This window comes from Chlamydotis macqueenii, chromosome W (assembly GCF_036417535.1).
Source record: "Chlamydotis macqueenii isolate bChlMac1 chromosome W, bChlMac1.mat, whole genome shotgun sequence".
Classification (NCBI taxonomy): Eukaryota; Metazoa; Chordata; class Aves; order Otidiformes; family Otididae; genus Chlamydotis; species Chlamydotis macqueenii.
The window spans coordinates 41,956,299-42,017,246 of NC_141592.1; the positions used below are offsets into that span (position 1 = coordinate 41,956,299).

Genomic DNA, 60,948 nt, shown 5'->3' on the forward strand with positions numbered 1-60,948 from the left:
TTATCAGCTTGATTCCTTGGTATTAATCCCTTCTTTCAGTCCCCCCTTAGCAAGTTTCCTGATGATACTAAACTGGGAGGTGCTGTTGACTCTCTCAAGGGATGAGAGGCCTTGCAGAGGGATCTGCATAGATTGGAGCATTGGGCGCAGCCATCAATGGCATGAAATTTAACAAGTTCAAATGCCGTATTCTGCACCTGGGACAGAGTAATGCTGGACACAAGTATAGATTGGGAGAGGAGTGGCTGGAGAGCAGCCCTGCAGAAAGGGATCTAGGGGTGCTGGTTGACAGCAGGCTCAACGGGTGTCAGCAATGTGCCCCAGCAGCCAAGAGGGCAAACCACATTCTGGGGTGCATCAAACGCAGCATAACCAGTCTGTCAAAAGAGGTGATTATCCCTCTGTATTTAATGTGGGTGTGGCCTCACCTTGAGTACTGTGTGCAGTTCTGGGCCCCACAATTTAAGTAGGATGTGAGCTAGTAGTGCTTAGAGAGTGCTTTCTTTTAAGTGTCTGATTATTGGAACAAAGCTGCTGTTCTGGGTAATTAATGTGAGAGTATGACAAGATGTCAGAGGGGTGTTGTGTCTTTAACTACAGAGTCAAATGACCTCTCTTGCTTATCTTCTCTCCCATTTATGGCATCTTATGTAGCATAGTATGTGGCTTTTTCTGTCCTTTTTGTGAAAGCCTGGAAAGAATAATCAGAAACATCTTGTATCAGCTTGATGGTAATGCTACTGAGAGAAGAATATTTAATTTTTCACTTGACTTCTAGCTATAAAGGTGGTGATCTTATTAAAGATCAAATGTTTGTTACATAGTTAAATGAATGTATGTGATTTAAAAGCTTATTTTCCACTGAAAGTCACTTAAACCCCAGTAACTTAAAGGGTTACTCGGTTCCGCACTTTCATAAGTAAACCTCCATATACCATTAGGAATGAATATTTTAAATAAATGGGAAACATTTTTTTCTTTGCAAAATTAAAATGTTATGTTGGGTTTCGGTGGCGGGGGGCTACAGGGGTGGCTTCTGTGAGAAGCTGCCAGAAGTTTCCCCTTTGTCTGGTGGAGCCAGCCGGCTCCAGGGCAGACCCGCTGCTGGCCGGGGCTGAGCCAATTGGCGACAATGGTAGCGTCTCTGTGATAACCTATTTAAGAAGGGGAAAATAAAGCATTGTCTTGTAGCTATCTTGGAATGCCCTTACTCAAGGGCCACCTTTGGGCAGCAGAGCTGGGCTGGGGGATGGAGCTAAGGCCATGCTGAGGTGCCCCATGCAACTGCTCATGGGACTGGTGCTGGTGTAAGTGAAATACAAGGAATCAGCTCATGACACGTCTTGGCAGACTCCTTGTAGAACTGCTTATGGCGATAGGACTCCATCCAGTGCATTGTTCATTATTTTAAATATATATATATATTTATATTTAAGAACAAACGTGTGTTTAATTTGCCTCAAGGGGTACCATAAAAATTCCCCAACAGTTTGGTGTCAGAAGTGGGATTGCTGCACATTGGCAGAAATGACCAGACTGGAACCAGAGGTGAGACCCAATGTGGCGCCACCACAAGAGGTAAGAGATCCTAATTTCAAAATCTCACTTGTGTATGGTCTTCTCCCCTACCCTGTCTCCTGGCTGGCTATCACATCAGTGGTAAGCAAGCTATGTTATTTGAGTTTGTGCTTATAATATAAAGAAAGGGGGGGAAAAAATCAAGGGGAAACAGAATTAAAAGGCCTTTGTTTAGACAAATGAGAGTAGGCTAGGTTTGAGACTTCTGAAAGCTCGGATCGAGCTCCGGGGTAATCTCTGTGGGTGACAGCGAGTCGTCTCGTGTTTGAGCCCAGGATTTGAGGGGATAAAGTCGAAGCTCTGTCTTCTCGGGGACACCCAAACCTCCCCTTCTACCCCTTTGCCAAACCTCTCCTATCCCTTTGTTGTGTACAGGCCTTAGCTTTGTGCTCCCTCAGTTTTATAAGCGCCCAGAAGCCAAATGAGAGTAGGCTCTGAAAGCTTTGAAACTTTCAAAGATTTGAACTACACAGACATACTATCTTGAATTCTTACATAGAATTTTATAAGATTTTCAATAATTAAATATCTTCATTTAAGAATTAGAGAAAAAGTTGAAAAAAAGCCAGAAAAATATAAAATCTATTTTGAACTATCTGGACAGAAGAGCTACATGCACCATTACAAATTACTGCAATTAAAAGTTTTAAGTAAGGAGACTTAGAATCATAGAATAGTTAGGGTTCAAAAGGACCTTCAAAGGTCATCTAGTCCAACCCCCCTGAAAGAAGCAGGGACATCTTCGACTAGATCAGGTTGCTCAGAGCCCCATCCAACCTGGCCTTGAATGTTGCCAGGGATGGGGCCTCCACCACCTCTCTGGGCAACCTGTTCCAGTGTTCCACCACCCTCATTGCAAAAAATTTCTTCTGGGACTTCTGGGCACTCACAGTGGCAGGCTTTTTTGGGGGCCTTTTTTGACTCAAAAGGTAAATATGCACCTTATTTTTTTATTAGTTGCATATCACAATCATAACACCTAGAAAATAAACACTTTGCTATTTTCAGCGTTTGTAAAAAAAAAAAATACACATCCATTTCTGGAAATATGACAGGTACAGGCTGCAGAGATAAGGACAGTCAGTTCAAATTTTGAATGCAGTAGAATTCAAACCACTGTGACTGGAATATTTTAGGGAGCAAATTGGTTGGGAGCCTGAGTCCCATGTTTAAAAAGAACAATCAAAATCATTGCCATATAGATGTATTCTTATCACCTGACATAAGGTAACGCATAGTAAAGATAAGGATTAATGCTACATGTCCGATCTGTTCCACACTCACATTAGTTCACTCTTAATAATATACAGAGTTTGGGAAAAATCTATGCCTTCCAGCCTTTCTTCTTCAGTTTCTTAGTGGCTATAACAGTTAGATCCATAGGGCATGCTCAAGTAAACTATAATTCTACAGCCCACTAAGGCCACAAAAAAAGGGAAAGAAAAAAAATTATTTCATCCCAGGCTCAAGTCCTCAGTCTCTTTCCAAATGCAGCTCTACGTATGATGATAGTAAAACAAGCTGCACTAAATGGTTTCTGTTAAGATTAAACTTCCCAGGAAAAAAAAAAAAAAAAAGTTAAATATTTGTGGCTGCACCAACCAGGAAGATAACTTAAACAATCCACACCCTAATTGCCCCAGAACCTATACAGATGCTCCTCCAAGAACAATCAAGAGATCTCCCTCTCCTAAAATTAGTATTTGATACTAACAGCTGATTAACTCCCTCCTCCCAGCTCAAAGATGAAGGGAAGCTTAAAAATAGGGGTGAGAAGGTCCCCTCTCCTTTAAGCCCCTCCCACAAGCCAGCAGTTTATTAGGACCCCATCAAAACACATCTTTGCTCCCTGTCCTGTTGCAACCATGTTCTGCTTGCGCAGCAATTACTTTCCTTTTAACCTCCATTTCTCCTTTTAATCAGAGGATGGATAAAAAAAATTATGGTACAGTATAAGTATAAATGGTACAGTAATATTCCATGCATCTCTCAATATTATTAAAATAACCCAGTGCACATAGCTATTTGTTAAAGCCACTATTTACAGCTAGACCTAGCACATTAATATATCTTGATATCTTTCACTGCAGCTGAAAAAGTAGATACAAATTTCTCATAGATACTCAGAGTCTTACAACCTACTGTGGTCCATTCCCATGTTCTCATTGGTGCATGATTCACACACCAAGTACCTGCCCCAACACTACACTCCTGATGCTAATGGCTGCCATTGCCTCATTATTTTTTTTTTCATTTGCAGCATCCTTAACTGAAAAGAAATCCTGTAAAACAAAGAATATATTCCTACAATGTTACATAGTTTATACACATCACAGGTTATAATATACCCCCAGCACAATACACATGATACTACATGCAGCCACCCAGACTCTCCAAATGAGCACTATCCTTCCTCAGAAAAGCTTAGCAACTATCATCAGTACAACATGCAAATACACTTGTAACCAACAGGGATTTCTCCCCCCTCCCCCCTCCGTACATTTTATTCCTAGTCCAATCCTCCCCCTGAGCAGCCACCTCATACCTTGACTTGATTCCGTGCAGATTACCTCAGCACGCAGGACAGCAATTATGACACCACTGAAATTGATAGGACAAATAACGACAGGAAGCCTAAAAAATAACCCTTTCCTTCAACTGCTGCTATCTCGAACTCCACCATCTTCTTTCTCCTCCTACTCTGACAATCACCAGCAGAGCCTGCTCCTGCCTACTTCTCTCTTACCCCGCCTCCCTCCACGTGACCAGCTTTCTCTCTCTAGCCTCTAACACACTGACAAAACGGGTGTGAGATGAGCTGTTTTTATCAGGTAGGCACAGCTGATGGAGGCAGGAAACTAACTATTCCTTCCCCCAATAGAAGTGAAAGGTGCAGGATCCTAGCCACTTTCCAACAGCAACAGTAACAAATGCATCAAATTGGATGCTGCTGCTCAGAAAGGGTACGTATGCAGCTTGCTTTAGTCATTATCAGCCCATGCAGGAAAACATGCTACAGTAGAAAGCTTCCTACATGCACTTTGACAAGTTTGTTTTATTTCTCTCCCCTAACAAACTAAACTAAATCACATCACAGACAGTACATGTTAACATGTTTGAACTTAAAAATTTGCAATTGCAAACAACTGACAGAAGAAGGGCCCAGGAAAGTTGGTCCATATTCAAGGAGCACCTCCTCCAAGCTTAGAAGCGATGCATCCCAACAAAGAGGAAGTCGGGCAAAAGCACCAGGAGGACTGCATGGATGAACAAGGAGCTCCTGGACCAACTGAAAGAAAAAAAGGAAGCCTTCAAAGGGTGGAAACAAGGACAGTGTTCTGGTTTTGTTTACTGAAGGGGGGGGACTAAGGTGGTAGCTACTGTAGGAAACTGCTAGAAGTTGCTCCCCTTTTTTCAGTGGACTTGGCCGGGGCTAGGGTGGACCTGCTGCTGGCCAAGGCCAAGCCAATTGGTAGCAGAATGTCCCGTGATAACGCCTCTGCAATAACGTATTTAAGAAGGGGAAAACAGAAAAAAAAAAAAAGAAGAAGATGTGAAGGAGCTGAGCGGAGGCAGAGAGGGGGAGGCGAGAGCCTTGTGGGCCTAGCAGGCTTCACCCTCTGGCCTCTCGCCAGGCAGCCGACTGGGCCCAACTCGGCCCAGCCCAGCTGCAAGAAGTGGAGAGGAGATGAGAAGTGAATGAGATGTAAAGAGATCCTGAGAGGTGTCTGCCAGCCTGTTGTGAAGAATTTTTCATGTGAGGAACGGCTGCAGACGCCAAGGTCAGTTCAGAAGGAGGGGGAGGAGTAATGTGGCTCCTGGCCAAGATTCCCCTGCAGCCTGTGGTGATGACCATGGTGGAGCAGGTTGTCCCCCTGCAGCCCATGGAGGTCCACGGAGGGGCAGAGATCCACCTGCAGCCTGTGGAGGACCCCACGCCGGGGCAGGTGGATGCCTGAAGGAGGCTGTGGCCTGTGGAGGGCCCGCTGGGGCAGCCTTTCTGGAGAGACTGCACCCCGTGGAAGAGATGACCCACGCCAGAGCAGTTTCACAAAGGACTGTGGCCCGTGGGAGGGACTCCACGAAGGAGCAGGGGAGGAATGTGAGGAGATCTTCCCCCAACCATGAAGCAGCGGCGTAAAACAACGCGTGATGAACTGACCGCAACCCCCATTCCCTCTTCCCCCCTGTGCCGCTCGGGGGGGAAGGTAGTAGAGATAATGTTAAGCCCGGGAAGAGGGAGGGGTGGGGGGAGGTTATCTTGTTCCCTGTCTCATTCTCCTGCTGTTTGTAGTAATAAATGAATAGTTTTCCCCAAGTCTAGTCTGTTTTGCCCGTAACGGTAACTTTAAAGATTTCTCCCCGTCCTTATCTCAAACCTCGAGACGTTTTTTCTTATATTATCTCTCCCTGTTCTCTCGGAGGGTGGGGGGAGTGAGAGAGAGACTGCGTAGTCTGGTCCCCATCGGGGCTGAACTACGACAGACAGGAAGCCTGGGAGGATTACAGAAAGGTTGTCCGAGCGGCCAGGGATCAGGTGAGACAGGCAAAAGCCCTGATGGAATTAAATCTGGCCAGGGACATCAAGGGCAACAAGAAAAGCGTATTTAGGGATGTCAAGGATAAAAGGAAGACCACGGACAATGTAGGCCCTCTCTGGAAGGAAACAGGAGACCTGGTTACCCAGGACATAGAGAAGGCTGAGGTGCTCAATGACTTTTTTGTCTCAGTCTTCACAGATAAGGGCTCTAGCCACATTGCCCAAGTTGCAGAAGGCAAAAGCAGGGACTGGGAGAATGAAGAATTGCCCACAGTAGCAGAAGAGAAGGTTAAAGACCACCTAAGGAACCTGAAGGTGCACAAGTCCACGGGACCCGATGAGATGCATCTGCAGCTGTAACAGGTTCGTAGGATTCCTATGCACAAAGTTCACCCGGTATATGCTATTTAAAAGCACAACAGTATTTATTGCTCTATTATAGCCTTGCATAAGCAGTTCCTAGCATAAGCAGTTAGCAGCGTATTGTTTTCCCTTTATGAGAGTCTTACCAACCCAACTAAGCCAGAGACACGGCTGAGCAGGAGGATGATGATCAGCGGGGTCAGAGCAGAGAAGGGAGGCAGGCGCAGCACCTTCAGGGCGTCCCCTGTTGTTCGTAGAGTGTGCTCTGGGTCCTTTCTCTCCCTCTTTGCTCTGAGCCACCTCTGTTTATACCCTCAGCAGATTCAGTGGAAGAGTACTGACCAGGTGTTGGTGCACGCGTGGCCAGCGCATGCAACAAGGCCTGCCAAGTATGTGCCCTGCTGGCTAACAGTGGTTCCCAGATAGCAGCAACATCCTGCTCAATAACAACCCTCCTAGTTCCCCTCTCTGAGATAACAACCCTCCTAGCTCCCCTCTCCAAGGTCGCATTCTCACAGCTGTGTGCAGCCTGTAATTTCCCACAGTGGCCCTACACAGACCATCACTGAAATCCCTCACACACAGGCAAAAATAACAGAGACAAAGACAAGAAACAAACCTCATCAGACACACTAATTGATGGCTTATAGTACTGGGTCTGGCTGGGATGGAGTTAGCTTTCTTCATACCAGCTCATAAGGTGATATGTTTTGCATTTGTGGTTTGATGTTTTAACCATTGCTGAACAGTGTTTACTCAGTGTCAAGGCCTTCTATGTTTCTCACTCTGCCCTCACAGAGAGAAGTTTGGGGGTGTACAATTGTGGTGGGTTGACCTTGGCTGGACGTCAGGTGCCCATCAAGCCGCTCTATCACTCCCTCTCCTCAACAGGACAGAGGGAGAAAACATGATGAAAGTTTCATGGGTTGAGATAAGGACAGGGACTCACCAATTACCATCATAGGCAAAATAGACTCAACTCTGGGAAATTCATTTAATTTATTAACAATCAAGTCAGAGTAGGATAATAAGAAATAAAAGCTGATCTTAAAACATCTTCCCTCTGCCCCTTCCTTCTTCCCAGGCTCAGTTTCACTCACCATTTCTCTACCTCCTCCCTCCACATTGTCTCTGATGCTCATTCCTCTTCATACTCTTCCCCTGCTCCACTGTGGGGTCACAGCTATGGGATAGAGTGCTCCACGAACTTCTCCAACATGGGTCCTTCCCATGGCCTGCAGTTCTTCACAGATTGCTCCTGCACAGGTCCTTTCCATGGGGCGCAGCCCTTCAGGAATAAACTGCTCCAGCATGGATTCCCCATAGGGTCATAAGTCCTACCAGAAAACCTGCTCCAGCATGGGTTCTCCATGGGGTCACAGCCTCCTTTGAGTGCATCCACCTGCCCCAGCATGGGATCCTCCACAGGCTGCAGGTGTATCTCTGTTCCTCTGTGGGCCTCCATGGACTGCAGAGGGACAGCCTGCCTCACCATGGTCATCACCACAGGCTGCAGGGGAATCTTGGCCAGGAGCAGCATTACTCCTCCCCCTCCTTCTTCACTGACCTTGGCATCTGCAGCCAATCCTCTCACAAGAAATTCTTCACAATTAGCTCAGGCAGATGCCCCTCAGGATCTCTTTAAATCTCCTCTCCACTTCTTGCAGCTGGGCTGGGCCAAGTCAGGCCCAGTCAGCTGCCTGGTGAGAGGCCAGAGGGTGAGGCTTGCAAAGCCCACAAGGCTCGTGCCTCCCTGTCTCTGCCCCCATTCAGCATCTTCACATCTTCACTTCTTCTCCTTTTTTTTTTTTTTTTCTTTTTCCCTGTTTTCCCCTTCTTAAATACATTATCACAGAGGTGTTATCAGGGAATATTCTGCTACCAATTGGCTTGGCCCCTGGCCTGCAGTGGGTCTGCCCTAGGCCTGGCTGAGTCCACTGAACAAAGGGGAAACTACTTCCAGCAGCTTCTTAAAGAAACTACCACCATAGTCTCTCTCCCCACTAAATAAAACCAGAACACTCTGTCAGACATGGAGGAAGCATCTGGCATCTTCTCACAGAAGCCACCCCTGCAGCCCTCCTTCTACCAAAACCTTGCCATGCAAACCTGATACAATATATTAACAAAGTTAATACAGTTTCATACTATAAAGACTGATTGATACAACAGGGAGGGAAATTTTCATTACATTGCTGTATTGAGCCTATGTGGGAGTGAAGTTGAGCCTGGGAAGAAGGGAGAGGTGGTGGGAAGGTGTTTTAAGATTTGTTTTTGTTTCTCACTATCTTACACTGACTTTTGATTGTCAATAAATTAAATTAATTTCCCTGAGTTGAGTCTGGTTTGACAGTAATTGCTGAATGATTTCCCTGTCCTTATATCAACCCACAAACCTTTAGTTGTAATTTTATCTCCCCAGTCCAGTTCAGGAAGGGGAGTGACAGAGTGGCTTGGTGGACACTTGGCATCCAGCTTTGAGTAGGGAACTGTTGTTCGGGGACTGGCTGGGCATTGGTCTGCTTGTGGGAGGTGGTGCGTGATTGGTTTTGCATCACTTGTATCACTTGTTTTGATTTTTTTTCCCTTTCATTCTTCCTCTTTCCTCTGCTTATGAAACTATTTTTGTCTTGATCCACAAGTTTTCTTGCTTTTACTGTTTCTATTCATTCCCCTCATCCCACTGAGGGAGGGAGCGAGTGAGCAGCTGTGTGGGGCTTAGCTGCTTGCCAGGGTCAACTCACCACAGTTATCAAGAAACTACAGGAAAACTGAGACTTTGCAACTGAGAAGGATGTAAATCTGAGGGTCCAGGATGTTGGAGTGGGAGTGGTGAAACTATGCAAAGTGATGAGGGAACGTGCAGGGGAAAGGAAATGGGGAGGAACAAAGGAGGAAAACAGGCAGAAAGGAGTATAAAAGGACACAGTTGCATGTAAAATGGGGCTGGTCAGTATGCTTGTCTGACTGAGCCCTCTGCACCTGATCACTGCAGTCTGTCCTATCTTCTTATTAAACCTTTTCTTAATTATCTCTCCGCATAATAATCTCCCTCTGTATCCCATGCTTATGTGTGCTGCAAGGACTAAATGGCAGTTACTGGGGAGACAGGCATGAGTGGAGTCAGACCAGGGGTGTAGGCACCCTGCACCTGTGGTGCCAAGAACTGGAGCAGGTGAGTGTCTCAGCCACCAGACACTTGGGTGGGAATGATGGGTGTCCTGAAAATCAGCTATTGGGATGGAACAGCATGAGTGAGGCGAGTGAGGGGCTCAGCACCAGTGTCTGGAGCGGGACTGCTGGTCACAGCCTGTGTGCGTGGTGATGGCTGCTGGTGGGGAGCGTCTGTATCTTCCCCAAGCCAGATGTGCATGGAGGGGTGCATGTGTATTCACTAGCAAACTTCAAGCTGGACTAGCCAACAAGTAGGGAACTCGTGAAGCAGGTAGGAGGGCCTGGTATCCGGGCAGGGGTACTGGATGGACAGAGCTGCCTGTGCTTACATTTTATGCAATCCTAAATGTAGGTGCTCTTGAAGACAGCGCCTTGGCCTGTGGGAGTCTATGTAACTGGCTGTGTCAGTGTCCTGCATGTGTCATGTGTCTGTGTTTCTGGGATATGTGCTCAGCTTTGCTAATGGTTGGACCTGCAAACAGGAAAGTGGCAGCTGCATCCCTCAGGATGGGCAGAGACCCTGAGGTTCCTGGGCACACTGGGCTGGGCTCCAGCCACCAGGCAGGAGGGAGTCCTGAGCAGGAGCAGCTGGAGGCGGTGAGGCAAGATCAAAGGGGGAACTGTTGCATTACGGGAACAAAGTAACCATCAAAGGTAAAGATCTTCTGTAACAAGATCTAAGAACAATGAATACAAGCTCAGAACGTGCTAAGCACAATTTCACAAAGTGGTTGAGCAAGATTCTGCAGGCTGCCAGGATGTCCATACATGGTAAAGGACCCCAAGAGTTCACCAAAAAGACAACCATAAGACGACCACCAGGGGTCTCAGAAGACCACTGGAGACCCCTGGACAGACTTAATGAGCATGTGCAGCCAGGCAGAGTTTATGATAATAATTTATAAGAATTGCTTTGAATACGCATGATTATTCCAGGAAATATAATGAATATGTGTTTTTCTGTATAATATAAACTTTGCCTCATGTGCTATAAGGCATGCACGATAGGTGGAAGGATCCCCCGTGCATCTGGCGCCACAATAAAGAGAATGCCTGCCTTTTAATGCTACATTGGTGTTAAGAGGTTTATTCCCAATTTCAGTGACAGCAGCACCTGTCTTAACATCCCTTAACACATTAAACCTGTACTTATTGACTACTTGATATACAGCTAGTATGCAGTCAACAATGAAGCCAATCTAACAGATGCAGGATAAAAAAGTCTCTTCATTGTCTGCCCACATCTCCCCCTCTATCTGAGGAAAAAGGAACTGAAAGGATCCTGCACCTGACATAGCCAATCTCCACAAGTTCCTTTATTATTAAAAAAACCCCACAGACCTAGAATTAAGTCACCCCCCATTAATGTTCACCTTTTACTCCAGTTTCCAATTTCTATTCTGTTTTGCTCTAGCCTTACGTTTTTAAAAACACGATTCAGGTTCAAATCTTCAATTCAGAAACACCAGACCTCATAAATGTGTACAAGTGAATGAGAACAAGGTGACAGTGATCTCTGTGTCACCGAAATCAGGAATCAAACTCCTTAACACCAATGTAGCATTAAGAAGCAGGCATTCTTTATTGCGGTGCTGGATGCATGGGGGATCCTTCCACCTAGCGTGCATGCCAGTCTGGAAATCTGGACAGAATATATTTAGTGATTTCATGCATAATCATTAATAATTCCCGGAATACTAATACATAATCATCAGTTTTCCTAGAAATCATTATAATATTCCCCACCCATTTGCGCATGCTCAGTCTTTTCAGTCTAGGGTCATCTGATGGTCCCAGGGGTCGTCGGAGTGCCCCCTCCTCGAATTTGCTGGTTGTTCTTTCCTTAAAATCTCCATATATAGTCTTGAGAACAGGTCACAGTGTTCCTCAATTTTTTTCTACCTCCAAGGTACTGGCTCTGGGCCTGTTTCACATTTCATCCTCGAGGCCTACCTTTGTTTTACCTCTTAATTACTCCAGATATGCTAAGCTAACTTTTAACAAACAGAAAAAAAAGAAGAGAAGATGTGAAGGAGCTGAGCAGGGGCAGAGAGGGGGAAGCGCGAGCCTTGTGGGCCTTGCAGGCCTCACCCTCTGGCCTCCCGCCGGGCAGCCAACTGGGCCCAACTCGACCCAGCCTGGCTGCAAGTAATGGAGAGGAGATGAGATATGAAAAGATCCTGAGAGGCGTCTGCCTGCCTGTTGTGAAGAATTTTTCTTGTGAGAGGAACGGCTGCAGATGCCAAGGTCAGTGAAGAAGGAGGGGGAGGAGTAATGCGGCTCCTGGCCAAGATTCCCCTGCAGCCTGTGGTGAAGACCATGGTGGAGCAGGTTGTCCCCCTGCAGCCCATGGAGGTCCACGGAGGGGCAGAGATCCACCTGCAGCCCGTGGAGGACCCCATGTCAGGGCAGGTGGATGCCTGAAGGAGGCTGTGGCCCATGGAGGGCCCGCTGGCACAGCTGTTCTGGAGGGACTGCACCCCGTGGACCCACACCAGAGCAGTTTCACGAAGGACGGTGGCCCGTGGGAGGGACCCCACAACGGAGCAGGGGAGGAATGTGAGGAGTTCTTCCCCTGATGATGAAGCAGCGGCGTAAAACAATGTGTGATGAACTGACCACAACCCCCATTCCCTCTTCCCCCCTGTGCCGCTCAGTGTGGGGAAGGTAGTAGAGATAATGTTAAGCCTGGGAAGAGGGAGGGGTGGGGGGAGGTTGTCTTGTTCTCTGTCTCATCTTCCTGCTAGTTTTAGTAATAAATGAATAGTTTTCCCCAAGTCGAGTCTGTTTTGCCCGTAACGGTATCTTTAAGGATTTTCTCCCTGTCCTTATCTCAAACCTTGAGCCTTTTTCTTATATTATCTCTCCCTATTCTCTTGGAGGGTGGGGGGAGTGGGAGAGAGACTGCGTAGTCTGGCCCTGACTGAAGCTGAACTCCAACCCTCCTTAAAAGAAGCTTTGTGTCCTGCAAAGAATCATAAAATAATCACAAATCATATAATCACAGAATGCTTGAGGTCGGAAGGGACCTCTGGAGATCATCTAGTCCAATCCCCCTGCTTAAACTAGGGTCCACTAGAACCGGTTGCACGGGACTGTGTCCAGTTGTGTTTTGAATATCTCCAAGGATAGAGGTTCCATAACCTCTCTGAGCAACCTGTTCTAGCATTCAACCACACCCTCACAGTAAAAAAGTGTGTTCTTAAGTTTAAGTGAAATTTTCTGTGTTTCCATTTGTGCCCATTGCCTCTTGTCTTGTCACTGGGCACCACTGAAAGGAGCCTGGCTCCATCTCCTTTCCACTCTCCTATCAGATATTTATATATATCTGTAAAATCCCCCTGATCCTTCTCTTCTCCAGGATGAACAGTCCCAGCTTTCTCATCCCCTCTTTGCATGAGAGATGCTCCAATCCCTTAATCGTCTTCATGGCCCTTTGCTTGACTGGCTTCAGTATATTCATGTCTCTCTTATACTGGGGAGCCCAGAACTGGACACAGGACTCTGGGTGTGGCCTCACCATTGTTGAGTAGAGGGGAAGGATCACCTCCCTCAACCTGCTGGCAACACTCATGCTAATATAGCCCAGTAGGAGGTTGGCCTTCCTTGTCACAAGGGTACAGTGCTGTCTCCTGGTCAACTTCTTGTCCTTTAAGACCCCCAGGTCCTTTTCATGAGGTTCCTCTTTGCCCATTTCTCCAGCCTGTTGGAGTCCCTCTGAATCGCAGCACTCATCTGGTGTATGAGGCACTTACCAGTTTTGTAGCATCTACAAACTTGATGAAGTCCTGTTGTCTAGGTCATCAATGAAGATGTTAAACAATATTGGACCCAGTATCAGTCTCTTTGCCACATTGCTGTTCTAACTGGCCTCCAGATAGACTTTGTGATGCTGATCACAACCCTTTGAGCCTGTCACTTCAGACAGTTTCCAGTCCACTCAAATGTCCACTTATCTAGTCAGTACTTCATTAGTTTGTCTATGAGGATGTTATGGGAGATGGTGTTAAAAGTCTTACTACAGTCAAGTTAAACAACAGCCACTGCTCTCCCCTCATCCACCAAGCCAGACGTCTCATTGTAGAAGGCTATCAGGTTGGTCAGATCTGATTTCCTCTTCATAAATCCATGTTGACTACTCCCAATCACTTTCTTGTCCTTCATGGTCCTGGAAATGGTCTCAAGGATTAGTTGCTCCATCACCTTCCCAGGGATCAAGATGAGGCTGAACAGTCCCCTGGATCCTCGTTCTTGCCCTACTTGAAGATAGGAGTGACATTTGCTGTCCTCCAGTCCTCAGGAATGTCTCCCGATTGCCATGACCTTTCAAAGATACTTGAGAGTGGCCTTGCAATGACATCAGCCAGCTCCCTCAGCACTCATGGGTGCATCCCATCAGACATCGTGGACTTGTGTTTGTCCAGTTTGTTTAAATATTCCTTAACCTGATCCTCCTCCACCGATGGCAAGTCTGCCTTACCCTAGACTTTCTCACTTGTTTCAGGGACATGGGATTCCTGAAGGCAAGTCTTACCAGTAAAGACCAAGGCAAAGAAGGCATTGAGTACTTCAGCCTTCTCCATGTCCTTTGTGACCAGGTCCCCATTTCCATTCAGCAGAAGGCACACATTTTCCCTGGTCTTCCTTTTGCTACTGATATACCTGTAGAAACCTTTCTTGTTGCCTTTCATGTCCCTCACCAGATTCAACTCCAGGTGGGCTTTGGCTTTCCTAATCCCATCCCTGCACACTTGGATAGTGTCTCTATATTCCTCCCAGGTCACTTTTCCCTGCTTCCACCTCCTGTATGCTTCCTTTTTATGTTTGAGTTTAGTCAGAAGCTCTTTGTTCATCCATGCATTCCTTCTGCTGCCTTTGCTTGATTTCCTGTTCTTTGGGATGGACTGTTCTTGAGCTTGGAGGAAGTGATCCTTGAAAATCAGCCAGTTCTCTTGGATCCCTCTTCTCCCCAGGACCATCTCCCATTGGATGCTTCCATGCATATTCCTGAACAGGCCAAAGCCTGCTCTCCTGAAGTCCAGGGCTGTGATCTTGCTTAACACCTTGTTTTCCTCCTCTTGGGATCCTGAACTCGGCCATCTCATGGTCACTGCAGCCAAGGTTGCCCCTGACCTTCACATCCCTGACCAGTTCTTCCTTATTTGTAAGTATGAGGTCCAGCAGAGCACCTCTACGTTGGCTCCTCAATCATCTGTGTCAGGAAGTTGTCTTCAGTGCACTCCAGAAACCTCCTGGATTGTTTGTGGCCTGCTGTATTGTCCCTCCAACAGATATCAGGGTGGTTCAGAGCCTGCGAATGTGAGGCTTCTTCCAGTTGTCTGAAGAAGGCCTCATCTACTTCTTCCTGATCAGGCGGTCTATAGCAGACACCCACCACAGTGTTGTCCACATTGGTCTGTCCGCTAATCATGACCCATAAGCTCCCAACTGGCTCATCACCTATCCCTACTCAGGGCTCCATGCATTCCCACTGCTCTCTCACATAAAGGGTAACTCCCCCTCCTCATCTTCCTGGCCTGTCCTTCTTATAAGAGCCTATATCCATCCACTGCAGCACTCCAGTCATGTGAGCTATCCCACCATGTCTCTGTGATCCCAACGAGTTCATAACCCTGCAACTGCACACAGAACTCTAATTCCTCCTGTTTGTTCCCCATGCTGAGCGCATTAGTGTACAGACACTTTAGAGAGACACCCAGCTGTGCTAATTTCCCAGAAAGGGTATGAGAGCTTTCCCCATGGTTCTGTCTGGCAGGCATTTTCTTTTTTATGTGGATACCCTTGGGGTGGGCCCCCTTCAGCCCTGTTTTGTTGATTACAAGGTCCCTTCTGTTCACATTACCCCACACACTTTGCTTGCCAACCTGGTCCATCCCTTCCTCAGGTGATTGTTGGTCACTCTCTCCCTTCTCCGTCCTTCCTAGTTTACCCCAGGTTGGCCAACCTGTTGGGAAAACAGTTTTTGCCCCATTATTCAGGTGGATCTCATATCTTCCAAGGAATCTTCGATCTTCAAAGAGGGTCCCATGGTCATATAAACTAAAACCCTGTTGCTGACACCAGCTGTGCAACCTATTGTTGATCTGCAGGATCCATCCAGTCCTCCTCAAGCCGTTCCCCCTCACCAGCAGGACAGAGGAGAACACCACCTAGGCCCCCATGCCCTTGACCATTGCCCCCAGAGCTACGTAGTCATGCTTGATACTTTCTAGGTCACTCCTGGCAGTGTCATTGGTGCCCACGTGGAATAGCAGCAGGGGGTAATAGAGCTGGACAAGCATTGGCTGTCTTGCAACAGCGTCCTGGATCCAAGCCTCCAGCAAGCAGCAAATCTCCTTAGATGACAGGTCAGATTGGCAGATGGGGATCTCCATCCCCTGCAGTGGAGAGTCTCCCACTGCTATCGCTCGTCACTTCCTCCTGTTTTTCCTGCATGCCTCAGGTCCAGCTGGCTTGAGTGGACAAAGCTCCCAGACCCTTGTCAGCTATAAGGGCACTGACTGTCCTGCGATAGCAAATTTTGAGGTGGAGCAGGAGCCTTCCTCCTGGTGCCAGAAGTCACAAGCTTCCAGTCTTTGCCATCATGGAAATCTCAGAGATCTGACTGACCTCTTTCTTGTCATCTCTGATGCTGTTCATTCATTTGCCCTCCTCCTGCAGCTTCTTAACTTGGCGACACAGATGCTCAATGGGCACACAACTCTTGCGGACTAGACGACTGTCTACCAATGCCCCAGCCTCAGCAAGAGGCCCCAGGCACTCCCTGCAGAGCTGCATTCTCCTTCTGGAGCTCTGTCTGGGTCGAAACCTCTGACATTACAGGGTCAGTTGTTCCAATGGCTGCTAGGGACCATGCCCTGTGGTATATCACCACCATTGCTGAGGAAGTATATTCTACTCTGAGCAAAGTTGCCGGTCCCCTTCTTTGTGTCCTTCTATGAAAACTGCTACATCTGTGTCATAGTTAAGCCTCGCTCAGGACCAAGCTATGCAGTCTCTCACTCACTCCCCCCACCCTCCGAGGGAATAGGGAGAGATAATATAAGAAAAAAGGCTCGAGGTGGGAGATAAGGACAGGGAGAAATCCTTAAAGTCACTGTTACGGGCAAAACAGACTCAACCTGGGGAAAACTATTTGTTTATTAATAAAACCAAAGCAGAGTAACGTGAAAGAGAACAAAAACAACTTCCCCCCACCCCTCCTTCTTCCCAGGCTTAACTTCATTCCAAATTACCTCTACCACCTTCCCCCTCCGAGCGGCACAGGGGGGAACAGGAAATGGGGGTTGCGGTCTGTTCATCACATGTCGCTTTATGCTGCTCCTTCCTCCTCGGGGGAAGAACTCCTCACATTCCTCCCCCGCTCCATTGTGGGGTCCCTCCCACAGGCTACAGTCCTTCATGAACTGCTCCAGCACAGGTCATTTTTGCACGGGGTGCAGTCCCTCAGGAACATGCTGCCCCAGCGCGGGCCCTCCACAGGCCAGAGCCTCCTTCGGGCATCTGCCTGCCCCAGTGTGAGGTCCTCCATGGGCTGCAGGTGGATCTCTGCTCCTCCGTGGGCCTCCGTGGGCTGCAGGGGGACAGCCTGCTTCACCATGGTCTTCACCACGGGCTGCAGGGGAATCTTGGCCAGGAGCAGCATTACTCCCCCCTCTCCTTCTTCACTGACCTTGGCATCTGCAGCCAGTCCTCTCACAAGAAATTCTTCACAACCGGCTCAGGCAGACACCTCTCAGGTTCTCTTCACATCTCCTCTCCACTTCTTGCAGCCGGGCTGGGCCAAGTCAGATCCAGACAGCTGCCTGGCGGGAGGCCAGACAGTGAGGCCTGCAAGGCCCATGAGGCCTGCGCCTCCCCCCTCTCTGACTCCGCTCAGTGTCTTCACATCTTCTCTTCTTCTTCTTTTTTTTTTTTTTCTATTTTTCCCCTTCTTAAATATGTTATCGCAGAGGTGTTATCACAGAACATTCTGCTACCATTTGGCTCGGCCTTGGCCTGCAGTGCGTCTGCCCTAGGCCTGGCCGAGTCCACTGAACAAAGGGGAAACTACTTCTAGCAGCTTCTTACAGAAGCTGCCACTGCAGCCCCCCCTCACTAAATAAAACCAGAACAAATGTCAGGTGGAGGAACCCCAAAAACCTAATCAGGGCAAATGGAGAACCCTGACCCATCTCCTCCCAGGGCTACCCATTGTCTGGGTGTGTCACCCACCAGATGAGTACAGGGGAAAGACTTTCCCCGCAGCACTTTACAGACTGATGTGGGTTACTGCCTACCAGGGGTATGGGACTCATTATGGGATACAGCGGAAGAGTATTTTGGGATTGCACAAGATTTATAATGGGATGTTTAGAAGAAGGACCAAAGTCAGGGAAAGGGAAGGACTGAGGTGATTTGGGGAGGAACAAACATGGGAAAACAGAGGGAAAAGGAGATAATAGGAATCAATCGTGTAAATGGGTGGCTTATCGGTATGCTTCTCTGTCCATGCTCTGCTCCAGATCAGCACAGTCTGTCCTGTTGTGCTAGTTTTGGCTGGGATAGAGTTAATTTTCTTCATAGTAGCTAGTATGGGGCTATGTTTTGGATTTGTGCTGAAAACAGTGTTGATAGGGATGTTTTTGTTATTGCTGAGCAGTGCTTACACAGAGTCAAGGCCTTTTCTGCTTCTCACAGCACCCTACCAGCGAGTAGGCTGGGGGTGCACAAGGAGTTGGGAGGGGACACAGCTGGGACAGATGACCCCAACTGACCAAAGGGATATTCCATACCATATGATGTCATGTTCAGTAATAAAAGCTGGGGGAAGAAGAAGGAAAGGGGGGGACATTCGGAGTTATGGTGTTTGTCTTCCCAAGTAACCGTTATGTGTGATAGAGCCCTGCTTTCCTGGAAATGACTGAACACCTGCCTGCTGATGGGAAGTAGTGAATGACTTCCTTATTTTACTTTGCTTGCATATGCGGCTTTTACTTTACCTATTAAACTGTCTTTATCTCAACCCACGAGTTTTCTCACTTTTACCCTTCTGATTCTCTCCCCAATCCCACCGGGGCAGGAGTCAGCAAGCAGCTGTGCAGTGCTTAGTTGCCAGCTGGAATTAAACTACAACACTGGGACAGATGCTGGAGAGACCAGAGGGTCTGAGAGTTGGCTACTGGAGGGACCAGGAGGTCCAAGACACCTATTGGGGATACTAAGGGATCTGGGGATTAGCTACGGGAAAGGCCATAGGTCTGGACCTGCTAGCAGGGAGACACATTGTATATGTGTATCTGTGTGTGAGGTATCTGGGAGAGCAGGGGATCCAGGGGCCAGCCACCAATGAATTATTCTACAAGGAATTACAGGATATCTCTGGATCAACTGCTCTTGTCCTTATGGGTTATTTTAACTTCCCAGACATCAACTGGGAATATCATAAAGTGGACAGAAACAGGTCCAGGAAATTTCTGAAGCACGTTGAAGATAACTTCTTGGTACAGGTACTAAGGGAGCTGACTAGGAAAGGTCCTTTCCTAGATTTGTTGTTTGTAAACAGAGAGGGACTCATCGGCAAAGTGGTGATTGGTGACTGTCTTGGTCACAGTGAACGTAAAGTAGTTGAGTTTCAAATCATTGGCGATAGGAGAAAAACTGACAGCAAAACTTTGACCCTGGATATGGCGAGAGCAGACTTTGGTCTGCTGAAGGAGCTAGTTAGTAAGGTCCCCTGGGAATCTGCTTTTGAAGGTATTGGGGTCCATAAACACTGTTCACTTTTTAAGAGCCATCTCTTAAGAGTGCAAGCAATTCCAAAGTGTCAGAAATCAAGCATGCAGGGCAGAAGACCAGCTTGACTGAGCAGGGATCTTCTGGAACAATTGGATTGAAAAGATGTTTACAGAACATTAGAAGGACAACAGGAGGTGTAAATGGCTCAAACTGCAGACTTAGTGACTGGGATTTGTAGTTTGGGAGATGAAAAGAGTCTTACTCAGAGTATGTACAAGACCTCCTGTAAGCAGCAAATCACTTCCACCTATCAAACCGAGAATGATATTGACTATAAAGCAGGAGGAAACCTGAGAGCATCAGGATAAGGCTGAACTCTCTACAGATGGAATTTCCAAATTTGTGAAGAATTGGGTAGAAAAGGGAAATGCACAGTTGCAAAAGAACAGCCTCATCTTACAGAGATTTAAACCTGATGGAGCCAAGTAGTAGAACCAAGTATTACAGAGGAAATCGGTGAATTATAGGGGAACAAACATGACTTAACTCTACAAATAATGTACCTAGTGGAAATGTAAATCTCCTTAGGCAGAGGCATACCATCATGCTCGTAAACAAGAGGTGGCTGGACAGGACAACCCAGGGTCGGCCAGTTTGATTGCCGGTGGCACAAGAGATCCTTGTCTCCAAGGATGCTCAGATAAGTCCCTGATCCAAGGAGATATGTGACTGATTTTGTGGTTCCTTTTTAACCTTTTCCTCCCCTAAGGAGCTGGGATCCTTCTGAGGTCCTTAAAAGATTCTGCCCTTAAGAACGGGACGGGCAGGCGACAGTTTCCGTGCAGTCCTGCACGACCCCTCCCCCCCGAATGTCAGCGCTGAAGGCGTCCGGGCCGCGGCAGCAGCATTCGGCAGTGAAGAAGGGGTCAGCGCGGGGGAAGGGGCTGAGATAACGTTCAGACTCTCCCGCCGGAGAGCCAGTGATGCCAGGCTCATTCACCAAAGCAGCAGGAACTTTGCTCTAAAAGTTTCAGTTCATACTGAATACAAGCTAAACTACTCAACCACCGCTGACTGAGATTAAGTATTTAAGGCTGAAGAAGGTGGGGTTACTCAAGCTCCTGTAATGTGCCCAGGGATTTCTCCCTAGGAGATATTCCTGAGAAGACAGTAAAGGAGAGGCAGGGAAACTCTCATACTGCTTAAAAAAAGACCCCCTTCTCTCCCATCCTAGTTTCAAGCTATAATTCACTTGATCACTTCACACTAATTGTGCTACAACAACCCAAGGAGGGAGGAAATACCATACCATGAGTCTGGCTGGAGTGATTTACAGCTCCCTGCAAACTGCAGGAAAAATAGCTTTGGGAGTACAGCAAGAAGAATGAGAGACATACCTGTCTTTGCTCTTGTGACCCATTCAGTGGCCTACACCAGCAAAGGGGGGATGATTGCAGTTCTATGACAGGATTGGTTTGCTCCAAATTTTTGATTGGTTTGCCTCAATTTTTTCTTGTGCACGTATTTTTCAGTTATTTGTCTATTCTTAACATTATTTTGGAATGGGATGGGAGTGCTTTAGTGAAGTCGCTGAGCTAATGACTACATCATTAAAATGTTGGTATATCTGAAGATACAGCTAATACTGAAAAAGGAAAGTTAAAGAACTTTAAATATGATTTCAATTTTCTTTTAAGTAGTCCACATAAATTTAAGATTTGTATAATTCATACTCATTTTTATTTAATTAAGTAGTTCTATAGCTTGAACAATCAGGAAGGGGCTTTTCATTTTGACTGAAGCTTGCTAACAAAGTACTGTTCAAATTCTTGAATCTTCATGTTGTTAGGACAACTTTTCAACAAAATAATATAAGGCAGAAGGAGAAGACAAATATAGCTGCACACCCTAAACCCAACGCAGAGTGTGTCACCTATCACAGCAGAGCTGGATGATCTGGATGAACTTCCTTTGATCAAATGTCAACAGAAGTACAATCTACAACCCTGCAAATAGACTTTGATTAGCCTATTATTATAATCTGAACCTATTGATTGTTTTTAGAAATTGTAGCTTTGTTTGCTCTGGGATATTGCATTTGGGTTTATATTACTACTGGTCATATACTAAACCATAAGAATTGTTATATGATAAGACCTTAAGGAATGAAGGACTACGAGGGGTATATGGCTCTAAGGCCTATAAGATACTGCCTGTTAATGGGACTGTCGTAGTTCAGCCCCAACGGGGACCAGACTACGCAGTCTCTCTCTCACTCCCCCCACTCTCCGAGAGAATAGGAGGAGATTTGACAAACAAAAGAAAACCAGGAAAAAAAAAAAACCAAACACGCGGGTTGAGATTGAACAAAAAGTAAATTTAACAGTAATTGACAGAAGAAAACAAGACAGTGATGGAACACAAATACAGTATAATAGCTCACAACAGATCTCTACATCCAGTCTCTTCCAACTAGGAGGGCCTCCCTTCAGCACCCTCCTCACTTATATACTGAGCATGATGTCAGATGGGATGGAATAGCCCTTTGGCTAATTTGGGTAAATTAACCCCAGCTGTTAGCTAATTAGTTAACTATCCCAGCCATAGGGGCTACCAGCTTCAGTTCTCCACCCAGCTCAGGTAAATATTAACTCTATCCTGGCCAGAACCAGGACAGGGACTAACACCTGTACATTAGGGTGGGTTGGTTGTTTTTCTTGGCATCTCAATACATCCAGACCTCTTCTGGAATGACGGGCACAACTTACCCCAGCGTACCAAACAAAGTATAAAATGCTCTGTGCAAAATCCACTTATTATTTGACAAACCGACTTCCACCAGTTTGCACAAGCATTTCTCCTCTGACTAGGAGTAACAGAATTAGAAAGGGCTATCGTAAATATATCTACTGTAATGGAAGAGATGGGTAATGCTGCTTCAGCCTTACAGTTAGAGGTAAAACAAGCATCTCAGGCAGCCCTGCAAAACAGAATGGCATTAAATTATGTGCTCGTTGCTCAAGAAAGGTACATGCATACTGGTTAGCGCCACTTCCTGTACATATGCAGACCAAGATCAAGAGAATAGAAATGGACATACATAACATTTGAGGTAAACTTCAGATACTGCGTGAAATACCTGGAGAAAAAACTTTTTGACTGGTGGGGATGGCTCCCAGACATGGAAGGATGGTTAGGAAGCTACTTAAGACAGCATTGAAGTACACTTTGTTGGGATTAACAACTTTGGTGGCTATGTATGTATTAGTTCAGTTGATCTTATGTTGTAGCTAAATGGTATGTAAAAGGATAGACCAAGGCATAACGCAAGCAGAGGCCAGAACAATAATGCTGGATATGTTTAGAGGATAAGGAAGAAGGAAAGGAGGAAGTGCTTGGACTCCTGACTATAAATGATTATAAAATCTAGAGGCAGGAACGGATGATGGGACAGCACAGCCCACGTGGTGATTGATCCTGGGCTCCCAGAAGTCATGAGCAGATCTTTAAGAGAAAGAGCCTTCTTATCTGAAGGTGCCTGAAATTAAGCTGTAAACAAATGGAGAAGGGAGCAAAGGGAATACAACTAGGTGAGGCAAAGTAAATGTTTTTGGAAATGGAAATCTATAGAAAGAAGCATAAGGAGGAATTTGAAAGACTTGCAATGATTAATGTGTGTGAGTAATAACTACTCACAAAAGGAGGAATGAAGGGGAAATTCAAATTGTAACTGCTCAGCAGTGGTAATTTGTGACTGAGGAATGATCTGGCATGGAGGGCAAGAAGACCCAACTGCAAGAAGGAGTTAAACTGGCTGGAAGTAGGAATGCCAGAGACAGAAGGATTCCCTGTAAGGGAGTGATGAGATAAGAAACAGTCACAGCATTGTCTTGTAGCCATCCTGGAATGGGAGCGCTCAGGGGCCACCTCTGGGCAGCAGAGTTGGTGCTGGGGGATGGACCCAAGGCCATGCTGAGGTGTCCCATGCAACCGATCACGGGATTGGTGCTGGTGCAAGTGTATATATGGAATCAGCTCATGACGCATCTTTGCAGACTCCTTGTAGAACTGCTTATGGCAGTAGAACTCTGTCCAGTGCATTGTTCATTAATATTTTTAATATATATTTAAGCACAAACGTGTGTTTAATTTGCCTCAAGGGGTACCATAAAAATTCCCCAACGAGGCCTTTTCTCCTCATACTGCCCCACCAGCGAGTAGGCTGGGGGTGCACAAGAAGTTGGGAGAGGACACAGCTGGGACAGCTGACCCCAACTGACCAAAGGGATATTCCATACCACATGACACTGTGCTCAGCAATAAAAACTGGGCAGGGAGGGAGGTTGGCCAGGGCTGCCATTGCTCAGGGGCTGGCTGGGCATCGGTTGGTTAGTGGTGAGCAATTTTGGGGTTGGTTTTTTTTTTTGCATCACTTGTTTTTCTTGGGTTTGTTTGTTTTTTTCTTGGGATTTTCTGTTTGTCTTTGTTGTTTTCTTTTTCTCTTTTTTTTTTTTGTTTGTTTTTATTATTATTAACCTGTCTTGATGTCAATCTGTGGGGTAACGTTAGCAAACTGGTGGGTGTTGCAAGGCAGAACTTACAGCCTAGCAACAAGGCTACGAGCGGGGCTGGGCTGCACGTGCGCGGGAAGGGCGGTGACCGGGGCTGCACGTACACAGGAGGGGCGGTCCACAGCGATTCGCGCGCTAGGCGCGGATAGGTCCATGGGCGCAGGGGGCAGGTGCGTTCGCGTGCGTAGCGGGTGTACGGGTATTTAACCCTGTGTTGCGCAGCATTAAATAGAAGGCTTGGCTTGACGGTATCCGTGTGGCGCCCTGCTTTCCCCGGGGCGGGGCTCCAGTGCGTCCTAGGTTGGTTTGCTGGCAAGAGAGCTGGCATCAATCTATGAGTTTTCTCACTTTTATCCTTCCAGTTCTCTCCCCTATCCCACTGGGTGAGGGAGTGAGCGAGTGACTGTGTGGGGCTTAGCTCCCTATTGGGGTTAAACCACAGCAGTCCTTTTTGATGCCAGATGTGTAGTTCGAAAGGTTTGAGATAACAGCAGATTTGACCAGAGCATATTAGAGGGAACTTATAATGATTATATCTGCTTAACTGTTTCTGGTCACGATATTGACTTACCTGTTCTCGAGACTGGTTTGTCTGATCTGTGCCACACTCCCTTTTTTGCTGTACATGTTAAAGACAGCTTTTCCAACTTGCTGTGCTGTGTAGCACTTGGTGGTGTTTTGCCTGGGAGAATTATGATAAAAGCACTGGCCTTGAGCTTAATCTGGTATTTGGGCTCTGCATTGATGCCGTCCCTGGCATCTGGAACCATCTCATGGAGACAATTAAAAATTACATTTTTCCTCCCAGAGTCATTCGGTGGAGGAAACACAGAATGGCACCTTCACCACCTTCTCCCATGTGGAGGATGTTTTCTCCCTCGTTACAGTAACTCTTCAGTATCTTGAACATCCCTGGGTAACCAAAATACTCCTATTGGTACTTCTCAAGGATATTTTTGCATTTTTTCTTAAGGCTAACCAACTAATCAGGAATATCACCCAGGGATATTGCCCAAGGCAGTGTGGTTATGGGTTGCAAGGCATGTGGGAGAATATGGGCAGGTACACAGAAAGGATGTCGCCTCCAGTGGTCTGGGACTTCACCCCCAAACAAGTGCGAGATCTTGATGAAGTTGATAGAATGTCTGAAAAAAGGATGCCTTGGCTGTTCCAAAGAGAACAACTTATCGCACTGTGCTGGGGCCTGGCCTGTGCCTACCGAGCACTGTTCAGCACCCTCAAGGAGAAGAGAGGGTCTCTGGATCCAAAGACATACAAACAGACGCTGTGGCTAAACTGGAGACCCAACCCTCAACTATATCAGCCGCCCCTATAGTCATAGTCAAGAAGAAACAATGGAAGCAGAGGTCAACTCGTTTAGTAAGGGAGGAAGAAGCTTCTCCTAAGAGGGAGCAGGAGGGAGAATCAGAAGAGACAGCCTGTTCTGCAGCAGAGCAGTCACAAGAACAGGAGGGGGAAGAGACTGAAATCATAAATGAGACAGAAACCACCCATTCCCTGTCCCTAAGTGAGCTGCAAGATATGTGAAAAGATTTCAGCCGTCATCCAGGTGAGCAAATTATCAGGAAGCCCAGCAGCTGGGATCGCTTGCTAGGGATAAGGCCATTGACAAAGGGATTGGAAAAGGGACAACAGTCCTCAGCCTCTGGAGGTGACTCCTGTCGAGTGTGAAGGAAAGGTATCCCCTCAAGGAAGATCTTGCAAATTCCCGAAGCAAGTGGACCACCATTGAGGGAGGTATCCAGTATCTGAGGGAACTCATCATGGTGGAGGTGATCTACAGCAGCCTGGACACCAACCAGGCATCCAAAGACCCGAATGAAATCTGGTGCATGCAGTCCATGTGGCGAAAGTTTGTACAAAGTGCACCGACACCATACGCCAACACCCTGGCGATAATGAGCTGGACAGACACGGAGGCACCAACTGTAGATGGATTGGCCAGCCAACTCTGAGAAATCGCAGAGAATTTCTCTTCCTCCCTACAGACCTGTGTCTCAGCTGTGGAGAGACTGTCCCAACAATTGTCCCAGCAATTCAAAAAGGATATATCTTCTTCCACACTCATACTGGCCGATACCTCAGCTATTAAGAGTCAACCTTTTTCTGTTCAAGGGAAAGGGTACCGGTGGCGCACACCACATGCAACCCTGTGGTTCTTCCTGCATGACCAGGAGGAGGAAACGAGGAAGTGGGATGGTGAACCTACCTGGAGACTAGAAGCTCGAGTACAGGAATTACAAGAACAAACAACAGCCAAAAGACATCCATCCAGGAAAATTACTGCTCCAGTACCTGTTGGGCAGAGTAGAAGGGCTGATCTTACTTCTGACCCTGATGAAGGGACTTCTGGTTTGCAGTTACAAAAAACAAGTAATGAATACTCTGACCAGGAATAAAGGGGCCCTGCCTCTGGTCAGGCAGAAGAAAGGGGCAACCGGGTTTACTGGACTGTGTGGGTTTGATGGCCTGGCACATCAGCCCCATGGGAGTACAAAGCTGTGGTGGACACTGGTACACAGTGTACCCTAATACCATCAGATTACAAAAGGGGAGAATCCATCTCTATTTCTGGAGTGACAGAAAGATCCCAGGAACTGTCTGTGTTGGAGGCTGAGGTAAGGCTAACTGGGAATGAGCAGCAAAAGCATCCTATTGTGACTGGTCCAGAGGCTCCATGTATCCTTGGCACAGGCTACCTCAGGAGAGGGTACTTCAAGGACACAAAAAGGGTACCGGTGGGCTTTTGGTATAGCTGCCTTGAGTATGAAGATTAAGCAGCCGTCTAGCTTGCCTGGTCTCTCAGAGGATCCTTCTGTTGTGGGGTTGCTGTGGGTTAAAGAACAGCAGGTGCCAATTGCTACATCATGATGGTGCGCTGGCAACAATATCACACCAACCAAGACTCCCTGGTTCCCATCCATAAGCTGATTCATCACCTGGAGAGCCAAGGAGTGATCAGCATGATTCAATCACCCTTTAATAGTCCCATATGGCCAGTGTGAAAATCTAATAGAGGGTGGAAGCTAACAGCAGACTATCATGGTCTGAACAAAGTCACACCGCTGCTGAGTGTGGCCGTACCAGATGTGCTAGACCTCCAATACAAACTGGAGTCAAAGGCAACCAAGCGGTATGCAACAACTGATATTGTTAACGTGTTTTTCTCAATCCCTTTGGCAGCAGAGTGCAGGTCACAGTTTGCTTTCACTTGGAGGGGCATCCAGTACACCTGGAATCGACTGCCCCAGGGGTGGAAACACAGCCCCACCATTTGCCATGGATTGATACAGACTGCACTGGAAGAGGGTGAAGCTCCTGTGTTGGAAGACCATGACTAGGGGGATGATGAACTCCCAGACGACCCTGAACTTGTTTGAGACTTGCTGCTCCAGCTGGATACGCATCAATCTATGGGGCCCAATGGGATTCATCCAAGGGTACTGAAAGAGCTGGCCGATGCCATCGCGGGATCTCTCTCCGTTATTTGTAAATGGTCTTGGGAGTCTGGAGAGGTCCCAGTCGACTGGAAGCTGGCAAATGTTGTCCTAATTTTCAAGAAGGGTAAGAAGGAAGACCCTGGTAATTACAGGCCTGTCAGTCTTACTTCAGTGTCTGGTGAAATTATGGAGAAGGTTATTCTGTGAGTTATTGAAAAACACTCGAGAGACAATGCAGTCATTGGTCATGGCCAACAAGGGTTCATGAGAGGAAGGTCCTGCTTAACCAACTTAATTTCCTTTTATGACAAGGTCACCCATCTAGTTGACCAAGGGAAGCCAGCAGATACGATGGGTTTGGATTTTAGCAAAGCTTTTGATACTGTCTCTCACAGTATCCTTCTGGACAAAATGTCTAGCACGCAGCTAGACAAGTCCATAATACGATGGGTGAGCAATTGGCTGATGGGTCAGGCTCAAAAAGTTGTAGTAAATGGGGCTACGTCAGCCTGGCAGCCAGTCACCAGTGTGGTTCCTCAGGGCTGAATTGTAAGGCCAGTGCTCTTTAATGTTTTTATAAGTGATCTGGATGCAGGAATCAAGCCTGTTTTGCCCGTGACAGTAATTGGTAAGTGATCTTCCTGTTTTTGTCTCGACCCATGAGCTTTTCCATCTTATTTTCTCCCCTTGTGCTGTTGAGGAGGGGGAGTAAGAGAGCGGCTGGCTGGAGATCTGCAGCCAGCCAAGGTCAATCCACCACATAGCTTGATGTTGTTCAGTTAAATATATGTGGTAGGATACAAATGATAAAGATTTCAGAAAATTTGTCATTCTATGTGGCTGTGTGTAACTTCATTTCTCTCTACTACCCTCCTTTCTCTCTGAGCAAGCCCCTGGCTCTTACCTAGATGTCATCGGTGCTTTGAGTGCAACTGATTAAAGGCAGGATTTTTCAATAACATTCTGTTTGTGCCTAATTCTTTGTCTTGGTATATCAATGGCAATTTTATCACAAACTTCAGTGCAAACAGTGAATTCTTCTAAACCCTAATATGCATTATCATCTTCACTTGTCATTTTGTTTAATCCATGCTTAAAATTTTCAGTTCTTCAATGCTGCTGTTCTTTATAGTGTTTCCTTAAATAATATAGCTCTAGTCATCTGTTTTGTGGGGGGTTCTCATTATTTATAATGCATGTTGTAAGAAATCTTTAATTTCTCCTCAGTTCTTGGAAATCTTGGATGAAAATACGTTACTCTGTTACTGGAGGGTTCTTATTCACATACTTTAACTTTTTCAGTTAAAAGAAAACACTACCACCACCCCCAATTTTCCAATAATTCTTTTGACAGAAGTCCGAACCCATGGGCTACTTCTGTTTGCTTTTTGTTTATATGAAGTCCTAGAAAGCTCAGTCAGTTTTGTGTATGGTAGTGTTGTCTCTTAATCCGGGAATCGGTTCGTGTCCTTGACCACGTCCTTGACCTCCTGAAAATCCACCTTTTCCTTGGTCTCTGCCTCTTTCCTCTGTAATAGCTGCTGCCAAGAGCGATGCGGGTAACTTCATTTTTTCCTTTTCCTTCCTCTCTTTGCGCACTCCCCAGTTGTACTGGCATTCCTCCTGCTCCATCTGCCTTCTGCAGCTTTTTCCTAATGTCTGGAGCCAATTGCGCTATGAACAGCATGTTAAACATTTTCTTATTTGCCTCATCACTGTGATGGTTTAGCCCAAGTCACCACACAGTTTCTCGCTCCCCCTCCCCCTCCCCAGCGGGACGGGGGAGAGAACTGGGAAGAAAGGAAAAATCCTGGGTTGAGATGAAGACAGTTTACTAAAATAGCAAAGGAAAACTACAATAATAACAGAATATAAGGATATTAAAATATACAAAATGAACAATGTACATTTTCTCACCCCCCGATGTCCCAATGACCAATACAGCCTGTCCCAAGCAGCAATCATGGAAATGAAACCGAGCAGCAAGCAAAGGAGCGAAAAAGGGGCCAGCAAGGTAGAGAGACCGATGCCAGCAAACAAGAGAGAGAAGGATGGATGCCAGGAAGGCAGATACCCACCCTGGCCAACCCCCACTTATATACAGAGCATTATGTTTATGGCATGGAATACTCTCTTTGGCCACTTTGGGTCAATTATTCTGTCCGTCTTTCTCCCAGCTTCCTGCATCTGCACATTAGTGAGACTTGGAAAGGAGGACGGTGTCCTTGGTCTCATTCACAACAACTCATACCATCAGGGTGTTTTATCGATATTCTTCACATATGAAATCCAAAATGCACCACCTACTGAGACGAAAATTGACTCCATCCCTGCCGAAACCAGGACAATCACTCGGGTCCAGATCTGTCCATTTTCTGGCTGTTCTACAGAGACGTTCAAAAAAAGCCGATGGACTCTCGTCCGGGTCCTGACAGACCTCATATAATATAGAGAGGTTTTTTGGTTTTGGTATCCCATGCTGGACACCATACAAAATCAACTGCTGGTATTGTTTCAACAAAGCTGCGATCTGACCGGTGTTTGGATCCCACTCAGAGTCTCTTCTAATTGGTATTAGTTCTTCCACCTCATCCCCGGGGAATCTCTGTCTCACCTCCTCTAGTGCCTTTTCTAGGACCATTCTTCTTTCTTCTGTGGTCAGAAAGGTGTTTAGTAAGGCCTGCATGTCTCCTCCATTAGGATTATGGGTTATCAGGATAGTTTCAAGCAACTGATGCATTCTCGACGGATTGTCTCTATAAGACTGTCGTAGTTCAGCCCCGATCAGGACCAGACTACGCAGTCTCTCTCTCACTCTCCCCACCCTCCGAGAAAATAGGGAGAGATAATATAAGAAAAACGGCTCGAGGTTTGAGATAAGGACAGGGAGAAAACCCTTAAAGTAGCCGTTATGGGCAAAACAGACTCAACTTGGGGAAAACTATTCATTTATTGCTAAAAACAAAGCAGGAGAATGAGAAAGAGAACAAGATAACCTCCCCTCCACCCCTCCCTCTTCCCAGGCTTAACATTATCTCTACTACCTTCCCCCCACTGAGCGGCACAGGGTGGGGAGAGGGAATGGGGGTTGCGGTCAGTTCATCACACGTTGTTTTACGCCGCTGCTTCATCATCAGGGGAAGAACTCCTCACATTCCTCCCCTGCTCCATCGTGGGGTCCCAGCCACACTCCACAGTTCTTCGTGAAACTGCTCCGGCATGAGTCATCTCTTCCACGGAGTGCAGTCTCTCCAGAATGGCTGTCCTCAGCGGGCCCTCCATGGGCCACAGCCTCCTTCAGGCCTCCACCTGCTCTGGCGTGGGGTCCTCCACGGGCTGCAGGTGGATTTCTGCTCCTCCGTGGACCTCCATGGGCTGCAGGGGGACAACCTGCTCCACCATGGTCTTCACCACAAGCTGCAGGGGAATCTCGGCCAGGAGCTGCATTACTCCTCCCCCTCCTTCTTCACTGACCTTGGCATCTGCAGCCATTCCTCTCACCAGAAATTCTTCACAACAGGCAGGCAGATGCCTCTCAGGCTATTTTTACATCTCATTCACATCTCATCTCCTCTCCACTTCTTGCAGCTGAGCTGGGCCAAGTCAGGCCCAGTCGGCCGCCTGGTGAGAGGCCAGAGGGTGAGGCCTGCAAGGCCCACAAGGCCCGCGCCTCCCCCTCTCTGCCCCTGCTCAGCTTCTTTACATCTTCTCTTCTTTTTTTTTTTTTTTCCTGTTTTACCCTTCTTAAATATGGTATCGCAGAGGCGTTATCAGGGAACATTCTTCTGTGAATTGGCTTGGCCTTGGCCAGCAGTGGGTCTGCCCTAGGCCCGTCTGAGTCCACTGAACAAAGGGGAGCAACTTCTAGCAGTTTCCTACAGAAGCTACCACCGTAGCCCCCCCCCCCCCCCCCCCAAATAAAACCAGGACAAAGACCTAACAGACTGCTTCCAATTCAATAAATCTGATGTAGTAAATGGCACATGGATGAAGACAGGTTCCCCTCCTGCACCCAGAGCCTGTCGTAAGGGAGCCTGGACGCTTGGTCTCCCTTGTCGTCTAGTATGATGGGCAATTGGACTAGAATTTATACCGCTCCTGATCGAATCAGCCAAATCGTTTAGGGGAGATGATGATGAGGACCCTGAACTTAGGGAGGTGCCCCATGTTTCCCTCACAGGGGTAACAGACGTACTTCCTTGTTGTGGTGACATCTGGCTTATAGACGAGCTCCCTGAAGGCGAATTATGTGGCGAGGGGGGCTGAGGGTACCAGCAATTGAATGTCCTCAGATTCTAAACTAGGAGAGATTTTTGGAGGTTCATTAAATTCCCTTTTAACTTTGAGTTCAATGCATAGCATCATAGGGTTGGTTTTTAACCTACAGTCAGCCTGAATTTTCCAATCCCGAAACAATGACATAAACCCTTCAACGTATAACAATTCATCCCACTTCCCCAGGCGCCTACAGAACAACATCAATTGCAAAATTGTATTATAATGTAAGGATTTGTTTTCTGGCCATTGTTCTCCATCATCTAATTTATACTGGGGCCACCATTGGTTACAGCATCGCTTCATTTTATCTTTTGTCATAGAGTCACCCCCAAACTTAGGCCAATTCTTAAGGATGCATCCCAAGGGGGAATGGGAGGGGAATCTTGGACCGGCTACTTCCCATTCTTTTCCAGTGGCTGCTCACACTCGGCCTTGACTTACCACTCAATCAACTAAGGAGGGCTCATGGGGTATTAGCCCAGTTTTGACGAACCACGGCATCTATGTGCGAGTCTGACAATCCGCTCAAACAACGCGCATAAACCTTAAACACAAGGAGTACTCACCAGTCTGATGGATCCCTCCCACTCTCCAGGTTATCAGTGGATCTCTTGGGGTGTTGCGCTGTTGTACCACTTGCTGACCTCAGGCCGCCAGAGGGTTGAGGCCAGATCTCCGATGAAATCACCGGTGCGCGCTTGGTCTCAGGCGTCCTGTCCCTCCATTGCCGATGTTGACGGTTTGGACTGGGCAAGGCCTTTTGGCAGTCCTATCTGGGTCGTCAGAAATTGTTGTCCCTTAATCTGGGAATAGGTTCATGCCCGGTGTGCTGGAGCCAATGAGCACACAGAGTCAAGATCCACCTTCTAACCTTTAATGCAGTTCTGTACAGAAAGGGGTGCTAAGCGATAATGCGCAAATCTAGCACCCCTCTTTGGAGAGTTCATAGGCTTTTTATACCGATTGCAACAAAGGAGAAGTTGCACAAGATTTACTCATTGGTCAACTTTTAATTACATAACTGGTGCACTTCTGTGCAGGTCCTGATTATTGATTAGCTTGTTATACAAAGGCGGTTGGACATAAACATTTGGGATCTTCCTCCCAGGAGTGTGGTTTTTATCATGCTGATTACTTTCCGGCAGCCATACAGTGACTCATCTTTGTAGATATCAATTCTACACCCCCTTATCTCCCATCTCCCTTGTCTGCAACTGACTTATCTTGCTGTGATTCTTCACTCTGATGAACACAGTACCTTTATTTGTTCAACTGAATCTGGCCAGGGATGTCAAAAGCAACAAGAAAGGCTTCTATAGGTATGTCGGGGACAAAAGGAGGTCCAGGGAGAATGTAGGCCCCCTCCGGAAGGAAACGGGTGACCTGGTTACCCGGGACATGGAGAAGGCTGAGGTTCTCAATGACTTTTTTGCCACAGTCTTCACCAATAAGGGCTCTTGTTATGCCACCCAAGTTGTGGAAGGCACAAGCAGGGACTGGGAGGATGAAGAACCGCCCGCTGTACTGGAAGAGCACATTCGGGAACATCTGAGGAACCTGAAGGTACACAAGTCCATGGGACCTGATGAGATCCATCCAAGGGTCCTGAGGGAACTGGCAGATGAAGTTGCCAAGCTGCTGGCCATCGTATTTGAGAAGTCATGGCGGTCTGGTGAGGTCCCCGATGACTGGAAGAGAGGGAACATAACCCCCATTTTTAAAAAGGGAAACAAGGAGGACCCGGGCAACTACAGGCCGGTCAGCCTCACCTCTGTGCCTGGCAAGGTCATGGAGCAGATTCTCCTGGAAACCATGCTAAGGCACAAGGAGAGCAAGGAGGTGGTTGGTGACAGCCAACATGGCTTCACGAAGGGCAGATTGTGCCTGACCAATTTGGTGGCCTTCTATGACGGGGTTCCAGCATCAGTGGACAAGGGAGGAGCAACGGACGTCATCTACCTGGACTTGTGCAAAGCTTTTGATGCTGTCCCGCATGACATCCTTCTCTCTAAAGTAGAGAGACATGGGTTTGATGGACGGACCACTCGGTGGATAAGGAGTTGGCTGGATGGCCGCACTCTGAGAGTGGTGGTCAACGGCTCAATGTCCAAGGGGAGACCGGCGAAGAGTGGCGTCCCTCAGGGGTCCGTGTTGGGCCCAGCCCTGTTCAACATCTTTGTAGGCGACATGGACAGTGGGATAGAGTGCACCCTTAGCAAGTTCACTGATGACACCAAGCTGTGTGGTGTAGTCGACACGCTGAAGAGGAGGGATGCCATCCAGAGGGACCTTGACAGGCTGGAGAGGTGGGCCCGTGCAAACGTCATGGAGTTCAACCAGGCCAAGTGCAAGGTCCTGCACATGGGTCTGTGTGAGAGATTGCAGTGATGGTCCATGTAGGGCCTCTGTGGGAAATGACAAACTGCACACAGCTGCGAGAACGCGACCTTGGAGAGAGGAGCTAGGAGGGTTGTTATCTCAGAGAGGGGAACTAGGAGGGTTGTTATTGAGCAGGATGTTGCTGCTATCTGGGAACCACTGTTAGCCAGCAGGGCACATACTTGGCAGGCCTTGCTGCATGCGCTGGCCACGCGTGCATCAACACCTGGTCAGTACTCTTCCACTGAATCTGCTGAGGGTATAAACAGAGGCGGCTCAGAGCAGAGGGAGAGAGAATGGACACAGAGCACACTCTACAAACAATAGGGGATGCCCTGAAGGTGCTGCGCCTGCCTCCCTTCTCTGCTCTGACCCCGTTGATCATCCTCCTCCTGCTCGGCGGTGTCTCCGGCTTAGTTGGGTTGGTAAGACTCTCATAAAGGGAAAACAATATGCTAGTAACTGCTTATGCTAGGGACTGTAACTGCTTATGCTAGTAACTGCTTATGCAAGGATACAATATAGCAATAAATACTGTTGTGCTTTTAAATATCATATGTTTGTTGAACTTTGTGCATAGGAATCCTACGAACCGGTTACAGGGTCGTGGCAATCCCATGCACAAATACAGGCTGTGCGGAGAATGGATCGAGAGCAGCCCTGAGGAGAAGGACTTGGGAGTGCTGATGGATAAATTCAACATGAGCTGGCAGTGCGTGCTTGCAGCCCAGAAAGCCAACCGCATCCTGGGCTGCATCAAGAGGAGCGTGGCCAGCAGGTTGAGGGAGGGGATTCTCCCCCTCTACTCTGCTCTGGTGAGACCCCACCTGGAGTACTGTGTCCAGCTCTGGAGCCCCCAACATAAGGACACGGATCAGTTGAAGAGGGTCCAGAGGAGGGCCACGAAGATGATCAGAGGGCTGGAGCACCTCTCCTGTGAGGCCAGGCTGAGAGAGTTGGGGCTGTTCAGCCTGGAGAAGAGGAGGCTCCGGGGAGACCTTATAGCGGTCTTCCAGTACCTCAAGGGGGCCTACAGGAAAGACAGGGAGGAACTCTTCAGCAGGGCCTGTTGTGATAGGACAAGGGGTAATGGTTTCAAAATGCAGGGAGGTAGATTCAGATTAGATATTAGGAAAATTTTTTTACCATGAGGGTTGTAGAGCACTGGCCCAGGTTGCCCAGAGAGGTGGTGGATGCCCCATCCCTGGAAACATTCAAGCCTAGGTTGGAGGAGGCTCTGAGCAACCTGATCTGGTTGGAGATGTCCCTGCTTCTTGCAGGGGGGTTGGACTAGATGACCTTTAAAGGTCCCTTCCAACCCTAACCAAACTATTCTATGATTCTACGATTCTACATAATTTTAGATGTATTTCGTGAAGATGTCTGTACTGGAGCTAGCTATCTTATGCTTTTCTACAGAAGAGAAACGGGCACTTTACATTGCACCCTAAAAGTGTCTTTTTCTCTCCACTGACTAAAAGGAGCCCTAGGATGAGGATCTCAGTTGAAGAGACCATGTTGGAAATGTCTAGTCTGCAAAGGTATCATATATCCGACCTATTGCAGACTACTGCAACAGGATAAAATCTCTTTGTCATTTTACACTGCCACATCCTACCACAATATCTCTACCACAATTGAGACCCTGGTGAAAGTTAGTTGCTTTGATGTGCAGCTTGTCTGCATTGCCTAGATGTCTGACCAGCCCATAGAAGTACTTCTTGGACTGGTCTGAGATAGTGGATTCTTTCCCTGAAAATTTTTCCATAAAACTGTAAAATGCAATTCTCAAAAGAATTGTGGTCCCATCTCTGAATGAATGGTGCTGGTAGAAATCAATTTGCATTTGAAAGTCTTGCTGTTGTGCTGCTTGTCCTCTGACTTCCGAGCTGATGAAGCCAAAACTTTGCTGGAGAAGCAAGGATGCCTTTTGCTACTTTGGGACTGTTTGTTGACTCCACATTGTGGGGCTTTTCTGTTTGACTGAGGTGTTTTTTTTTTGTTTTAGTTGTGTTTGTTTGGGTTTTTTTTTTAATAACATCACTCTTTTAATTTCTTTCCAGTCCTGGTAGACAAAATGTCTACAGAATAAGTGGCCTACACACCAGAACTTTCCATGAATCATTTGGTCATACCATCTGAGGTGCAGGTGAATGAAGAGCCAGCAAATGAAGATATGAATGAATCAGTGGAAGCTGACTTGGAGCACTCACAGGTAGAAGAGGAACAACAGCCTGTGATCTGCTATTCAAGGCACAGAAACAGCAACCAAGAGATACCATCTGGGCAAGAAGAGGAAGGGATGCTAGCTCGATCAGCCAGCACTGAGAGTGATTTCCACAATCACATGGACATGGTGGAAGGGGATATTATAGCCACAGCAGAGGATGGCTATGATGTAGATATAGTTCAGGAGAATGAGGAAGAGACTACATATGCAGTGCAGTACAGGCCTGAGTCTGAGGAGTACACGGAAAATGCTGAAGCAGAGCATACTGAGGCTGTTCGTAATCGAACACTGCCTGATCATGTATGTTTCCACTCCATTGAACATGAGGAAGTCATTAATGCAGTGTACTCAGGTTATGTCTACACTCACCAGCCCCTCCACCAAGGAGAGGATGAGCGGTATGCTGAGCCCTATGTTGACTATAGGCAGCAGGAGCATGTGTATGAGGAGATAGGGGATGTGCTGGACCTTGATGTTAGGGAGGGGCTTCAGCTCTATGAGTGGGAAAGGGAGGAAGCTGACAACTATCACAAGGAAGCTCTTGGTGCCCGCCTTCACCATTATGATGAACGATCTGATGGGGAGTCAGATAGCCCTGAGAAAGAGGCAGAGTTTGCTCCATATCCAAGAATGGACAGCTATGAACAAGAGGAAGATATTGATCAGACTGTGGCAGAGGTGAAACAGAGTATGAGCTCTCAGAGCTTGGGCAAGGCTGCTGAAGACATGCTAGAGGCAGAGCAGAGCTTAGAGCATGCTCATGCTCTCCCTGGCAGGGGGCATGAAAGCAACAGTCAACTGTCAGCTGGCTCTCGGGCCACAGCCCACTCAGGAGAGTCAGTACAGAGGTGCAGAAAGGAAAAAAGGGATGCAGTATCACTGGCCATCAAAGATATTAAAGAAGCTATTGAGGAAGTGAAGACACGGACTGTTCGTTCTCCTTATACCCCTGATGAACCAAAAGAACCTATTTGGGTGATGAGGCAGGACATTAGCCCAACCAGGGACTGTGAAGAACAAAGGCCACTAGATGGAGATGTAAGTATACAGAGCTTTAGGCTCACGTGTTACAATTAAAGGAACAGGGACTGTGTAATATACATTACAGGGAAACTGAGAGTGTTATACTCTTCTGTGATTCCTTTTATTCCTCAGTAAAATATGTAATGCTGTATCTATTTTAAATTTTTACTCAAAATGATGCATAAGGAGTATACATATATGTTGTCAGTCCACCAAATTTTCCTTTATGAAACACTGCTGACTTCATTAGAGTTGCACTAGAGGTGAATTTGATACAGAAAGCTCTACTGATTTTTTTTCTGAAACAAGTGCTATTAATTTTTTTCCTAACATCCATTTGATAATTAGAATGACTACTAAATAATTTACTTTATGGTATAGAACCTTGTGTGTTCCCGTTAATTCTGGACTTGTCAGTTTTGTTTTCTGTCAGATAATAATGCTAACAGTTTCTATGAAAAACCTGTTAATATTATTTACTGTTTCTATAAAGGTAATATCACAGATGCAGATCTGAAAAGATTCAGGCTACTTATCTGCTTGCAGTCTCTAGGGATTTGCTATGAATCCTCATGTATCATATCATATCATATCATATCATATCATATCATATCATATCATAGTTCAATTGGAAGGGACCTACAACGATCCAATGATCCAGTCCAACTGCCTAACCACTTCAGGGCTGACCAAAAGCTAAAGCATGTTATTAAGGGCATTGTCCAAATGCCTCTTAAACACTGACAGGCATGGGGCATCGAGCACCTCTCTAGGAAGCCTGTTCTAGTGTTTGACCACCCTCTCAGTAAAGAAATGTTTCCTAATGTCAAGTCTGAACCTCTCCTGGCACAGGTTTGAACCATTCCCAAGTGTCCTATCACTGGATCCCAGGGAGAAGAGATCAGCAACTCCCTCTCCACTTCCCCTCCTCAGGAATCTGTGGACAGCAATGAGGTCACCTCTCAGCCTCCGTTTCTCCAAACTAGATAAACCCAAATGTCCTCAGCCACTCCTCATAGGACATGCCTTCCAGCCCTTTCACCAGATTTGTTGCCCTCCTCTGGACCTTCACATCCTTTTTAAATTGTGGGGCCCAGAACTGCACACAGTACTCAAGGTGAGGCCGCAACAACACTGAATACAGAGGGATAATCACCTCTTTTGACAGACTGGTTATGCTGTGTTTGATGCACCCCAGAATGCGGTTTGATCTCTTGGCTGCCGGGGCACACTACAAGTCAGTAGCAAAGTTTTCTATGGTATAATAGAAAGACTGACATTCATTTATTGTTTGTATCTTGACAAAGCTTTAGTTAGGCGTCGTAGTTCAGCCCCGCTCGGGACCAAGCTATGCAGTCTCTTACTCACTCTCCCCACCCTCCGAGGGAATGGAGGAGAGATAAATATAGCAAAAAGGCTGGAGGCTTGAGATAAGGACAGGAAGAGATCATTGAAGTTACCATTACGGGCAAAACAGACTCGACTTGAGGAAAACTATTTCAACTTATATTAATAAAAACAAAGCAGGATAATGAGGAAAAGAACAAAACCAATTTACTCACATCCCTCTCCTCTTCCCGGGCTTAACTTCATTTCAAATTATCTCCACCGCCTTCCTCTCCTCACCCCGAGCGGCACAGGGGAAAAAGAGAATGGGGGTTGCGGTCAGTTCATCACTGTTGTGGTTTAGCCCTAGTCACCACACAGTTTCTCACTCACCCTCCCCCTCCCCAGCGGGACGGGGAGAGAATTGGGAAGAAAGGAAAAATCCTGGGTTGAGATGAAGACAGTTTACTAAAATAGCAAAGGAAAACTACAGTAATAACAGAATATAAGGATATTAAAATATACAAAATGAACAATGTACGTTTTCTCACCCCCCGATGTCCCAATGACCGATACAGCCTGCCCCAAGCAGCAATCATGGAAATGAAACTGAGCAGCAAGCAAAGGAGCGAAAAAGGGGCCAGCAAAGTAGAGAGACCGATGCCAGCGAAAGAGAGAGAGAGATGGATGCCAGGAAGGCAGATACCCGCCCTGGCCAACGCCCACTTATATGCTGGGCATGATGTTTATGGCATGGAATGCTCTTTGGCCACTTTGGGTCAATTATTCTGTCTTTCTCCCAGCTTCCTGTGCCTGCACATTAGCGAGACTTGGAAAGGAGGAGAGTGTCCTTGGTCTCATTCACAACAACTCATACCATCAGGGTGTTTTATCAATATTCTTCACATATGAAATCCAAAACACACTGGCTACCGAGAGGAAAATTAACTCCATGCCTGCCGGAACCAGGACAGTATCCACCCCTTATTCCATACCATTTACGTCATGATTATATATATATATATACACACACACACAGATATCATTCCCTCAATCTATGGGCCATCCCTCCAACATCTGTTGAGTTCATTGACTCCATGACTGTCATAACAGTCTTTCAGGGCAGGAGAGATGGTATGTAGTGTGGGGTTGTTGCATGCTGCATCTGGAGCTCGCAGTTGGTACATCTGGCACAGCTGGTGTATTATGTTCATGGTCTGCAAGTTGAAGATGTTGATCTCGAGGAAGTTGTTGGGTGGTAGTTCTGGTTCCATCACCGCTGCACATCGCTCGGTTTCATCGAATCTCATTCTTCTCTGATTCAGGTGGTTCTTATAGAATCATAGAATCGTTAGGGTTGGAAGGGACCTTAGAGGTCGTCTAGTCCAACCCCCCTGCAAGGAGCAGAGACATCTCCAACCAGGTCAGGGTGCTCAGAGCCTCATCCAACCTGGTCTTGAATGTTTCCAGGGATGGGGCATCCACCACCTCTCTGGGCAACCTGTTCCAGTGCTCTACCACCCTCATTGTAAAAAATTTCTTCCTAATATCTAATCTGAATCTACCTCCCTCTATTTTAAAACCATTACCCCTAGTCCTGTCACAACAGGCCTTACTGAAGAGTTTTTCCCTGTCTTTCCTGTAGGCCCCCTTTAGGTACTGGAGGACCACTATAAGGTCTCCCCAGAGCCTCCTCTTCTCCAGGCTGAACAGCCCCAGCTCTCTCAGCCTATCCTCATAGGAAAGGTGCTCCAGCCCTCTTATCATCTTTGTGGCCCTCCTCTGGACCTTCTCCAACTGGTCCACGTCTTTCTTCTGTTGGAGGATTCAGAACTGGACGCAGTATTCTGGGTGAGGTCTCACCAGAGCGGAGTAGAGGGGCAGAATCACCTCCTTCGACCTGCTGGCCATGCTCCTCTTGATGCAGCCCAGGATGCGGTTGGCCTTCTGGGCCTCAAGGGTGCATTGCCAGCTCATGTTGAGCTTCTCATCCACCAGCACTCCCAAGTCCTTCTCCTCAGGACTGCTCTCGATCCATTCCCCGCCCAGCCTGTATTTGTGCCTGGGATTGCCATGACCCAGGTGCGGGACCTTGCACTTGGCCTGGTTGAACTTCATGAGGTTTGCATGGGCCCACCTCTCCAGCCTGTCAAGGTCCCTCAGGATGGCATCCATCCATCTTGTTGCAATACATTTGATATGACATATAATAACTGCAGAAATTATGACATACAGTTCAAATTATTGGCTATTTTCACCTAAAATCAAATCTCCTTGAGGTACACATTGGACTTCCCCATCCTCCTGCATCACCCACCAAGTACACCCAGGTCCTTGAGCAAAAGCAATCCCATGGGTGGGTTTGCCTTTGCCCAGGGGAGGAATAACCCAGACTGTCTGGGGTACAGGATATGTCTCTATCCACCCGGTGGTTGCTTCCACCATTGTAAGCACATGGTGCTTGCCTTGGCGGGTTTGTGGGAGTGTGATGTAATTAATTTGCCAGGCCTCTCCATATTTGTATTTCAACTATCATCCTCCATACCAAAGAGGCTTTAACTGCTTGGCTTGCTGTCCTGGTTTCGGCAGGGATGGAGTTAATTTTCCTCTCAGTAGCTGGTGTGTTTTGGATTTTGTATGTGAAGAATGTTGATAAAAATACTCTGATGATACAAGTTGTTGTTAATGAGACCAAGGACACTGTCTGACTTTCCAAGTCTCACTAATGTGCAGATGCAGGAAGCTGGGCGAAAGACAGACAGAATAATTGACCCAAACTGACCAAAGAGAGTATTCCATGCCATAAACGTCATGCTCTGTATATAAGTGGGGGTTGCCCATGGAAGGGGGCATCCATTTGGGCATCCTTGGCATCCATATTCCACCTTCTTTCCATCTCTTGCTTGCTGGCATCGTTCCCTCTACCTTGCTGGCTCGTTCTCCCCTCCTTTGCTTGCTGCTCGGTGTCATTTCCGTGATCGCTGCTCGGGACGGGCTGTGTCGGTCATTGGGACATCGGGTGGTGAGAAATTGTACATTGTTCATTTTGTATATTTTGTATATTTTAATATCCTTATATTCTGTAATTTATTGTAGTTTTCCTTTGCTATTTTAGTAAACTGTTTTTATCTCAACCCATGAGTTTTCCTTTCTTCCCAATTTCTCTCCTCCATCCCACTGGGTAGGGGGAAGGTGAGTGAGAAACTGTGTGGTGACTCGGGCTAAACCACCACACTTGCTTAATTGCAGCGCATGTTTCACGTTCATGGATAACCTGTGCAACAGCGTCCATGGTCAAGTCCACCCCTCGAATCACGAGCCCATTTGTATGTTGCATCTCTTCCCTGATGGTCCGAGGTGTCATGGGCCCATTGAGCTAAAAATAATTCGCCCTTATGCTGCCAATCTAGATCCACCTGAGCTACTTCAATTTTAGCAGCTTGATCCACTTGTTGGTTGTTTTGATGTTCTTCTGTGGCCCTGCTCTAGGGTACATGGGCATCTACGTGCCATACTTTCCCAACCAGCTTCTCTAACCAGGCAGCAATATCTTGCCACAGTGCAACAGCCCAGATGAGTTTGCCTCTGCGCTGCCAGTTGCTCTGCTTCCATTGCTTTAACCACCTCCACAGAGCGTTTGCCACCATCCATGAATCAGTGTAGAGCACAGGCCATTTTTCTTGTTCAGCAATATCTAAAGCCAGCTGGATGGCTTTCACCTCTGCAAACTCTGACTCTATTCACCTTGGCCTGCAGTGGCTTCTGCGACTCGTCATGTAGGACTCCACACAGCAGCTTTCCACTTTCGATGCTTTCCTACAATATGACAAGACGCATCAGTGAACTGAGCATATTGCTTCTCGTTTTCTGGTAGATTATTATATGGTGAGGCCTCTTCAGCATGCAGCACCTCTTCAAACTGTGGCCTGCATGCTGCTGCCAAAGAGATGGAGAAGAACGCATTGGCGATATCAATGGTGGCATGCTACTTGGCTGCCTTGGACTTCAGTTCGTATTGAAGTTCTAGCATGTCCAACACTGCAGCACTCAGTGGTGGCGTGACTTCATTCAGGCCGCGATAGTCCACTGTTAACCTCCACTCTCCACTAGATTTTTGCACTGGCCATATGGGACTTTTAAAGGGTGAGCGGGACTTGCTGATCACTCCCTGGCTCTCCAGTTGATGAATCAGCTTATGAATGGGGATCAGGGAGTCTCGGCTGGTGCAATATTGCTGCCGGTGGACAGTTATAGTAGCGATTGGTACCTGTTGTTCTTTGACCCTCAGCATCCCCACAATGGAAGGGTCCTTCGAGAGCTTGGGCAAGGTGGCCAGCTATTTAATTTCCTCTGTCTCCACGGTGCCTATACCAAAAGCCCACTGGTACCCTTTCGGGTCTTTGAAATAACCACTCCAGAGGTAATCTATACCAAGAACGCATGGAGCATCTGGGCTGGTCACAATGGGGTGCTTTTGCCACTCATTCCCAGTCAAACTTACTTTGGCCTCCAGTACAGTTAGCTGTTGGGATCCTCCTGTCACTCCAGAAATACAAATGGGTTCTGCCCCTTTATAGCTTGATGGCATTAGGGTACACTGTGCACCAGTGTCTACTAGAGCCTTATACTCTTGTGGGTCTGATGTGCCAGGCCATTGAATCCATACAGCCCAGTAAACTCGGTATGTAAAAGTTTTTTTAATTATTATTTTGGTATATGAATATGAGAGCTTTCAGACTTTCCAGAGAATTCTTCGTGGATACATTTGGTGTTGAAGGATCATATGCTTTACTTTTTTTGTCTTTCCTTAGTGCTTAAAGCTCAATCTTCCAATATTTGTATGTGATGTCATTGTTAGGTTGACAGTATTTCACACCTTTTATGTTTAACCGTAATATTAACAGTATTATGTATCTAATCGGAATAGGAATGCGATGGAAATGCTTTCCCAAGGGAATAGGCAATGCTACTTGTGGGGTTGAGTCAGCACAGAACTGTAACATTTTATGTCACATGGTAAGTTAGGAAGTATATAACTCGCTCAAAGTACTTTTGAGAGTGCCAGGGATCATATGGGTGATGATAGATGATTCATTATTTTCATAGTGCAAGTATATTCCCATATTTTAGGTGCCATTTCACAAAATCACCTTTTCTGTGTCTTGTTTTTTTGCCCCACAGTTGTGAATTAAAAAAAAAAAATAGAAGCAAGGGCTACTGTTTACCTAGGATGAATCTGTACAAATAACTGCTTTGTAACTCTTTGGTAACCTCTATTAGTTGAATGTGATTCTGAAATTTCTTTTTAGTAAACATACAAGATAGGCCTTTTCAAGAAATGAGGAAAAGGAGGGGAGGGGGGTGGATTTTTTGTTGGTGTGTATTTGTGAAGAAAAAGCAACAGAAATTAGATTTCATAGCATAATATTTGATAGAGTTCAAGATTTAAGCTGGGGTGAGAATACAGCCAAGAATTTACTTCTGGGTTATTGCTGCTGCCATCTCAAAGCAGAAGTATAGTCATATTACAGTGTTATAATACTAGCTGGCTTAGAGAAGGGATGTAATAATTGCTTATGAAGCTAGAAGGATAGTATTTGACTGTTTTACTATTAGTGACAAACTGTACTGATCTGGCAAAGCGAGGACCAAGATTCCTATGTTGAAGGAGGCTTTGTAGAATTTCAGGGCTGCTGGGCTAAAAATACCCCAGTATGCATAACTGAATACTAAAGCTTCCTCTGAGGGTTCACCTTGTGACATCTGCACTGCCACATCTCCTAAAGGTTTGATTTTGAAATACTTGCTGGGTCAAAGCTTTACACTCTTTTACATGCTGTATTTTGTATCATATTTGCACTAAAGTACTTACTACTCTTGACTTTAGATACCTAGCTACAGCTCTTTAGTATTAGCAGCATTCCATAGGAGTCTTCTATTAGTATGATAGCATTTCTCATAGCAGCTCACCAAGGTGATCACATAGAGATAGAAAATTCATTATACTGGTTTTCTGTGCTGTTTGCTTTATTTTTCTAATATGACTTTCCCAAGTATATGATATCTGATGGAGGTTTTATCGTTAGAACAGAGAAGAACATTCTTTATGATAGTGAATGAGTGGGGGAAATAGTCTGAAAAATTGTTTCTCCATTAAGATTTAATTAAGGTTTTGGTAGCGGAGAGGGCTGCAGGGGTGATTTCTGTGGGAAGAGGTATGGGGCTGCCTTGTGCCGGACACAGTTGGTTCCAGCCAGCTTGTTGATGGACCCACAGCAGGCTGAAGCTGAGCCAGTCAGCAAAGTTGGTGGCGCCTCTGTGAAAACACTGAAGAAAGGACAAAAATGCCAGATGACGAGCAGAGGCGTGAGGGGAAAAAAAAGTGAGAAACAGTAGTATGAACACCAAGTTCAGAGAAGAAGGAGCAGGAGGAGGTTCTCCGGGCACCAGAGCAGATATTCCCTTGCAGCCTGTGGAAGAGACCACGCTGGAGCAGGTGGATATTTCCTGAAGGAACGGAGGCCTGTGGAAAACCCGTGCTAGAGGAGATTTTTCCTGACAGAAACTGTAGCTTGTGGAGAGGACCTACGCTGGAAGGAGTGGCAGAGAGGAATTGTTATGGACGGACCTAAATCCCCTGTTTCCCATCCCCCCTGCATTGCTCGGGGTGTGGGGAAATAGAAGAGTCAGGAATGAAGGACTGAAGTTGAGCCTGGGAAAAAGGGGTGGGGAGAAGGTGTTGTTTTAATTTGTCTTTGTTTCTCACTATCCAAATCTATTTTAATTGGCAAAAATTAAAGGAATTTTCCCCAAGTCAAGTCTATTTTGTCCATGACAGTAATTGGTAAGTGATCTTCCTGTCTTTATCTTGACCCATGAGCTTTTCCATCTTATTTTCTCCCCTTGTTCTGTTGAGGGGGGGGAGTAAGAGAGTGGCTGGGTGGGTGTGTGGTGTGTGGCAGCTGGCCGAGGTCAACCCACCACAGTTGTCTACCACTAAGGGCAGCTATTAATTTTTCAACGTGCTTCATTTAATAGATTACTGACAAAGGAAAAAAAGTTTTCTGTGACGATTTAGCTGTTTAGATAAGTCTTAACATCCCAATGGACTGTGTGTGATCATTGCAATGAAAAGGAAGGGCTATAACACTTCAGAAAGTGTTTGTCATGGTTTGGTGTTTTCCTAATTTCTTATTCCCTTTGCCAAACCAGAGATATTTCTGCATCGGTCACTCAAATTATGTAATTTTATTTTCTTACCATGTCTAGTCTCTGTCTTCTGATTCCTCTTCACCCTGGGATGCTGAACCAAGTAGGCAACATCATCAGGATGTCTGCAGTACAGCAGAGACCTCCACTAATAAAGAGGTAGTACAATCTTTTTAAAAGCCACCATCTTGTCTGTATTGCTTATGCCTTTCAATTTTCTTTACCTCTTTGTACATGTACATATTAATAGAATATGTCATATTTAGGGATAATAACCCTCTAATAATTGGTTGGATTTTTAATTTAGAAGTAAATATTTTCCTAATAAACTCTCATCATCTTTTTCTAATAACTCTTATTGTCATTTCATTTTTGTGGAGGAATTTTTAATGTGTATTTAAGCATACTTTGTTCTGTTTGAAATCTTATTTGTCTTGATTACAGTCCAGAAAAAGCTTGGCTTTGTTCCCAACATATGTTGAAGGTAAGATATATTTCATAACTTTTTTTTTCATTATATGAGGAACTCAAATGTTTTTAAAGTACAGAACTTTATTTTTATGTGCAGAACATAAAACTTGCTAAGGTTGGATGAACTGATTTAGATTAAACGGTGTCCAACCTGGAACTTGCATTAAACCCTAAGTAGGCTTTTTTGGAATTTGAGTGAAATCTCTCTCTCTTATTTTGTAACATTTTATTGATGGCGCCTGCCACCTTTCTACTGCGTTGTTATCGATATCATTTAAATCACTGATTTAAAAAAAAACAAACACTAAACACTGTGGAAGTCATAATGTATGTGAATGTGTGTGTAGAGAGCAATTTGTTGTCTGATAAGGAAGAGAGGTTAGACAAAACAGTCAAAATCTCCACAAAACTGAGATTTAATTGGCAGGCAAGTAGGAGGAAACTTGCACTGATTTTCAGGTACTTATCCTCTGATTAAATAACCCTTATGCTTTATAGAATGACAAAAAGCTCTGATGTCATATTTAATTTGGAATGTCTTTGAATTCCTTGATTGCTTTACAGTGTACTGTCTTTAGACTGTAAATTTTGGCTTTGGTTTAGTCTTTAAAAGTATATGCTGTACATTTTAGAACCTGTGACCAGATGAACTGGTGTAAATTGAAGGATATGGACCAGTTGGAGAGGGTCCAGAGGAGGGCCACGAAGATGATCAGAGGGCTGGAGCACCTCTCCTATGAGGACAGGCTGAGAGAGTTGGGGCTGTTCAGCCTGGAGAAGAGGAGGCTCCGGGGAGACCTTATAGCGGCCTTCCAGTACCTAAAGGGGGCCTACAGGAAAGACGGGGAGGAACTCTTCAGCAGGGCCTGTTGTGATAGGACAAGGGGTAATGTTTTTTAAATAGAGGGAGGTAGATTCAGACTGGACCTAAGGAAAAAATTTTTTACACTGAGGGTGGTGGAACACTGGAACAGGTTGCCCAGAGAGGTGGTGGATGCCCCATCCCTGGAAACATTCAAGGCCAGGTTGGATGAGGCTCTGAGCAACCTGATCTGGTTGGAGATGTCCCTGCTCCTTGCAGAGGAGTTGGACTAGATGACTTTTAAAGGTCCCTTCCAACCCTAACTATTCTATGATTCTATGATTCTAAATTACATAGATTGCTTTGAAATTAGCCGAGGTTTGGAAATTCAAACCAATGAAGGATCTGTCTCTGGTAGACAGCCCTCTCTCTGTCATGGACCATCTTAAAGTGTGTCCCTGCCCTCCAACAAATAAAAAAATCTCATCATCCTTTGAGACACTGGTCCAGTAGACAGTTGCTTAAAACATTGAACACACACTATTTTTATGCAGGTATAAAAAACTTTCACCTGCACTACACTTTTATGCAACAGATAATTTCATACTCTAACATAATGTAGAGAGGAGGGCTTGCGAAGAACATTACTGTTGTTCTGCAAGTATGTTCACATCTCATAAAATTAAAACATGTTCCTCTTTCCTTTTGAATATGCTTCCTATCTTATCTGTACCTCTTTCACCCTATGTTTAAGATTTTGTGTTTTGATCAAGAACTATGCTATAAAGGGTTTGAGTAATGGAAGTGGTAATAAGGCCTTTATGCATAGAGTAACAAATATCGGCAATTAAAATACTGTATAGTTCCAGGGCTTGAGCAATAATATGCCAATATGTAGCACTACTAGATGCTATGTGGTTGGTTGGAAGTGGTTGGTAAGATGCTGATGCTGTCATGCCTGGAATAGGCACCAACATAGTGATATCAGGATGCTTGCTCTGTCCCATCTGGGGGTTCCCCTGATAGCCAGGGAAAGCACCCCAACCCCCCAAGTCATCCTGATCATGGAAGCAGGTTTGACATGTGTCATATGGTCAGAAGAACAGGTTTTGTTCATTGTCCTGATTTGGACTGCAGTGGCTGATCAAGCACAGGGTTGCCCAATGGGGGCCCACAAACACCACAGATCACATGATTTGCATACTTTATTATCCTTTTTCCCACTGCTTGGCCCTCCTTTTTGTCACCCTTGTATCTCCCTTTCTAATATCCATGCCTGGACTTGGGGCCCCTCACCCACACCTTGAGTCTTTCCAGATGCAAGTCTCCTACTTGCCAGCTAGTCCAGGTTGATGTTTGCTAGCAAATTACACACACACACAGAGTATTAAAATTCATTAGGGAAATATAAACACATCCCAATTCCTCCAGTTGCTGGCACCTAGACCTATGGGCCCTGTGACTTGTGACCCCTTCTCCAGTTGCTGACCTTGCAGCGCTCACATAGGATAGAGGGTGAGAGCACACAGAGACATGAATTAAGAAAAGGGATTTAATAAGAAGACAGGACAGACTGCAGTGATCAGGCACAAGGCTCAGTCAAACAAGTGTACTCACTGGCAGCCTGCTTGCATGCGATCGGCCTCTTCTATCCCCCCTTTTCTCCATTTTCCCATGCTTGTACTTCCCCCCCACCTACCTTGACCTCTCCCATTCTCCACCCTGGTCTCCTCCCAATTAAACAACTCACCTCTAATTAGTTTTTTTCCCACTAGTCCATTTTGCTACATCCATACGCAAATTTGGTATTTCTGATACCAGTCCCAAGACACTCTCAGCCTTATACGCTACAGTTACCCAGGCACTGCTGGCCTTGCAAGGTTCCACTCCCCCAAAGGCCCCCAATGCTCCCTGTCAGGTGTCTCTGAAGTCTCACATAGCTCCCCCTTAATCATCAGTGCAATCCAACCATCCCTCATGGCGCTGCCTGTAACTTTTGTCAACTTTACACTCTCTCACCTGTCACATCCGTCAATTTCTCATGTCACAGACAGTACTTTTCCACATCCTGTTCAATTAGCTGAACCTTGGGCCACAGCCTAATCAGTGGCCCAATCATTTGCCTGCAGCCCTAACAATATAAATTCCATTCCTTTGGGTTTCATTATTGAAAGTGACTAGTGACCATAGTTACTTTTATTTTTTTGGGTGTCCACTTATGTAGTATCTGAACAGACTGAGCACACTCAAGGTACCTCAAAATCAGTAGTCATAAACTTTTATCTTAGCTTTTTCCAAATGCAAGAGCCCTTGCTCTGTATATTTACCATCAAAATATTTTTGTTTAACACTCTCCTCCCCCACCTCAACACAATACCCTTGTTAGGAACGAGTGTGATTTTGATAATATTGATCCCTCTACTATGGGGAGGAGTGTGTGTGTGTGTGTGTGTGTGTGATAATTGCAAAGCACTCTTGAGGAGATTCCATTACCTGTTCAAAGTGCTGAGAGAACAATTTAAGTCTTCTTGTTTCTATGTAAGAACAAAACTAAAGAGGTTATTTTGCTCTAGAGTGAACCTTGCCTTATAAGAGAATGATCTATTGTGAGAAACTGAATTAGCAATTAGTTTCTGCGGGAGAGATGTTGAGAAGACATGCTCGGTGTTTTGTATGTCTTGTTTAAAAGTATTGGTTGTCATGCCATCATGCTTAAGTGAAGTAGTTCAGAGGAGCATTTATGGCTCTTAGGTACAGGCTCAAGTAGTCAGAATTTTTATTTATTTATTTATTTATTTACCATGGTTTAATGAGATTTTCCCCCCCTGTATTTGTAGTTCCTGGACCTTGTGATCCTGAAGACTTGATTGATGGAATAATTTTTGCTGCCAATTACCTTGGCTCCACACAACTCCTTTCTGACAAAACTCCCTCCAAGAATGTGAGAATGATGCAGGCACAAGAGGCTGTCAGCAGAATCAAGGTGAGGGATGACTCTTGCTGTTTCTCAAATTGGTGTTTTAAAGCTGCAGATGTGAACTTGTTGTACACTTAAGTCTTCCCATGTTGGATTATCTGTGGTTTCAGAAACATTAAGTGACTAATCTTTCTTTTTGCAAGATAAACCACTTATTTAATCATAGAATCATAGAATGGTTAGGGTTGGAAGGGACCTTTAAAGGTCATCCAGTTCAACCCCCCTGCAAGGAGCAGGGACATCCCCAACCAGATCAGGTTGCTCAGAGCCCTGTCCAACCTGGCCTTGAATGTTTCCAGGGATGGGGCATCCACCACCTCTCTGGGCAACCTGTTCCAGTGTTCCACCACCCTCATTGTAAAAAATTTTTTCCTAATATCTAATCTGAATCTACCTCCCTCTATTTTAAAACTATTACCCTTTGTTCTGTCACAACAGGCCCTGCTAAAAAGTTTCTCCCCGTCTTTCTTATAAGCTCCCTTTAAGTATTGGAAGGGAGGTTTTGGAACAAGGGTAAAAGGGAAAAAGTTCCAGATAATTCTAATTTCTACAGTACAACAACTGCTCTATTCTGTTAGCCAGAAATCTATAATTGTCAGGGCAGGCCCAAAATGAGAGAGAGACATACAATTCAAAGGCTCTAGGCAAGTAGTAGCTCAAAGAGGCTGAGCTCTACCTGCTAGCCAGTTTTCTTAGCTCTCCTGATAACCAACAAGGGCAGATGTAGACATACTATTTACAAAACGTCATCTCCTTTGAACAGATACAAGCATAAAACTGACACCATCCCCCCTCTCACCAAGGATGTGCCCCCACACTCTCCAGTGGATCTAGCTTAGCAGGGTAATGGGCACGAAAAGCCTAACCTTAGCTGGGGTATGCACCTCTGACGCAGGCTCCCAGGAATGGTCCTCCAGGCCATACTCTGCCCAGTCAATCAAATACTGCAGGGTACCCCAGGATATCCAGGAATCTAAAATAGCGCAGGTGTGATACTCTTTCTGGCCCTGGACCGTAATTGGAGGCAGAGGTCAAGGTTGCTGCTAGAAGGGATCTGGGTGAATGGGTTTTAACAGGGAGACATGAACGACAGGGTGAATCTTGAGAGCACATAGAAGCTGCAGACAAAATGCAACCAGACTCACCTGAGCCACGATTTTATATAAGCCAAGATAACGGTAGTCTAAATTAGAAAAAAAACACACTCAATGAACATGTTCACCAGACAACCAAACATAGTCCCCAACCGCAAAGTCTGGCGCTGGTCACCAACATCTATCTGCATAGTCTTTGTAAGCAGCCTTGCTTTTTCCAGCTGCTCTTGAAGAAGCAAATGTATATGCCACAACTGCTCAAGGGAGATCGCTCAAGGCAGTCTTCAGGGGTGTCAGTCAGTCCTTTGTCGGCCGAGGAGGGAGACAAGGATGCTTAGCATAGAATTATCAAGGGAATTTATTCTCTTATTTTAGCTATGCACACAGAGGTGGAGAGGACCCCAATAGAGAGGAGAGCAGGGTTTATATATGTTACAATACAGTTATGTAGATCAATCAAATTACTCATGTTAAGGGGTGGGCTAATCAGTTACTATTTGTCGCGTAATCAGTATGTAATTGTCCCATGCAGGATCACTACATGCTTGTCTTGTGCAGGTGGTGTGGATGTATGTGTCAATGGTGTGTTAATCTTCATTGTTCTAAACCAATGTCCCACGCAGGTGGAGGGGGTTATACTGGATTCTGTTCAGTTGTGGTTCTGGCCGTGGTTATATGCCTGGGTTTTTTTGAAAGGTAAATCTTCTATTGTTTAGAAGTTTTTTATTGTTTATAGAATCATAGAATCATAGAATAGTTAGAGTTGGAAGGGACCTTCAACGGTCATCTAGTCCAACCCCCCTGCAAGAAGCAGGGACATCCCTGACTAGATCAGGTTGCTCAGAGCCTCATCCAGCCTGGCCTTGAACGATTCCAGGGATGGGGAATGTTTCTTAATCTATCTATTAAGCCAGACCTTGCTTCCAGAGATCATGCAATTTCTTTTTTCTCCTGAGTTCCAAGAGGAGTTCCCTGTTCAGCCAAGCTGGTCTTCTGCCCCACTTGCTTGACTTACGACACGGTGGAATTGCCTACTCCTGTGCTTTTAAAAGGTGGTTCTTAAAAACTGACCAGCACTCGTGGATTCCTAAGCCCTCAAAAGCAGACTTCAAGGGTACTCTGCTAAATAGCTCCCTGAATAGCTTAAAGTTTGCTCTCCTGAAGTCCAGGGTAGCATCTCTGCTGTTCTTTTTTCTCATTGCACTGAAAATTTTAAACTCAAACATTTCATGATCAGTGTGGCCAAGACAGCCACCTACCACCAGCACATCCCCTACAAGTCCTTCTCTATTCACAAATAGCAAGTCTAGGAGAGCATCTTTCCTAGCTGGCTCACAGAGTACTTGTGACAAGAAGTTATCTCCTATAAACTTCAAGACTTTCCAAGGCATGCTCATCACAGCAGTATGATATTCCCAGTTGATGTCTGGGAAGTTGAAATCTGCCATAAGGACAGGGGCTACCAATCCTGAAAATTCTCCTAATTGCCTATAGGATAACTCATCAGAGCTTACATCCTGGCTGGGTGATTGGTAGTAGACACCCACTACAACTTCTGCTTTGTTTTTCATCCCCCTAATCCTCACCCAGAGGCTCTCAACCACATCACCGCTAACTGTAAGGGCTGTACAATCAAACCTCTCCCTTACGTAAAGTGCGACACCTCCACCTTGCCTGCCCTGCCTATCCCTCCTGAACAGCCTGTAGCTCTCCATCCCAGCAGACCAACTGTGGGGCTCATTCCACCAAGTCTCACTGATACCAATGATATCGTAGCTCTGGGAGCTGACCAACGCTTCCAATTCATCCTGTTTGTTTCTCATACTGTGTGCGTTGGTGTACAAGCATTTCAGATATGCTCCTGAGCCCTCCAGCGTAAATGTTCCCACTAGCATTGCCACCCTCAGGCAATGCCATGCCAATCCTTGACTTACCTACTGAAGCTTATTTAAATAGTGAGCTTCCAAAATAGCAGCCTTCGTAAACAAGTCCGCCACCACAAGCACCTCTGTCTACCCCTGAGACACAGGCAAGTTCACAATAAAATCCATTGAAATAATTTGCCATGGCCACTCAGGAGTTGGTAAGGGATATAGTAGACCCTGGAGCCTCCGTGTCAGTTTCTTGGCCTGGGCATTGACATTGCAAGCAAGAACATAGCTCATGACAGCTGCATGCACAATGGGCCACCAGTACATCTGCGTGACTCGATGCAGAGTCTTCTGATGACCACCACGCCCTACTGTCAGCATGTGATGACAGTGCTGAAGGAACTGTGTGTGCAGTGGACCAGCAAGGATATACAGCCACTCATCATGATACAGACAACCATCCTTCTCCTGCAGATTCTGTGAAGTATCCCCTGGCTGAAACTGCATGACCAAAGAATCACCAACCATTGCCCGATGCATAGAACTTAAAAAGGCATGGGCCAGCACGGATGCAATAACATTTTGCAGAGAGAAAAAATTACAGGGGGGTGGATCTGCCTCAGCAGCTCCTGCTGGGGCTTCCTGACATGACAGGGTATCCACCCTACCATTCTGTTTGCCCAGTCTGTAGGTGATATTAAATGGAAACTGAGAGAAAAGTTGCCCAACAAGTCAACTGGGGAGAGAGGCACTTCAGGTTCCCAAAACATTCCAGATTTCAATAGGCAGTCAGTACCAAAGCGGGCTCAGCAGGACCCACGAGAAGGTGCCTCCACTCAGCAAACACCTCATGGATGGCCAACAACTCTCCCAGATATCATAATTCCTGTCTGCAGCAGTCAACTGGCAGAAGAAACAGGCACAAGGATGAAGCTGTTCATCCAATGGACTACGCTGAGAAAGTACCACCCCAATGGCATGGGCGGAAGCATCCACCTCCAATACAAAAGGACAACTGGTATCTGAGTGGGCCAAAACCTGGGCTGTTGTAAATGCCTGCTTCAAGTTATCAAAGGCCTCCTGAACCTCGGGCGTCCACTAAAAAGGGACATGCTTACGAGTCAGTGCTGTGAACAGAGCAACCTTTTGAGCAAAATTCCGAATAAAACGCTGATAAAAATTGGCAAAGCTTAAAAAGCGCTGCATGTCACACACCATTGAGGGAGCCTGCCAATGAAGAACAGTGTTGATCTTCATGTCCACGCTCACGCCTCAGGGCCCATTGAATACCCTGAGACATCCATACACTGTTGGAAGAAGGCATGCTTCTCCATCTTGGCATGAAGGCGATGGCAGTAAAGGTGGGAGAGAACCTCCCAAACATGAAAAACATGTTCCTCCCATGTGGTCAAGTAAACTAAAATGTCACCCAGATATGCAATGACATAACTGTCCAACAAATCACAGAAGACATCATTCACAAAGCGCTGAACGGTGGCAGGGGCACTACACAGGCCGTCATCACACGGTAGTCAAAATGGCCGTACTTACAAACAAAGGCAGTTTTCCACTCATCGCCCTGATGAACACAAATAAGATTATAAACCCCTCTTCAGATCCAGTTTAGTAAACCAGCATGCACACTGCAAACACTCCAATTGCAAAACAGCTCAGGAATGAGGGGCAAGGGCTACCAGTTATTGATAGTAATATTATTCAGTCTCCAGTAGTCCACACATGGCCTCAAGTCTCCATCCTTCTTCTTTACAAAAAATAGAGGCACCAAGGGATGAAGTGGAGTATTGAATAAAACCCTGGGCTAAATCATCCTCACTATAAGCTTTCAAGGCTACCACCTCTGGCCATGACAGGGGATAGATACGACCCAAGGGGAGAGGAGCATCTGGTAACAGCGCGATAGAACAATCGTACATCCGATGGGGGGCGGAGGGTAAGGTCGCTACTTGCTTTTGCTCAAAGACGTCCAAAAATCCCTAAATTCTGGCGGCAGCGCCCCCAACAGGCCAGCAGATGGCTCGGGGGAGTTGACGCTGCCGGCACGGGACACCCGGCAGGCACTAGCGCCTACCTGGGAACCCTGGCCAGCGACCGCCGCCAGAGCCCGCTGTACCCCGCCAGCTGCGGTGGGAGAGGGGAGAAGCAGCAGCACCCGCCTCTACGGCAGGAAGATAAATTCCTCTCTGTGCCCAACGAACCATCGGATCGTGCCAGACTAACCAAGGCGTGCCCAGGATGATTGGATAAAAGGGCATAGAAAGGACAGAAAAGGAAATAAACTCCCAGGATCCTGGGGCGACAGAGAGCTGCAGAAGCGGGATCTGCCACTCAGTGAGGACCTCCCCCCGCCCCCGTGCCGGGTTTCCCCTCAGTTTCCTAACTCCACAATGGCGGGCGCTGAAAGGGGCGATTCAGAAGAGGGCAGAAAATCCCAACCGTCCCCGAAGGTAGCCAAACCAACCGTCTCCTCTGATGAGTCCTCAGCAGGAGGAGAAGGGGACTGGGCATCGGTTCCCCCACCGTCGCGCCGCGAGCAGCAAGGCCGGGGCCGGTAGGACAGACTCGGGGAGTGGCCACACAGACCCCAGCTCCAGCACCGCCAGCATGGTGCCTGCTCCGCCCCCCTGTCAAGCACAGGAGCTAAGCCCCTTCAGACGCACGCAAATCTGCCTGCGCCAACCCCCGGGCTACCTCTCTACAGACATCGCCGGCCAGGCCATGAATATAGAGGGGGTAACAAAGGGTCATCCCCTCAATTCAGCTCCAACGACATGCAGATTGACATAGACTCATAGAATCACAGAATCATAGAATCGTTTAGGTTGGAAAAGACCCTTAAGATTATCGAGTCCAACGGTAAACCTAACACTGCTAAGTCCACCACTAAAGCATGGCCCTAAGCGCCACATCTACACATCTTTTAAATACGTCCGGGGATGGTGACTCAACCACCTCCCTGGGCAGCCGGTTCCAATGCTTGACAACCCTTTCGGTGAAGAAATTTTTCCTAATATCCAACCTAAACCTCCCCTGCTGCAACCTGAGGCCATTTCCTCTCTTCCCATCACTAGTTACTTGGGAGAAGAGACCAACACCCACCTCCCTACAACCTCCTTTCAGGTAGTTGTAGGGAGCGATAAGGTCTCCCCTCAGCCTCCTTTTCTCCAGACTAAACAACCCCAGTTCCCTCAGCCACTCCTCATAAGACTTGTGCTCCAGACCCCTCACCAGCTTCGTTGCCCTTCTCTGGATGCGCTCCAGCAACTCAACATCCTTCTTGTACTGAGGGACCCCAAACTGCACACAGTGTTTGAGGTGCGACCTCACCAGTGCCGAGTACAGGGGCACGATCACTTCCCTACTCCTGTTGGCCACGCTGTTCCTGATGCAAGCCAGGATGCTGTCAGCCTTCTTGGCCATCTGGGCACGCTGCTGGCTCATGTTCAGCGGGCTGTCAACCAGCACCCCCAGGTTCTTTTCTGCCAGGCAGCTTTCCAGCCACTCTTCTCCAAGCCTGTAGTGTTGCATGGGGCTGTTGTGGCCCAAGTACAGGACCTGGCATTTGGCCTTGTTGAACCTCATACCAGATCCCTCTGTAGAGCCTTTCTACCCTCAACATTCCTGCCCAACTTGGCAGAGTCTGCAAACCTACTGAGAGTACACTCAATCCCCTCATCCAGATCGTTGATAAAGATATTAAACAGAACTGGTACCAATACTGAGCCCTGGGGAATGCCACTTGTGACCAGTCGCCAACTGGATTTAACTCCATTCACCACAACTCTTTGGGTCCGGCCATCCACCCAGTTTTTTACCCAGTGAAGAGTACGCCCGCTCAAGCCATGAGCAGCCAGTTTCTCCAGGAGAATGCTGTGGGAAACAGTGTCAAAGGCTTTGCTAAAGTCCAGGTAGACAACATCCACAGCCTTTCCCTCATCCACTAAGTGGATCACCTTGTCATAGGAAGAGATCAGTTTAGTCAAGCAAGACCTGCCTTTCATAAACGCATGCTGGCTGGGCCTGATCACCTGGTTGTCCTGTACATGTGTCGTGTGATGGCACTCAAGATGATCTGCTCCATAATCTTGCCCAGCACCAAGGTCAGGCCGACAGGCCTGTAGTTCCCCGGATCCTCCTTCTGGCCCTTCTTGTAGATGGGCGTCACGTTTGCTAACCTCCACTCAACTGGGACCTCTATTACATTAGTTTTACGAAATATTAGAAAACCATTCACTAAGAAGTTGAAGTAAATCTGCAGTCTGATGCTGTTCCCATTAAATTTGAGAGCAGAGTTCTGAATGAAGTGCTTCACAGGGTATTTTGATTCACCTTTGACATAGTGCCTGCACTGTGGAGTTCTATCTCAAGATTTTTTTCCTTTCTGTTTTTGACATGTGCTTTTCTTTTTTTGTGTGTGAGATCCATCATTGTGTTTCTAGTTTTGTCTGTGTTCTGGTTTTGTTAGTAAGGGGGGGGCCAAGGTGGTAGCTTCTGTAGGAAACTGCTAGAAGTTGCTCCCCTTTGTTTAGTGGACTCGGCCGGGCCTAGGGCAGACCTGCTGCTGGCCAAGGCCGAGCCAATTGGTAGCAGAATGTCCCGTGATAACGCCTGTGCGATGACGTATTTAAGAAGGGGAAAAAAAGAAAAAAAGAGGAGAAGGAGATGTGAAGCAGCTGAGCGGGGGGCAGAGAAGGGGAGGCACGAGCCTTGTGGGCCTTTCAGGCCTCACCCTCTGGCCTCCTGCCGGGCAGCCGACTGGGCCCAACTTGACCCGGCCTGGCTGCAAGAAGTGGAGAGGTGATGAGAAGTTGAAGTGAATAAGATGTAAAAAGGATCCTGAGAGGCGTCTGCCAGCCTGTTGTGAGGAACGGCTGCAGACGCCAAGGTCAGTGAAGAAGGAGGGGGAGGAGTAACGCGGCTCCTGGCCAAGATTCCCCTGCAGCCCGTGGTGAGGACCATGATGGAGCAGGTTGTCCCCCTTCAGCCCATGGAGGTCCACGGAGGAGCAGAGATCCACTTGGAGCCCGTGAAGGACCCCATATCGGGGAAGGTGGATGCCTGGAGGTGGCTGTGGCCCGTGGAGGGCCCGCTGGGACAGCTGTTCTAGAGGGACTGCACCCCGTGGAAGAGATGACCCATGCCGGAGCAGTTCCACAAAGGACTGTGGTGTATGGGTGGGACCCCACAACAGAGCAGGGGAGGAATGCGAGGAGTTCTTCCCCCGACCATGAAGCAGCGGCGTAAAACAACGCGTGATGAACTGACCGCAACCCCCATTCCCTTCCCCCCCCACCCCGTGCCGCTCGGGAGGGGAGGTAGTATAGATAATGTTAAGCCCGGGAAGAGGGAGGGGTGGGTGGAGTTTATCTTGTTCTCTGTCTCATTCTCCTGCTAATTTTAGAAATAAATTAATAGTTTTCCCCAAGTCGAGTCTGTTTTGCCCATAACAGTAACTTTAAGGATTTCTCCCCGTCCTTATCTCAAACCTCGAGCCGTTTTCCTTATATCATCTCCTCCTATTCTCTCGGAGGGTGGGGGGAGTGAGAGAGAGACTGCGTAGTCTGGTCCCGATCGGGGCTGAACTATGACAGTCTGGAAAAGAATACGATTTTGGGGAACAGTTACAATTGCTTATCTGGGGAGTTTAAAAAAAAATAAAAATGCATCCTACCAGTGTGTGCAGAAGCTGTTGTTCAGGATATGTATGTTATTCCTTAATGTCAGTGTGTTGTGGTTTTGTTTAGTGAGGGGGGGGCCTAAGGTGGTAGCTTCTGTAGGAAACTGCTAGAAGTCGCTCCCCTTTGTTCAGTGGACTTGGCCGGGCCTAGGGCGGACCTGCTGCTGGCCAAGGTCGAGCCGATTGGTAGCAGAATGTTCCATGATAACGCCTCTGCGATAACGTATTTAAGAAGGGGAAAACAGAAAAAAAAAGCATGAAGCAGCGGCGTAAAACAACACGTAATGAACTGACCGCAACCCCCATTCCCTCTCCCCACCCTATGCCGCTCGAAGGGGGGAAGGTAGTAGAGACAATGTTAAGCCTGGGAAGAGGGAGGGGTGGGGGGAGGTTATCTTGTTCTCTGTCTCATTATCCTGCTGTTTGTAGTAATAAATGAATAGTTTTCCCCAAGTCGAGTCTGTTTTGCCCATAATGGTAACTTTAAGGATTTTCTCCCTGTCCTTATCTCAAACCTCGAGCCGTTTTTCTTATATTATCTCTCCCTATTCTCTTGGAGGGTGGGGGGAGTGAGAGAGAGACTGCGTAGTCTGGTCCCGATCGGGGCTGAACTACGACAGTATCTTAAACATACTGACCCACCCAATATTGATTTTACTGATAGTCATGGCAATGTTAACGGTAGTAAATCTTATCTTTTGGTATAAATTGAAGAAGCTTGCTGAACAAATATGGGCCTTAAAAACGGTAATGAAATATAATGAACCACTTCTAACAGCAAAAGAATTTGCTTAGGAGAAAGAAAAGGGGGGAATTGATGTAGGGAGTTAACGGTCTGCTAAATATTGCTTGATTTAGGAGACTAACTGTCTGCATATTGCTTGATTTAGGAGACTAACTGTCTGCTAGAGAATGCCTAACAATCCTGTTTGCCTTGAAACTCACTTAAGCTTATCAGGGACTGGTATTTGTCAAGGACTAATATGTCTACCAAAGGATGGAATGTTAGTTCCACCACAAATTCGGTCAGAAGTCGTTAAGAAACTGCTGAAATTACCAAGTGAAAGGAGAGCATGGGTGAATGACTGAAGTTCATCTAGAGGAAGATAAGACCCCTGAAGAAGTAAACGACCACCAGAGACAGATCTGAAATGCTAACGCAAGTGGTTTTTTTTAATAACCCTGCCTCACTTATGCATATGTATGTCTGTATTGTGCAATCCTATGAATATGTATACCTGCACCGTATAAATTTTTGGTAAAATGTGCTGTCAGTGTGCGTGCTTTTGGAGGAGCGATCCCCCATGCACCCGATGCCGAATAAACATGCCTGCTTTATAACTCTTACCAAGTTGTAGAGTTTGATCCACGCATCAGTTCATTTTGTATATATTAATATCCTTATATTCTGTTATTTTTGTAGTTTTCCTTTGCTATTTGAGTAAACTCTCTTCATCTCAACTCACAAGCTTTTCTTTCTTCTCAATTTCTCTCCCCCGTCCCACTGGGTAGGGGGAGGGTGAGCGAGAAACTGTGTGGTGACTCAGGCTATACCACCACATGGGCAACCCCCACTTATATACTGAGCATGACGTTTATGGCATGGAATACTCTCTTTGGCCAGTTTGGGTCAATTATTCTGTCTGTCTTTTACCCAGCTTCCTGCATCTGCACGTTAATGAGACTTGGAAAGCTGGACAGTGTCCTTGGTCTCATTAACAACAACTCATTATCATCAGGGTGTTTTTATCAACATTCTTCACATACAAAATCCAAAACACACCAGCTACTGAGAGCAAAATGAACTCCATCCTTGCCAAAACCAGGACACTCTGTTCTCTTAATTTCTTGGGTTTTTTTACTCAACCCATGAGTTTTACCTTTTTTTCTTTACCAGTTCTTCTCCCCATACCACTGGAGGATGGCGGGAATGAGTGAGAGAGAGAGTGAGAGACTGCATAGTTTGGTCCCAAGCAGGCCAAAACTAAGTTATTTTGGTGCCTAACGTGGGGCAACGAAGGGTTGAGATAACCACAGATCTGACGTGAGTGGCTTGAAAAAAATTTGTTATACACATTTATTGTATTGGTTATTAGTTGCTGGTCATGATGTTGCAATGATTGGTCATGTTGTAGTGTTATCTGCGTTCTTACATGTACAATGCGTTC

At 46.5% G+C, this 60,948-nt stretch overlaps 1 protein-coding gene across 1 annotated transcript; it reads left to right on the plus strand.

Annotated features, from left to right (window-relative positions):
• The first annotated feature begins 36,180 nt into the window (after nucleotides 1–36,180).
• LOC147596698 (amyloid-beta A4 precursor protein-binding family A member 1-like) lies at nucleotides 36,181–51,552 on the plus strand. The gene is made up of 5 exons (XM_086769610.1): nucleotides 36,181–37,350; nucleotides 45,931–46,029; nucleotides 46,315–46,354; nucleotides 49,981–50,126; nucleotides 51,436–51,552. Exons 1-5 carry the CDS (start codon nucleotides 36,199–36,201, stop codon nucleotides 51,550–51,552), a joined length of 1,554 nt encoding a protein of 517 aa, XP_086625736.1. The 5' UTR covers nucleotides 36,181–36,198.
• Nucleotides 51,553–60,948: the final 9,396 nt, after the last annotated feature.

What these genes read in the sequence shown, in the direction of transcription:
- LOC147596698 (XM_086769610.1), top strand. Translation starts at nt 36,199, where the DNA reads ATGAATCATTTGGTCATACCATCTGAGGTGCAGGTGAATGAAGAGCCA. An exon ending in AAAGGCCACTAGATGGAGAT is followed by an intron (nt 37,351 to 45,930) that starts GTAAGTATACAG and finishes TACCATGTCTAG; the next exon opens with TCTCTGTCTTCTGATTCCTC. An exon ending in AGGCTGTCAGCAGAATCAAG is followed by an intron (nt 50,127 to 51,435) that starts GTGAGGGATGAC and finishes TGCTTTTTCCAG; the next exon opens with CTGCTCTTGAAGAAGCAAAT.